Below are 72,089 nucleotides of genomic sequence, written 5' to 3' on the forward strand. Positions count from 1 at the left end.
ATGTGATAAATTGTCATACATATGAAGACAATTTCTAAATACCGATGCAGAGTGTTAATTGTGGTAATTTGGCAACACTGCCTTCATTTAAGCTAGTGGCAAAAATAGCCCACTAATGAGTGTTAGGTCAGAGAATGTAAAATCCTGGTGAAGAGTTATAGATACTTTTCAACTGGCTGTTGTAATGGAAATGGAGAAGGTAATAATCATGACATATGGTTCCGCTAATAAACAACCGGAAGAGAAGGTGGAGGTGGGAGGCTAAGGGAGAGGCTTAGGTCCACATGACAATGTGCAGACTAGCAATAAGAAATCCACCGTGAAGGGTCTTTCTCACGGCAATAGTCCAATCTCTTTACTTGTCTCTCCCCATCATTGTCTCAGATTTGTGGTTTTGTTGGATTTTTATTTTATTTTATTTTATTTGGTTTTATCTAATTGAATGTTTTTAGGAACTATTACTACACAAGCCTCGACTGTTCCATCCTATCCCTTTCCTTCCTTGTCTCACAATTTCTGAAAAGAAACTAGCTTCTAAAGCTGGGCATCAACAGTAGACAAAGAAAACTGTGGTTGCAAGAAACAAGGTGATTTTTTTTGTTTTACTGTGTGAGGCTATATCCAAACCAGCCATTCGCTTTAATATTATTAATCAAAATGAATTCTGGTTCAGCTATGAGAAAGTGTTGCTGATGAACATTGCTTTATTTCTAATGAAAATGTAGAATCTTTAAAAATTTCCCTTATAGTGGGCGCCTGGGTGGCTCAGATGGTTAAGCGTCTGCCTTCGGCTCAGGTCATGATCCCAGGGTCCTGGGATCGAGTCCCGCATCGGACTCCCTGCTCGGCGGGGAGCCTGCTTCTCTCTCTGCCTCTGACTCTCTCTCTCTCTCTGACTCTCATCAATAAATAAAACATTAAAAAAAAATTTTCCCTTATAGGTTTTACCTAAAGTCAAGAGTAAGTAATATTTTATATAAGTAAATACACACATATGTATCAGTTAACATTTTACTGATACAGTTTACAATAAATACTTTATTGATAATTAAGCCATAGTTTTCTAATGTAAAAATAAGAGGAAAATGATAAAAATAAAAACCAAAAATTAAGAGAACATTTACAAGTGATCCCTGTGCTAAAATGAGAAAAGAACTCTGTAATTTTAAAGTGTAAAGGAATTAACACAAAAAAGAGACTACTCAATGTCAAAACCAAATGCTATAACAATAAAATTGTATCTGGGTAATATTTTACAGAGTTGCTTTGAATATCTACAACAGAAAGAATGAAAATGATTGACCTAAGTATTAAACTTAACTTGGAAAAACAATAAAATATGTCAAGAGAAAATGGGAGGATGGAATTATTAAAACTGAAATTAATGAAATAGAAGAAAAAACAGTAAAAGAATAAAAATGTGAAATTTGACCAGATAAAAAAATGAATAGCATTCATAAACCCTTAGCAATTCTAATTTAATTAAGGGAAAAGAAATAAAGACATATATATAAATATATATATATACACACACACACATACACACACACACACATACACACATACACACACACACACACACACACACACACACTACTGAGAATAAGAAATTAAATATAACCATTGCCATAGAAGATATCAAAAGTGCCACCCAGGCAATAAACTGTAAAATCTAAAGGGAATAAATATTTTTAGCAGAATATAAATTGCCAACAATGACAAAAGAAGACATAAGTATCATAAATTATAGAATTTAGTGATTACTCACTAGTGAAAACCAGAGAACCATCACTGAATTCTAATGGAGCAGGGGTCGTCTCAAAGCCACTTCTTATTTTGCAAGACCAAGAGTTTCTTAGGGATGGTTGTTATGGTGTTAGAAGGCCTGCCTTTCTTATTCCCATTGGCTTGACATTGCTTTTTCAAAAGTTTCAATTCAGAAGCATAGCCTTTTCAAAGGTATTTATCCTATCCCACACAAAAACAGAATTTACTGAATAAGATTAGCTACATGATTTTGTTTCTCTGTTAACATAGGTACTGGCTAAATCCAGTATCAGCAAGTCCTACCAGAAACTCAATACTTTGGTCAAAATTACTTGGGACATTTTTTTCAGGTCAATCAAGCAAGCAGTAAGTTTTAATGAGCACACACAGGGTATGCAGCTTTTATCCTGCTTTTTTTCTTGGCTTTAAAAATCTTGTCCTACCATCAACAGTTTCTTATAACCTGTTCTAGAGAGACATGTATCAAGTTCCTTCCTAAGCGATTTCCCATTTCTGTTGCAGGAGCAAATCCCTGTATAGCAACAAAATCATTCTGCATGCTCTCACTTTTCATAATGTCATGGTTAGTGTTAGGCAAGAGGTAGCCTATATCTATGAGTCTGGGTTGTGGCCACTGCCCCAAATTACCTGTCCAGGCTGCTGTTCTAGAACCTAATTAAACTGAACAGATGTAGGTGAAAAGCCCAGGATCTACACAGTTGCTAGGGACAGGACCAGGAAAAATAAAAATAATTTAAAATATATTATGCATGTTTTTATATATACAAGAAACTCTTCTGGTGTCCCATGGAGTATTTTTGCATGGCTAGTCTCTAATGACATAGGTTTTAAATACACACTGATTTTCCAATATGAGAAGATGAAAAGAGCTGCTGTGAGATCTCTCTACCTTAAGTTTACAATAACAAATCAATGACACCTGGACAGGATGGGGAAGAGTTACAATCCACCAGAGCTTTCCCAAAGAGAAGACACGACGTTCTGCCACTTAAGAGGAAGTAACCATTCATTCTCATCTTTGTTGAAAATCCTCTGTAGTAAATTTCTGCCATGTTTAAGAAGGCTTTATAATGTACAAATTATAACTTCTGAAAGACCCCTAGAAGGGAGAGCATGCATTTTAATGTGAACCAAGTGATACCCTAAGATATTTTCTGTATTCAAAATGAAAAGTTGAAGCTATGGTTTTTGGAATAAATCTTGAGAGACAATGTGGATTTACCTTAATACTGATTGGATTTTAAATATTCTCTTACTGCTGAAAAAAAAAAAAAGGTAAAGCATTGTTTTACTCCCTTCCACAACCATGAACTGCTGTTACCCACTTTGGTGGCATATGGATTAGACACATGAATTCTTAAAAACAAAATAAAAATAAAACTTTCATTTCTAACTTTTCCCATTATTATCCTGTGCATAGTTATATACAGCACAGAAAAGACAAATCAAATGTATATGATCAATTTAGGATTGCTTGTTCATGACAGGAAATCAATCTACCACTTATGTTTTCTTCTTATTTGTTGGGGTATTGGTGGATCTACCATTCAATATGAAGAGTAATAGAAGTAGTTCAAATACAAAGGAAAAATTATAAGATGTTTTGAAGAAGTTCAAAAGCATTCTACTGGAGGTTGAATTCTCTCAACTAACACCCTTCAATGTTATAAATGCTGTAAAGTTCATAACACATCTTTTAATGTCAAAAGTCACCCTCCCAATGGTTTTCAAAGCAAGTGTTTCATATTACAGCAGAGAACATTTGTTTAATCTATAAAAGCTAGATGAGGCTTAGTTATTTATATTACATTTTTGCCTGTCTTAATAAATACAAGGTGCACATAATCAGGTTCAACACTTTCAAGTGTTTTTCTTTATGATATCATAAATAACATGAAAAAGCTATAAATTTAAAGCCCTAGTTAACATATAATATCAACAAAACAATGAAGATTAGATTATAAATGAGTCATTATACTTGCCAGAAAAATTTTTTAAAAAGGGTTTTGTATCATGCCCTTCCCTAAAGGAAAGTTTCATGTCTACCTGAAACCAAAATAATGAGATATGTTTGATTTTTATCATAAAATGGAGATGATTTTGTTTTAACCTTTATTTTTGTTATTATTCCTTATGTATATACCTTGTAAAGAATATTACAGTTATATTTTAGACAGAATAATAAATAGATATCACATAGTCACATATACCAATATATATATAATATATATAAATATATATATATTTAAGTTAAGCTGGACTCAGTTAACTCTCTCAAGTTAACAATAGTTAACTTGAGAGAAAGAGAGAGAGAGAGCATGGGGTAGAGGTGGAGGGGAGGTGCAGAGGGAGAGAGAGAATCTTAAGTAGGCTCCAAGCCTGACGTGGAGCTCAATCTCACAACCCTGAGATCATGACCTGAGCTGAGATCAAGAGTTGGACGCTTAACCGACTGAATCATCCAGGTGCCCCTCCATTTTAAAGTAGAATCAAAGAAGGCTTTTAACTTTTACCACTTTTCATTGTCTTAACTTGGGGTAGGAAATAATCTTTAGAATCCATATCAATCACAAATCAATTCACTGGGGCCTGTTGCATTTATTGAGGATTTTGAGCCTAAGTATTGGACCCTGGAAAACAGTGTCAAGAACAATAGCAAAATCATCCAGGTACACCTGTATAGAGGATGCTACTGGCATCTCAGGTCCTCTTTACCAGTTGGGACACCCATCCCTCAGCTGCTATGCAGCTAAAGACTCACCTTTGTCCCCTTCTCAGATTTGTCCTCCACCAAATAGGAGAAGCTTCATGCTCCCTCTCTAAGACTTCAGTCAATGAACTGTTGGTATAAAATGCTAGATATTCAATGTGAACTAACATTCTGGTGTTATTTGGCCTCCAGTAGTTTTTCCATGGGATCACACTAAAGCTTGTCTCCAGCTGAGTCTAGGTTCTCACTGAGTCTTTTTCTCCTGCCCTTTCTTGCTTCCCTCATTCCCTTTCTCCTGATGGTATACCACCCGTGGTGGTATGACTTAACAATTATGAAACCACTATACATATATACTGGAACTGAACAATTAAATAAATTAATAGCAAGCGGTAGAAGCCAAGGTCTCACTGTTTGAGAGTTTACAGAGAAGCAAGGGAAGAAGTCTAGAATGACCTATGTGGTAATGGATTAGACCTGGAGACATTATGGACTCATGTTTAGGTTAATATGATTACAATGATTACATATAGAAATATTTATAGATACAGGTATATTCACAAGCTCGTATGCATACAAGTTTCTTTCCCTGCTGTGTGAGTTGAGGGCACCTAGAAGCAACAAAACATCAGTAGCAACAAACACATCTGGCACCCAGATCTTGGGTTTTTTGTTTATTTGCTTGTTTCGTTTTGTTTCTCCAGATCTTGTTTTTTTTTTTAATACTGTTGTCCAACAGAAGGAAGCAGGATTACTTAGAGAAATGTCCGATTCTACTACTGTGGCGAAAAATACACAAGATGAGCCATGATCATCTATTAGTACCATAATATAAGGAAGTACTCAAACACACATACATACATGTGTGCATCTGCACACGGTGCACACACACAGACAAATAATTGGAGCATGTCAAAGGAGCACAGAAGCCATCTGAAAGAGCTAACAGTGGCCAAGGCTGGAACAATTTGAGTAACAAAACTAAGTAGTATTAGATTATAACCCAGCATATAAGGTAAATGTTAATGAGCCCATACTAATACAATGAAATGACTGAATAAAAAAAAAAACAATAAATTGGGGAGAAAAGACGAAACTCCCATGTAAAAGAATTCTGAATAGTTTTATGTAGATATCGCACCCTCAAAAAGGTGGAACTTAACTGCCCACTCCTTAAGTGGGCTGTGCATTGTGACTTCCTTCTGAAGAATACAGCATGGAAAGGGGGAGAAAATAACTTTACAGCAGAGAAACCTGACAAACACTGCCTCAGTCAGGTGATCAATATCAACATTAACAGTGATAAGTCATGTTGATAGTATATATCCTTGATAAGATGTGAAAGGCACTTTATCTCTGTGGTATTTCTCTCCAAAACTCATAACCACAGGCTAATCATGAGAAAAACATTAGACAACCCCAATGGAGGGGCAGTCTACAAAATACCTGATCAATCGTCCTTAACACTGTCAAGGTCATCAAAAACAAGGAAAGACTGAGAAACTGTCACAATCAAAAGAAGTCTAAGGATACATGACAACTAAATATAATGTGGTATCCTAAATGGGATTTTAGAAGGGAAAAAGAACATCAGGTAAAAACTAAGGAAATATGAACAAAGAATGGACTTTAGTTATTAATATGCATCAATGTTAAACCATTAACTGACAAATCTTTATAATTTTGATGTAAATCTAAAACTATTCTAAAGTTAAAAGTTAATTAAAAAATACTACTTTGAAAGGGATTAACATTGCCCTATTTATAAACACACACACACACACACACACACACACACACACACACAAATATACAGAGTTGATCCCTAAACAATGCAGGGGTTAGGGGCATCAACCTCCTGCACAGTTGAAAAATCTGCATATTACTTTTGACTCCGCAAAAACTTTACTAATAGCCTACTGCTGACCGGAAGCCTTACTGATAACATAAGCAGTTAACACATACTCTGATGTTATACATATTACACATTTTATTCGTACAATAAAATAAGCTAGAGAAGAGAAAATGTTATTAAGCAAATCATAAGGGAAATACATTTACAGTTCTGTACTATAAAAAAAAAAAAATCCACGTATAAGTGGACCCATGCAGTTTAAACCTGTTGTTCAAGGGCCAACTGTATGTATATGGATGTCTCTCTCTTTTTGTGTGTTTTTTTTTTTAAGATTTTATTTATTTATTTGACACAGAGAGAGAGATGGTGAGAGAGAGAGCACAAGCAGGGGAAAGCAGCAGAGGGAAAAAGAGAAGCAGACTCCCCGCGGAGGAGGGAGCCTGGTGCGGGACTCAATCCCAGGATCCTGGGATCGTGACCTGAGCCGAAGGCAGATGCTTAACTGAGCCACCCAGGTGCCCCTCTTTTTCTGGTTTTAAGTACTCTAAAAGCAAAATAGTGTCACAAAACAAGGGAACATGACTGTATCTGAACTGAAGACTCACTTTTTCCCCCACTTTGGTAATTAGTTTGCTTCTGATCATCTTTATTTCAAAATATTTTGCATTGTTCTGGTATTTTATAATATACACGTAAGTTTTACAAAAGTTTAACAACTGTTTTGTAATACAAACTATTTTCTGTTTTCTACAATCTTAATATTTTTGGATTTGTGAACACAAGAACTAATAAAATTATTCCAGGGGAGTATAATTACACATACAGAAGAATCTCCTTTCAAAACAAAACCAGAAACCAGAACATTTTTAAGTCTCTTCAGCTCTAGGCTGAGATTTCAGTAACTTGCAGGCCTCCCTTCCTTCCCATCTCTGATTCTCCAGGCTCTGTGTGTGGTCAGAAATTCCTAGCACAGTCACTGACTAGCTGTATTCAACACCTGGTCTATTTACAGCAAAGCCAGTATACATACCCAACATGTACAACTTCTGATGCTCAGGGGAAAGAAAGACTTCAATCTCAAAAGAACCGATTACAAACATCTGGGTATGTTTGTTAAATTCACATGACACTTTTTTTTTTAAAGATTTTATTTATTTATTCATGAGAGACAGAGAGAGAGAGAGAGTGAAGCAGAGGGAGAAGCAGGCTCCCCACTGAGCAGGGAGCCCGATGCGGGGCTCGATCCCAGGACCCCAGGATCATGACCTGAGCCGAAGGCAGATGCTTAACAACTGAGCCACCCAGGTGCCCTAAATTCACATGACACTTAAAAACAATCTTGAGACTAGTATTAGACCAGAATTATATATGATACACCCAGATTTGGGGCTTGAAGTCTATAACACATGATATGTTCTTACCATGTATGTGTGTATGTCTGTGCATGCTCTATATTCTTATATAATATTGCTTCTTACATGGCATATATCTATATATAATCTATAAAAGTAAATGCCACAACTAACAGAAAAACATGTTAAAAGGAAAAACTTATTTTTCCTTAGCAACTATGATCTAACTGGATTCTAGTTACTCCCACCTATTAGCAAATAAAACATACTTACATTGATAAGCATGTTTTCATTTCACTAATTTTGCATACCATGCCCCAGTGCCCATGCAAACAACACATGAATGTGTTTACATTTTTTCTAGAGAAATAACTTGTCTATAAAAAATTATTTTATTTTTAAAAAATTATTATTATTTTTGAGTCAGCCTCTGAGGTTTGGCTAAAAACGTATTGCAATATACAATAAAATTTATTTGATCTTCATTCTTAAGAATACACTCATTTCCAAATAATTAGTGCTAGTGGTACTTACCTTAATTTCTTAATTAAAATGCTTAAAATGTTTCAACATCTAATTTATATTAAAGTCATTTAAGTAACAGTTTAATTCATGATGTGCCTTCCTTTAGTACATGATAAATATGTAAATATATAAGTATACAGATACATGCCTACATGAATGTTCCCATATGTGTGTATAAACACACTATGCTTGTATTCACGTGCAAGACTATAAAGTAAACATACATGTACAAATTTCACTTGACAATTTTGTTTTCATTAAATTATGTACAAACTCTATTTTTATTCATCAAAACCATTCCAAAACATAAAAGAACAGTACCTTGTATGGATTCTTCTACATATGCCTTTATTTTTATTGTAAATGTTCATCACTGTAAATATTGAAATCTTTTAAGTAGTTGCAAGAGAAATATGAAGGGTATTAATCTTATATCCATATAACACATGAGTTTATTGAAGCTGAGGATGAGAAAAGGAGTGAGGTTATATAGAATCCTGAAAAAAAACTAACAAAATGATAATATCTAATAATTTAACTACTGAATTACCAACTGTAGTACTCATATTCTATATTTGTCCAAGCATTTAGTCCTACTTCCAAACTTAAATAAATACATGAAGTAGCATTGAAAAAGACAAAAAACAAAAAACAAAAAAACAGCAGGTTCTCTGGAACTCTCTTTCTTCCAAAAAGTTTATCTGGATATAAACTCTAATATTTTTGTAGATGATATGGCATGGAGATTTGTTTTTCGTTTGTTTGTTTTTAAAGATTTTATTTATTTATTTCAGAGAGAGAGCATGAGCGAGAAGGAGGGGTAGAGGGGGAGGGAGAAGCAGACTCCCCCCTGAGCAGGGAGCCTAACACAAGGCTCAATCCCAGGACCCCAACATCATGACCTGAGCCAAAGGCAGACACTTAACCGAGTGAGCCACCCAGGCGCCCTGGGATGGAGATTTGATTCTTTAAATTGAGTACTTTATTATATATTCATGCGATTACTCATGATGTCTATGATGTTCAAATACTTATTTCTGTCCTTGCATTTGACCATTATATCAAAAAACAAAAACAAAAACAAAAAATGGGATCAAATGATTTTAAATACATGTAAATGATACATACATATCCTATGACTCTGATATACACTAATATAGAAACTGTTATATAATTCTCAAATCATGCAGCAATTATAAAAGATAGGTGGAAGATATTACTTTTTTATATTTAGTATTTGATAGACTCAGTATTCATGTCTACTACACTAAGATGAATAAAACTAATTTATGCAGAGCATTACATACTCGAGACTTCTTAATTTAACTATTTCTAAAGCATAAGACAATGTATAAAGCTGTACTTTTGAGAAACTGAAAGTGATCCTATAAAGAGTCAAACAAAGGAAAACACTTTAATGGCTGGATATTTTCTTGTATTTCAAAGTAGTTTGTAGGCACAGAAACAAAATATGAAAACACATTACTGTATTTACAAAGTTACACTTAATTTTCATAAATCTGATTCAAGACCAAAGATTTATGGTGTTGAAAAGAGGACTGTTTCACCAACATTGTCCGCATTTTTTTTCACATTTTTTTTCACATTTTTTTTCTACCTTCCTAGTCCAAAGGTTAATAATACAGGTCACAAACACAAAGGAGTTTTTAAATTTAAACACACACATTTATACCTCCTAAATATATAATACATGAAATGTAGTTAATATTATGCAATAGTGTTTACAGAATTTTCAGATAAAATACAGATTGTTAACCAAGTTGTTTGGTTTTAAAATCTTGTCAAGATGATGCTTGAGAATTTCAACATATATATTTTTATATTTTTATATGGAAATTATTTATTTAAAGAGAAGGCTACAGCTACATTGAAGTTTTAAATATTTAAAACTAGCCAATTCTCGAGTATTTATAAATTCGTTTATTTTCTAAAGCAAATAGATAATCCAACGAATCTCAAATACCACAAATGGTTCCAACCAAATGTTAAAATGGTGACATGAAGATCCCTAAAAGAACTTAAGGAGGACCCTTTTGGAAGAAAGAGAGATATGAATTATTTATCAGAGACTGTGATCTTCTCCATAAATCAGCCTCTGAACTCTGAAGTTTTGTCATTGCCAGAAAGACCTGACCCAGTTTCTGGATCAACTCAGGGATCACAGATTTTTATACATAATAAAGATGATTCCTTAAGACCATCGGGTCACATTTCACTAACAATAATAGGAGCCACATATGTAATTTTAAACTTTCTGGTGGCATACTGTAAAGGTAAAAAGAAAGAAGTAAAGGTAATTTTAATATTTGAAATGGGTTCATATATAATCAACTTAAAAATTATTGAGGTATTTCACATTTTTTTCATTTGTACTGTTTTGAATCCATAGTGTACTTTGCATATACACATGATCTAGATTTGTATTGGACACTGGAGCACTATGATGCATCTGAGCAACTGCAGTACCGGAAGTTAATGTATGCATCTGAAATTCTCTGGTCTGGGACAATGGAGGCCTCCGTCCCTTTGTCTGAACTGTTGCTTTTTGTTTGTTTAATACTTTGGATCATGCTTTCTATTTGGATGTCCCTGTTTCCAAAAAACTAGCCAATTGTCATCCTTCCTAGCCTCAGATAGCCCAGAGGAACCATCAATAACGCAGACCTAGTTTAATTTCCTTATCGACCCATTGGATTCTGCATGATCTTCACAAGCGGCATAGACACCTGTTTTCCAAGCTAATTCCCTAAAGCCTAAGCACCACTGCTAAATTCTCCAAACATCAGAAATATTAAGCCACAGTAAACATTCTGCTGTCTAAAATATGCCACTTCCAGTGGAAGTTTTTCCTTACAATGAACGCAAAAATTAGGTACTACAGAAAAATGGGGAGAAAAATTCTGAGTTTTTGACTCTGAAAATAATTATGTAGAATTGAAAACTGTCAGTGTTGGAAGAAAGAATTCAGCCACCACAGACTACAAATGGAATACAGAATCTGAACATTAAAATGCATGTAATATATACAATAGGCATATATTGTAAATGCCTAGCAATAGAGGTTCCATTTGTCAATTCTGACTGGCTGAAATTTCCTATTTATCCTGCACACCAATATTACTCTGTAATTAAAATTCCATTGTGCTGGTCTTAACTGTTAGAGTGATTTCCAAGTTTGTTTTCATGCTACTAGGACATAAGATGTCATGACAGTCTGTCACAGTCTTTTGAATATATTTTCTATTTAAAAGGTTTTATTCACTGTAGTATTTCTTAAACATTACAGATAATCAAAAGAGGTTAAAAAACATGCCCTTCCATTTGTCAGTGTTTGGCTTTTGCAATATGAAAAGCATGTTTAACCTTTTATTTCCTAGAGCAGAAACTATATAAAGGTATGTGAGTTGTGTAATAGCTATACTGTGAGTGAGCTCTTTATGCCTCCAGGAAAGCACTCTGACAGTCACTATTTAATGCTTTAAATCTGTGCTCTTGTAAAGGTCATAGAGAAAAGAAAATTTTCAGGGCACTAAGTATGGTAAAATGTAGGGAAAACTTTGTGATTTCTTGAATGACTCTTTTAAAAGAAACTAATATTTCCTAGAAGAAGAGTCAAACCATTAAGAGTGTACATGATTTTTTAACATCATAATAGAAAAATCTTTCAAGAAGGGTTGACACATAAGCTATCTATGTGACATATAGACCTACAATCAAATTTTTAATTACAGAGAAAATACTAGGCATCTCTTAAAAGTCTGTTTCTGGGATCACAATGTCATCTCCCAAATACATCTGAAGTATTAATGTATTTTCCATGATTAATCTGATACTTGCTCAAAACAAAGAAAAAGCTAGTACTGCCGACAACTTCTTTAACTATTTTCCAAAACCATTTTCTCTTAGTAATTACAATCTATTTTAGGCTTCCAAACAAATGAACCACTGAGGAAAAAAAATAGAAAAATATTTTCAGATTCTTTATGAACATATGGTGCTGATCCTTCAGGGAAAAACTCTATTAAGTAGTTGCACTTTTTTTTTTCTCCAAAACATGCTCTCAGATGAACTATATGACAAAATATTCCTTATTCTTATAATAAGGAAGATTTTCATATTATACTCATTTTTTTAAAGATTTTATTTGTTTATTTGACAGAGAGAGACACAGCGAGAGAGGGAACACAAGCAGGGGGAGCAGGAGAGGGAGAAGCAGGTTTCCCACTGAGCAGGGAGCCGGATGTGGGGCTCAATCCCAGGACCCTGGGACCGTGACCTGAGCCACCCAGGTGCCCCTCATATTATACTTCTAATGAGAAAGAAAAACCATGTGACTTTTTATTTTTAGCAGTGATATTTGCCTAGACAATTCAAATTGCTCAGAATACTTTTTCCAGAAGAAGTAAATGTACCTTGGAAGGCTCCATATTTGCCCATGAAAGAATGTAGTGTAGTGTAGCTCTTACGTTTTAAGGCCAATTTCTTTCTTTCTATTCTCTGGTCTCTCAAATGCATATACAAACATAATGTAAAATAAATAAGAGTGGTACCATTTTCAAGTAGTACCATTATTTTCTCAGTATCACCCACATCAAATTATGATGATTTTTAAAGTTTTCTCTAAATCTTACCACTTACCGAAATTTTTATGAAGAGTAGTTGATTTTTCCAATAAAGTTCCCAACAATTGTTTTTTTTCCTCCATCTTTCCATTAGAGATGGTTGATAAACTCACCATTCTATTTTATTTTCCTTGCTCCACCTATTTATTCCATGTAGTTTCTCCAAGTTACTCTTACTAAAACAGGACTTGCCTTGTTAGTTCTCCACACCCCGGCCTGCGACTGTAAAATTCCTAATGGCATTCTGGTAGCCAAAGAATATATATAGTAAGAGCTCTTTATGCTGGCACTAACGATCACTGACACTGATTATCAACCCTCCGTATATTTGGCTTGCGCTACTCCCTCCATTCATCTCTCACCTAGTCTATCTAGTCACTTTATTTTCCCTGAAACTTCTTCTGCATCTCCACCCTTGCCACCCTGGTCCTCTTACTCCTTCTGCTGGGAATGTTCTTCTACTCATTCCCCATCATCTAGTTTCAGATTTCCCTCCAAGACACAGTTCTTTTCAAGTCCCTATGTGACACTAGTATGACACTACCCCCCTTCTGAACAGTTTACATGCTATCATTTTTCACATTTTAAAAAATGTATAGCTTTATATTTTTGACCTAAGTTTAAAGCTCCTTGAGGACAAGAATGATCTCTTATTCACTTCTTAAGCCCTGGGATTCTAGTATAAAATCTGACACATACTAGAAGCCAAGTAACATGTGATAACCAAATGCAATATCCTGATATTGTTTGACAGTATGTCATTTAAAAACTAACACTTAAGGTTGATAAAACTTCAGCTTTCTGGCTAATAACCTCCCTAGTTCCACTTAGAAAGACTATTCATAATAGCCACTGGTAGTAGCTTTTATTTCTTCCCAAAACCAACAAAAACTCATCAACTCACCTGTGGGTTCTTGTTCAACTTTTCTTTAATGATATCAGACGTTTTGGAGGTGAACAGAATCCTAAATCCAATATATGCCTTTACACAGTGTTAAACAAAATAATCTACTCAACACTAATTCTGCCGAATATAAAAGTATTCTGTTACCAAAATATGCACTGTAGGATAAAATGCATTTGCAACACATTTAACTGACAGAGTAGTAAATGGTGCTCAGTGTCACTAGTCATTAGGAAAATTCCAGTTAAATTATAATGAGATACCAAATACACACTCAGCACACTGGCTAAATTTTAAAAGTCTCAAAGCAACAGATGTTAATGGAGATGTAGAGCAATGGGGACTCTCATGCCATACCTATTAAGGTTTAAATTAGTACATTTTGGCAAGCAATTTATCATTATTGAGCAAGGTTAGCTAAATATATAGCCTATAATGCAGCACTTCCACTCCTAAGTATAACTCAAAGTATAATGAGTATAACTCATTTCTACATCAGGATGCATGTATGGGAATGTTAGTCGCATTATGATAGAAAACAGCCCAAATTCAAAGCAACTAAAATATAAATCTGCAGTAAACTGCACAAATAAGTTATGGCAGATCACAAATATAGTGATCCGGAGGGGTACGTGCACCCCAATGTTTATAGCAGCAATGTCCACAATAGCCAAACTATGGAAAGAGCCAAGATGTCCATCAACAGATGAATGGATAAAATAAAAATATTTTCAGATTCTTTATGAGCATATGGTGCTGATCTTTCTGGGAAAAACCCTATTAACACACACACACGCGCGCACACGCACACACACTGGAATATTATGCAGCCATCAAAAAAAACAAACTCTTGCCATTTGCAATGAGGTGGATAGAACTAGAGGGCATTATGCTAAGCAAAATAACTCAATCAGAGAAAGACAAGTATCATATGATCTCACTGATATGAGGAATTCTTAATCTCAGGAAACAAACGGAGCGATGGGGTGGCTGGGTGATGGACCTTGGGGAGGTTATGTGCTATGGTGAGCGCTGTGAATTGTGTGAGACTGATGAATCACAGACCTGTACCTCCGAAACAAATAATGCATTATATGTTAAAGAAGAAGAAGAAGAAGAAGAAGAAGAAGAAGAAGAAGAAGAAGAAGAAGATGATAGTAGGAAGGAAAAAATGAAGGGGAGGGAATCGGGGGGGGGTGAACCATGAGAGACTATGGACTCTGAGAAACAAACTGAGGATGTTGGAGGGGAGGGGGGTGGGGGGATGGGTTAGCCCGGTGATGGGTATTAAGGAGGGCACGTTCTGCGTGGAGCCCTGGGTGTTATGCACAAACAAGGAATCATGGAACACTACATCAAAAACTGATGATGTAACATATCGTGACTAACATAACATAATAAAATTAAATTAAAAAAATATGGTATATCAATTCAATTAAATGCTACATGACAATGACCAAAATAAATAGGTAACAAAAGGTTGGGGCCCAAAATGTAATGTTTAATGAATGAAGAGAAGAATAAAAGAATAGGATGAATGAATGAAGAAATGAAAGAAGAGGAAGGAAAAAGGAAGGAAGGAAGGAAAATGGTTCAGTTTCTGAAATGGGGATGGCCACATTCTTACTGTGACCTCTCCTTGGTGCATGCATGTGGAGAAAGGGAGATCTCTATATAGTTCAGCTTTTTTAAAATTTAAAATACATATTTTTATATATATAAACACAGAAAGAAGGTAAAATATAAAGAAAAGCAAGAAGGTTATAATTTAAAAAGTGAGGCCACTTAAAGGCTGTGATCCCGGCATTGTTCTATTTGTCAAACTAAAAGTTTGCTGCATTATTACGAATTATGCTATCATTCATTCTTATGCACTTTTTAACGTGTGTAATATTTGTCAATAAAAAGAATTTAAACATTTATGTCCTTTGCAACAGAAAAAAAACATCAACTAGAAGGGGCCAAATATCAGACTATCCTCTGACTTCTCTAGGACAGAGCTCAATGCAAAAAAAGAGTGGAGACACTTTCAGAGTTCAGAAAAACAAAATGAACTTAATAATTGTATTTCCTACATTTAGAAAGAAAATAGATACGCCCCCAAAAGAAATAACACAAAATCGAATATTACATTTTTAAAAGAATATGATTGGATAGTGAATTAACATAAGATCAAAATGACTGAGAGAGAGAGGTGATAAAATTAAATAAATGCATTTGGACAACTGAAATCTAAGAGAACCAACTACTGACACAGATCAGATGACATACTTCATTACATCATCTATATGAGTTAAGTAACACCATAGTAATACATGCTGCAATATCTCAATGGCTTAGCACAACAAGGAGTGTTTAATTCTACCATGTCATACATACAGACACAGGTCAGAAGTGGGGCCCTATCTGTGGTAACCCCTCAGAGAACCAGACAGGAAAGGCTTCAGCTCAATGGAAACTTCCACTCTCAGGGTAGCAGTGGAAATGAAACCTGGCAAGTCAGACAGGGTTTAAGAAGTTCCACTTACATATTTTTGGCCAGAGAAGTCATACGGCTATATTAAACTTAAATGGGGATTTCTCTGGACCAAATAGTGTCTTACCAAATTCATACACTGAAGTCCCAACGTTGACCCAGTGTGATGTCTTTGGAGCTAGGGCTTTTAGGAGGTAATTAAGATTAAACGGGGTCAGAAGGGAGAGGGTCAGTGGCCTTATCGGAAGAGCAAGACAGAGACAGAAGGAATGTGTGTACACACCTAGGAAAGGCCCTGTGAGGACGTAAGGTGCAGAGAGATGTCAACAAACCTAGAAGAGTCCTTACCAAGAGGCCCACAGTGCTGGCACTCTGATTTCAGACTTCCATCCTCCAGAACTGCGAGAAAACAAATTTCTCCTGTTTAAACCACCAGTCTATGATATATTTTTATGGCAGCCCAAGCAGGCTAAGACAGGGATAGAACACAAATTCTACCATATGCTTGGAAAGCAGAGAGCCAGAAATATTTATGAACAGCACTAATGTATACCATAATTATAAATATTTAAAATGTAAAATTAAAAAATACGAATAACAAAATTTGGCAGAATAACAAGGGGAGATGGAAGTAAAGCAAAAGTCTGTTAATTTGCTCATTTTTTTACAGCAGAAAAACACTAGCTACTATAAAATTGGGGGAAAAATTAGTTAAAAACAAAAACATAAGAGAAACTAATATTTTTTTCATAGTCCTAAGTTCAGAAGAATTCTGTTAAAATATAACAGTTCTTGTGAAGGAACATAATTTTAACTTCAATAATTTCTTTAGTTTCAGGTTTTTTTCTAATAAAAGTGTAAAATTTATTTTTATAAATTAAAATGTTTTGTATAATTTCACTTGTATGTATTATTTTTATTTTTCTCTATCAATCTTTCATTCATTCTTTGTAAGCATATATCACATTGAATGTCTCAAGTGATTTTTAGAACATTACCACAAAAATCAAAGATAATTATAAGACATAAAATATGTTAAATTAAAATATCAGTAATAGAACCAGTGTAACCATGTAATATTTTACCATTTTGATTACTTTAAAAAAATATGTTCTTTTAAATTCTTTAAGGAAGTTCACCTATCCTTTGCCTTATACATTGTGAGGGCTAGCTCTCAAATTAACCATGACTTCTTCAACTTGATCTACTTTTTTGACTTTTTTCCTAATTATTATAGGAGCTCCAATATTCCTCTAAATTATAAGACAACTGAAAAAAATGTAGTGTTTAACTGTTGATGCTGAACAACACCTTTCTATAGCTAAAAAAAAAAAAAAATCATGCATTGCTGCAAACATGAGTTAATTTTACACTCCCAAACCTATTGTCTGCTGTCTGGTAATAATTTTCCTTATTGGTAAATCTTGTGCACATGGTAGATAAAGACAGAGGCTTGAAATCACAAATTAATGTCTTTGATTTGATCTCTTTGTAGTTTTTTATCAAAATTAATTTTGATTACCGAATGTGTTTCCCAATATTTCTCTGTATTACCAGATGCACCGGAGCCATTTTGGTAATTTTAGGACCAGCTTTTATAAGTATTTTCACAAATGTTTTATTATTTAAAGGAAAAAAATTTGACATGTTGAATGATTAAAATAAAGGAAGCATTCAGTGGATGATTCTAAGCAATGGTCCTACCATCATGTTTTCAAGAAAATAATCTTCAAGAACAGACCCCTTAAAGTAAAATTCATTAAGAAGTTCTGGAAACTCAATCACATTTAAAATATCAAGTCTGAGGGCGCCTGGGTGGCTCAGTTGGTTAAGCGACTGCCTTCGGCTCAGGTCATGATCCTGGAGTCCCGGGATCGAGTCCTGCATCGGGCTCCCTGCTCAGCGGGGAGTCTGCTTCTCCCTCTGACCCTCTTCCCTCTCATGCTCTCTCTCTATCTCATTCTCTCTTCTCAAATAAATAAATAAAATCTTTAAAAAAAAAAAATATCAAGTCTGAGATTCTACCTTTGCCTATTTGCTGCAGTTTTAGCAGTCAGTGAAGACTATCACATCCTTAATAAGCTTTTCCTCAAAACTGAGTTCTTAAACTGTTAAGACAGAAGAACAATAAAAATAAAATTAAATGTATATTTGAGAGATCGATAGAAGGACATAGGTTTTATTTTATTTTATTTTATTTTTTTAAAGATTTTATTTATTTGAGAGGGAGAGAATGAGAGAGAGCACGAGAGGGAAGAGGGTCAGAGGGAGAAGCAGACTCCCTGCTGAGCAAGGAGCCTGATGTGGGACTCGATCCCAGGACTCCAGGATCATGACCTGAGCCGAAGGCAGTGGCTCAACCAACTGAGCCACCCAGGCGCCCGGACATAGGTTTTAAATTACCTTCTCTCTAGAGGAAATAGCTGCATTTATATGTTTACCTTTTGTCAGCTGTAATAATGCAATATTTAAATTTATGCAGCATGTGATTTGAATTATCTGAATTAGATTATGTATCTGTGTATCCTGGAAAACTATCATATGTTGGTATAAATTTGACTTTTTATTTTGAAATAGGATATACTCACTTAGTGAAAAGATTGTTTTAAGTAGCCTATATGAAGCTGAGTGAATAACATAAAATTTCTTATTTATTAACTTTTTTGGTCCTTTTTATTGCCATTTATATCATCAACTTACCTTTCCTGAATTTCTATAATTTTGAGCATGGCTTTTTTATTAACATTATAAAGTGATGGGTATTTTTTTAATTATACAGCAATAATTAAAATATTTTTATTATTATTCTTTTGTAGTGTAGATGTGAGTATACCATGAAAATTTTTTAATACTTTAAATTAAACTATACTTCAATGAAAATATGCTACTGAGGCAGTAATTTAAAGTTTAAGAGGCAATATAATGTTTGAAAAGCATTTTCTTAAAAATCATAATTGACAGTAATACTTCTCTAAACAAAAAATTGATCAAATTTAAGTGTAAAATATAAGAAGTTTCAGAAATTTCTCAGTAGCTATTTCCAAAAATGTTCCTTCTCTCATACTCATGCTCACACCCCATCACAAAGCACTGTATATCATTTTATAGATCCTATTTTTCTGTCCCAACCACTAACTTTTCTAAATAGAGTATTCAGAATGTGTACGTGTATATACCTATATACATGCATATAACTGCCGTGTGTGTATATATATTTTGTCCCCAACTCTAAGAGCCATTACAACAAAAACTATAATAAGGGCCACTATCTTACTGTGATTGCATGTGTGTCTACTTATGTACTTTATAAGTGCTTAATAAGTAATTAAGAAATGCTTTCTATAGTCTCATGAAAAAACAGAAGGAATGCTATTCCACAAAGCCTGTGTTCATTCATAGAAATCTGCTATTTCTTTTTGGCTCCTGGGACACTCTTCTGGATGCAACAAAATACAATGCAGAAGCACACATTATGTCGGAAAGACATGTAAGATGCATGAATAATGTGTTTAAAGTCTTCTGGTTTAAAAAATGCAAAGGAAATGAATCTCTTGCTACCATGCATAGCTTTGGTGTAGGAGACTATTTTGAGGTGGGCGCGGGGGGAAGGCATGTATCTAAATCCAAGGAATTATAAACATGGTAGTGGAATGTTGGCCGTCAAAGAAAATAACCCAAGGAAGAGAGATGTAGCTCTGACAGCAAATGGTATAACTACAATTTTACTTATCCAAATTATTATCACCACTAATAATAATTTAAGTATACCTTAAATGTGGTGAGTATTTGAACTTAAGAGAGAAAGTGTTTTCTAAATGAGTGTAAATTTCTAGATGCAGCAACAGTTCATCAAGAAGACTTCCCATTTCCTGACACATTGTTTCACCTCTCTCTAAACCCTACTCCCTGACCCAGAGATCAATGTGGACCATTAAAAAAAGTCTATTCAGTGGCAGACATATAATAAAATCACTCTTTACAGTCTTACTCTCAGTTGCATATTGATCTCCTATGATATTTGCCACCCAGTCATATAGGAGACAGTGGAAACAAAGGTCAGACGCCAGAACCTAGCCAGTGGCTGCTGGCCTGCTGTCTAAATTTCTCAAGGTTTGTTCTAAGTGTCTATGTTCTTAGGTGCTAGCAGATATGTTTAATAGTATTTATTCTATTTTTGGCCATCTATGAGTTGGAACATACATCATCAACTTTCATTCACTTTAACCTAAGGATGCTCTAGGAAGCTGAGAGTTTTCAAAAATCTCTTTAAATCGTGGACTTTTCAGGGGACTGAAAACACAAAGACAATTTCCAACATATAACATGAAAAGTGCCATTAAAATCTGGCCACTGAAGGACAAAAAGATCTTAAGCAACCTAACATGATGGAAAGTAACAATGCATTTCAATCTTTAATATTGCAAAATAACACTGTTTTGGAAGATCGAACTGTGAAATGTTCTTAGCAGCAAGATTGCCTCATGATTGACTTAAGAGCCCTGCTAAATACATTCACAGCACTCCATTCAAGAGGGTGAATGCTGCAGTTTTGCCAAACACTATGGCGTCATCCCCTTTTGGAGCCTGCACTGTGGCTCTTCAGCGGCTGTCTGGTCTTTTAAAAACAAGGTCTCAGTCTGTGTTCACCAGTTGATCACTGATTCTGTCTCCCACTGCCTCCTATCTTGCTCCTAACATGTGACTAGTTCTCACAAGAGGCTGTGTGCAATAGTGGTTTCAACTGTGCCAAAAATTAAAATTTATCCTAAAGGAATCTTATATAATTGTATGCCATAAGAGCAAAAAAAAAAAAAAAAAAAGATTTTTAGTAGGGTCTCAGGGGTAATTTAGAAAACTCCCTCAGGTTACAAGGAGAGATCAAAATTGTTAATTCCTGCCCATAGTAAATGTTTAATAAATTATAAGATAAATTATAATGTATAATAAAGAAAATAAAAATTATTTTACCCACGGATAGCCAGAATTGAAACAGAATATTTCCTTCTTGCTATCTTCTATACATGTACATGGTTTGTTGTTGTTGTTGTTGTTGTTTTTTAATGAACTCTCACATGTTGGTTAGAAAGAAGAATGTTCAATGAAGTCAGTTAATCTATTTGTCCTCTATTTTGCTGCTGTTTTTAGCAAATGGTTTCTTGAAACGCTATGACCTCAGTCTTCATTACCCACTCGATCATCGCAGAGCCTCTGTTTTAGAAATGTTACTCTAAGTGATGATGTAATGGGAAAATGTTAAACATTAACATGGGAAGAAAAGTAGAAGATGAATGCAATCAGAAATTCATAGTTTCTCACTAAAATTGTTTGAAATATATATTAATATCTAATGATATTCTATAATAATTGGTTATAATTATATCACTGCATTGCTCCAAGTTTTTAAATCAATGCACTCATCATAAATAAATGCTGAAATTATTGCAACTGACCCTATCAGTAAAAGATATCAAGCCATCTTTAAATTATTTAAGAAGAATTAATATTTACCATGAATGTTCACTTGGTGAAGCAGCCATATCCTGTAAGTGAAAATTGCATTTTTGTTGAACATAACAATTGTCTAAACTTTACCATGACATTTCCTGCACAGCTTTCAAATAAATTACACAAAGTACATTTTTTGTTCTTTTCATAAGCTGTTGACCTATTAGACTCAAAAAATATTTCTTAAAATTCTCTCTTAGATACTGAAAATAGGGATAGCTTAAAATGAAAATGTCACCAGATAAGTGGTTGAACTTTGACAACACATATCATATTTGTCAAAGGAACAAAAGCATATGAAATAGTTTGGGAAAGAAAAAGCATTAGGTGAAATCACATCATTAAATAAAAGAACAAAGTCATTTTATTGAGTATACAACATTGTTGAAAAGAATATATGGGGATTTTTTCTCCCTAGATTTTTAAATATTCAGTATTAATAACATTAATATTGAAAACATGCAATTGGTACAGTTTACTAAACCATTTTTCCTCACAGAGCTGGAGAAAGTAATTAATAGAAGTAACATTTTCTGAAATCAGTCAAACTAGACAAGTCCAGAGGCAGCATTCAGAAGCAAGAGAGTTTTCCTTTTTAGCAGCTATGAGTGAAGGTAGGCAAAAGATGAATTTCATTTCTGCATAATGGAAAATGAATTCCAATGTTAATACAACATAGACATTTCAGTCATTACTAATGACATATTAAATATCCTTTTGAGGAGATTACATTTTGAGTACATGAAAGCGAGTCCGATTAACACAAATATAGAATCAACTAAATGCATAAATATATCTTTAAAAACAAAAGTGATTATTATAAAAAGCATTTTTTTAATCGAAAAGAACATTCAAAGAAAACCATATTACCTAATTTTAAAGAATCAAAGCTTGGGAGCAGAGAGACCTGAATTTGCATCTCAGTTCTGAAGGATAACTCACTGTTAACCTTAATGAATTTAAATAATTTCTCCAAACCATTTTGTCTTTACTTGAAAGAGATATAATAATTATCAGAAAGAACTTAGTTTTTCATATTCAGTAAATTCAGGAGCAATCAGTAAATGGTGGATAATATTATCTCCCTTTATTGAGGAAGTAAGACATGATTTTATTCTATGTTTAGATAACTTTTAATACTTAATGCAGGTGGTCATAAATATATAAAATAGCACTATATCTGAATCTCATGCTGAATGTCTAACTTTATCATTTGAGTTTTTAAATGTGATAAAAATTTTAATTTCAGGTTAATAGAGAATAAAACACCCTTGCATATTAATACATTAATTTTTTTTATAATTCTGGGTTAAATAGTTTAGTAGAGGACCAAAGGCCAATCTATCCAATCACTTAACAAATTCTTACTCGTTTTGCTTTAAAACCTCACCTCTTCTGTGTTCTGCACATCCACTGATCTAAATCTAACGCTTTATAATTTCCCTCCGGGACCACCATGGTAGTGTCCTAATTGCCCTCCCTTTAACCAGCTCCCCTCCACTATAGGACATCTTCCAAATAGCTAATTATGTTGCTAAAACAACTATCAATCTCAGTCCCCTATTTTGTTACGTCCTTATATCTTTTTATAATTCTAGTTATAAAATGAACTGTGAGCTCTTCAAAATCAAGCCCCAATCTACATTTCCCACGACCCCTCGTTTCAACCATCAATAAATATCATTTCCTCATTGGTCACAACCTTTCAGGTGCTTTGTATATATCTCTGTCCTTTGCTTGAAATTCATTCTCGCACCGGCCCATTTTATCGCCTTTTAAAGATTCAGTTCAAGATGGACTTTTTCTCGCCTTCTCTAATTTACTCACAGGAAACCATATGCCCTTCCTCTGTACCACTACAAAACTATCTTCAAAATGCTCTATATTTCTTAAGGTACAAAACAGCTTATTTGTTCATGTTTGTCTTCCTTACAGATCTTCTTTCACTGATTTTTTTCCTAATTGTTACAAGATACCTAACTTTTCTCTAAGTTATAACTGAAAAGATGTAGCATTGTAACTATTGATGCTGCGTAACACATTTCTGTAATTTTTTTAAAACATCAGGCAATGCTTTGAACAGGAGTTGATTCTGTACACTCAACTCTACTGAGACAATGTGCTATACCCAGGCAGGGTGCTGTCTGGTAATGGCTTTTCTTATTGGTAAATCCTATGTACACAAAATATAAAAACAAAGGCATTTGAAATCACAAATAAATGTCTTTGTTTTAATCTCCTTGTTGTTTCTTATAATTAGTTTTGATTATCAAGTGTGTTTTAATACATTTAAATTTTAAAAATTTCTTCCATGTTTTAATAGGTGATCTTTAAGACTAGGAACTATGTGCTATTCATTTTGTACTATTACATATCACAGTGTCTAGCATATAGTAAAGACATTTGATAAATGCTTGTGGGAAGAAGGGAGGAAGAGAGAAAGACATGTATTAATCTCTTATGCCTACTTTATATTTATAAAACTACTTATTATCTCCAATTTTGCATTCTCATTGTTATAATCAATATCAGGCCTCTGTACTTCTGGGAAACTGTATTTATCCCCAAATCATTCATACTTGTTACTTATATACCCTAATCATCAAATTGGTATTTGGGGTATTTCAGTTCAGGTCCTAAGCGTGGAGATAGGAGACCTGGTTAGAGTTGCACTAATTGTAATCTACTCTGCTCACTATTTCTTCCACCTTCTTCTGGCATCTTACCCTTTGATGTTCCAGAGTATAAGATAAATTGAGAATGTAAGGTGATCTGAAATATAGAGGGCATAGATTACGGAGAACAAGATGTATTAAATACAGTGTATAAGGTGTTAGAGAATAGTTGAAAGCTCTTGGAATTAGCCTTCTTGGATTACATTGTGACATCACTATATGAGCTTAGTGGCTTTGGGCAAGTTACTTAATCTCTCTGTCTCAGTTTCCTTTACAAGTATGATAATAGCATTAAATACCACAGGGGATTTCTGTGATGATTTAAAAAAAAGAAAGAAAGAAAAAATAATAATTTGTGTAAAGTACTTAGAACAATGCTTGGCACATAGTAAGTTTTCATCAAATATTAGCTGTTATCTTTATTATGTGGAAAGTGTCTTAATTTTGACTTTGGTAGTCTTGCTATATATTCTCATGTTGTATTTTTCCTTTTTGTGTGTGTGTGTCATCCATCATCCCACCTTTGTGCTTAGATTTTATGCGTGGGTGTGGGTGTGTGCTTAGAATTTTAGAGCATAGTGTGAGGAGTAAATGAAAAAGTGTAATCAAGCATCTATATGATTAAGAGATATTTTCACTCTTTACTCAGATGTTTTGGCATCTTGTAAATATCATCTCTGAAAGCGACAGAGTTAAGTGCTAACATGAGGCAGATAATATAATTCAGACAATGACCAGATGTATAGGAGAAATGAATTATACTTATATACTCATAAATCTTTGTAGCATTGTGGTCAACTTTGAGCTCATCATAAACATGCTACGGAAATTTTATGATAAGCAGGTATAACAGTTGTCCTTTAGAGTTTAGATAGACTATATCAGAATAAAAGGGTTGATCCAATAATTTACATCTTAATACATTTTTTAGCATTTACCAATAAAAGCTATCAACCTTAAAAACTGTTATTAAATATATCAAACACATTTTAAAATACCTTATTAATTAAAAGTGATGAAATATTGAGAAAGAGAAGAATTTTTATTGGAATTTAGATTCTACCATAATATTATCAGGGAAGATTATAGCACTTCCAACTTCTGGGATATATTGTGGAGGGAATTTCTGCATTCACCATGTATTTTTGAAGCAGTATACAGGTTAGATAGACCCAAAGAAAGAAATCCTCTGATGTTTCAGTTTCAAGGAAGCCAAGTAAATTACCACTTGCAGCAAAGCTATTTTCTACTCACATTTTGTGATTCTGAAAGTTTCTAGTATACTCAATATATCAACAATACTGAAAAGAAAACAGTCTTAATTTAATTTTTAATGGAATTAAGTAATTTAAAAGCACCATTTATGGAGGCTTCAATGTTCAGACCCAAACTAGTTATATTGCAATCGCATCATATCCAGATGAAAATCTGAGATTTTAATGAATACTTTTAAAGTACTTTGAGAGGCTCTAAATATGTCTTATTACTTTACCCCACCTAATAACAAAGCATGTGTTTTTACAGGAAGAAATAACCTTAGATTAGATAATATCTTTTACTTACTATTGAAAAAAATGCATATTTTTAATACAGATTTTCTTTTGAAAAGCTACATTGTTTCTGATACTTGGAAACAATTCAGTTAAGAAAAAATAATTTAATCTGAAAATCACGTTTCTTTACAATCTGATTTTTTGTTAGCAATGAAAACTCTTCAAATGAAAATGTGAAGTTACTCTAGGATCTAAAATATACAATGATGATCCAGCAAGCCATCATGCTGTAGATATTTACCTAAATGAGTTGACAACTTATGTCCCACAAATCTGCACATAGATGTTTGTAACAGCTTTATCCATAATTGTCAAAATTTGGACGCACCCAAATTTTTTTTCAGTAGGCCAATGCATAAACAAATTGTGGTAGATATCTATACAAGAGAATGTTATTTAGCCATAAAATAAAATGAAAAGACATGGAGGAACCTTAAAAGTATATTGCTAAATAAAAAAAGACCATCTGAAAGGGCCATATACTGTATAATTTCAATTACATGACATTCTGGAAAAGGCAAAATACAGAGACAGTGAGAAGAACAGTGTTAGCTAGGCGTTGGTGAGCTTGTTGGGGGGTGTGTGTATGAATGTATTTTTAGAACAGTGAAACTAAACTATTTTGTATGATACTGTCAGGGTAGATACATGACATTATGCGTTTAGTAAAACTCATATGCTTGTAGGACACAAAAAGTGAACCTTAATGCAAACTATACACTTTAGGCAATAATGTATCAGCACTAGTTCATAAACTGTAACAAATGTACCACTACAAGGCAAGATGTTAGTAAAGGAAATGGTGGGAGGCACTGTACTTTCTGTTCAATTGCTTTGTAAACTCAAAACTGCTATAGAAGTTTATTAATTTAAAAATAAAAAAATCAATGTATGAGGTTATGATAGAGAGCTTGAGTTTGTTTGTTTGTTTGTTTGACAGAGAGAGACACAGCGAGAGAGGGAACACAAGCAGGGGGAGTGGGAGAGGGAGAAGCAGGCTTCCCACTGAGCAGGGAGCCCGATGTGGGGCTCGATCCCTGGACCCTGGGACCATGACCTGAGCCGAAGGCAGACGCTTAATGACTGAGCCACCCAGGTGCCCCGAGAGCTTGAGTTTTTAAGAGTTCAGAAACACTGTAATGTGTTTCTTTGAAATAAATCTGCATTCTTCTCAAGTTTAAGGACATGGTAGTTCAGACCCTGGTTGTTTTTAAAAAGAATCAATTTAATTTAGTACTAACCAAAATATTTTCAAATTCATACTGATAGAAATACAAATACATACATGAAAGACAAGTATTAATGTTAGCCAATTTTACACAATTAAAACAATGAAACAATGATTTTTATACAGCTTCATAATTGCTATTTGAATGGTCAGCCATTCATCTACGCCTGCAATAGAAAAATGTTCTTAGAAACATGAACTGTAATTTTCTTCTTTAAACACTATTGGAAAAAGAGAGTGAGAAATTTTCATAGGCCAGGAATATTCATTCTTTGATTTATCTAAAAAGTGCAACTTTGTTTTGTAATATGCAAATATTCCTGCAGACTAATTGCCATTTCTACTGCATTATGTTCTGTATCTTCAATAAATTCCCCTTTCACTTGTAAGCTTGTAAGGTATACTGTAAGAGGCTATCAGAAGAATCCTTTCCATAGCTTTCTCAGATTTAATCTATCTTGGTTTTATAAGAACATAATGCACACCTGGTGAGGTAGCTTTTATAAATCAAAAAATGAAAGCATACAATGTGATTCATATTTTAAAAACATTTCATCACTGAGTGCTTTTTTTCCTACTTGGAAAAAAAAAATGTCAGCACCTTTGTAAGTATATTATCTGCCGATTTTCTAATCAAAACAATCCAGGCTGGGAGACAGTAGGAGCTACTTAAAACAATGAATATCAGTGTAAGGCATTTTAGTTGAATCATTCGCTAGATGCAGAAAACAAAAAAAGGTCATTTCAGTGAAATCTGAACTCATGTAATAGACATGCATATTTATATTCTACACACTTTGCTAATCATTGACTGAACAACATCGTGCCTGGAGCCAACTGACAGGAATTTTAACCTGATTAAATGTCCCAGTATGCCTTAATACCTTTAAATGGAATTTTTATGGCCTGTTCTGCATGCATATTATTAATACAGTGCCATCAAGAAAACCACAGACACACATAATAGCTCATCAATTTGTAACTAAGCATTTTTGACCTTGAAAAATCAGCTGTCTTTCAGATTAATGTAGTTACATTTTAGGCAGAAAAAGAAGCCATAAAATTATCATGCTTATTTTTGTAACATGTCAGGATGAGAATTAGGAATAAGGGCCATGCTGATGGCTTCTTATTGATATTGCTGCCAACCTCTGACATCTGAATTAGAAACTCTGAGACCTCATCCTAATAAAAACCCACTTAAACATTAACACTTCAGCTAAAGAGATACATATAACATATTGCTGGTAAGTTGAAGGGGTAGAGTATAAACTACCATCTCTACTGATGTTCACATTTCTTAGAAAATTGAAAAAGAAAAAAGTCTCCATATTTTTCTCTCTCAAACAGACACACTCATATAACAATAAAAATGTTTAAAAGATAAGCTCACCATGAACATGGCAAGGTCATATCAGTCAATGATCAAAAATGAGTAAGAAATGAAAAAAGATGTAATGGACATAGAAGCAAATTGAAAAATAGTGGGAAATGATCTTTTATTCAAGAAAAGAAGACAAACCTGGAGATAGATATGCAGTATTAAATGGATTTGGTAATTTTTCTGAGAGAAATTTTTACAGCTAATGCCAATTTAATCATTGAAGAAAGATGGGTTGAAGGTGCAAAATGAAATTTTATGCCCTACCATCTAAAATTGAGCACCCCCCCAAAAAAAAAACTGGACTATCTGACCGTAAAGATACTATTTATTTATTTTTTTAAAAGATTTTATTTATTTATTTAACAGAGAGAGACACAGGGAGAGAGGAAACACAAGCAGGAGGAGTGGGAGAAGAAGGGAGCCCGATGTGGGGCTTGATCCCAGGATCATGATCTGAGCCGAAGGCAGACACTTAATGACTGAGCCACCCAGACACCCAAGATACTATTTATTTTAGCATTAATGATATAACGTCAAGGAAAAAGTTAAAGCTTTGCAAGAAGTTACTGAGAATGAAGAGAATCCCTAGAAGTATACAATGCCAGTACTGGACTAGACCATTTGCCTTCTATGGTTCACCCAATCAGAGGGAACTCCATACAGAAAAGCCAAAGCTATCTGTTTGACTTACAATCAGTTTCTGCCTTCTATCTTTTTCATATCCTTAGCACAGTTTTATTCCTTATAATGTTCTGTTAATTTCTAAGCCAGTTCAAGTGTTTTGGGGTGGGGTTTTTTTGTTTTTGGTTTTTGGTTTTTTTTTTTGTATGTTTTTAGAAATAGTTAATCAATTTTTATTTTTCATTGAAGAAATACAAGACCTTCCACAGTACAATTTGGAGGAATTATATACAGCTTGTATCTGATTGCTTTTTATTTGAAAACAACATATTTAAAGACTACCAAAGAATCATGATGGTTCTCAAGGGTTGATTTCCCTGCCCTCTCTCAACACCTCTCTAAAAGGAACCAATAATTATAATAGTGAAAATTCTCTATCTCACTGGAAACCAGAAGAGGGTCACATTTTTGCTGAAGATGGAACATTAAGCCATTTCCTGAGGAATTGTCACAAATGAAAGTGAAGTGACAAATAAGAGGAAATTATGCTAATGGTAAGTAGAGTTTCTCTCCTACAATGTCACTAATGATGTAGAAAATGGTTGGGGTTCAGAGCCAATGGCCAATAAAAAATTCTTGAGATGTATTTGGTGCAAAAAGGTGGCTTTATTAAAGCATTAGGGACAGGACCCGTGGGCAGAAAGAGCTGCACTGGGGTCATGACGAGTAGCCGATTAAATATTTTCAAGTTGGGAGGGGGTTAGGGATAGTGTAAGTCTCTGAGGAATTTTGGAGACAAGGTTTCCAGGACCTTGAGAGGGCTAGCCGTTGTTAGGGAAAGGTCATTTATTACTGTCTAATAAAACCCGAGTCATGAGAGCCTTCAGATGTATATCGGTGGGCCATAAGCTTGGGGGATGATTGTCAACAGGTATCTTGCGAATTAGAGATAAAAGAAGTTTCCATGGGAATTTTTCTATATTAAAGTAGAACTACAGGGGGCGCCTGGGTGGCTTAGTCAGTTGAACATCCAACTCTTGGTTTCAGCTCAGGTCATGATCTCATGGGTCATGGGATCAAGCCCCATATGGGACTCTACACTCAGCACGGGGTCTCCTTGAGAGTCTTTATCCCTCCCCCTCTACTGCTCCCCCCGTACATACACCCATGCATGCACGCGTGCTCTCTCAAATACACACATACACACACACATACATACATACATAAAATCTAAATAAAGTAGACTTAACCTGGATCCTGGGGGATTGGGATAATGTTAAGCTAAGATTGTCACTTTTGCCCGTAGCAAAGAATTAACATTTAGGCAACTGAGCTCCCAGTGGAAGGTCACTCCACGTATTTCAAAGACTTGTCAATAGACTGTAAGTAGTAAGGAAATTTAATTTGTTCCTTTACCTTTGTTTCCCACATCAACTAACATCTTGATTGTGCAAGGAATGCAGATGAGAACAAGTGAACAAGGAGGGCAGACACAAAGAAGGATCTGATAGTGCTTATCACAGTCCTCAGGCTTAAGACTATTTGAGAGGATGACTTTGAAGGGACAAATTAAGATCATTGACTCAAGAAGACACAGACAACCTGAAATTATTCTTGTAAAAATTTTAAAGAACTACCTATGATGGTATGGATACCAATGGTTTAGTGGAAAATTTAAAAAGAAAACAGCAAAAAATGAGGTCTATGTAATAAACAGTATTATTTTGGGAATGTAATGATGGATCAATAGTGTATTGGCTATTAATACAATTCATCCTATTAATTCAATTACAGGTTAAAGTAAACATCAAAACCTCAATACTTACCAAAAATTTTTTTTTCAAATTCCCATATTTCTGTTCTAAAGGTTGTTCATTTTGTAAACAAGTATCACAAAGACATTTATTTAATGTAACAAGAGGGACCTATCTGAATTAGCAAATACTATTTTTAACAATGAAATATTAAAGTAAGCCTCTTAATATTGGTTTATTGGAGAACATGAGCTCCAATATTCATGTAGTTTTTTTTTTAAGGGAGAAAGTCCATAGATTTAGTTCATTAAACCAAAGAAAATCAGAAAATCATTGTACTATAGGCATGATGTTGAACAATAACATCAGCTACAAATTTTAATAAGAGAAAAAAGATACACATATTAAAAAAGAAAAAGTATATGCACTTATAGATAGTATGACTAAATCTAAAAAAACCCTAAAAAAGAATATATTAAATTGTCATTTTTTCTAAGATATATGTTTCTTTGCATACCAGCATTTGAATGTATTGGAAAAATACGTTATTGAAAATAGCAAAAACAAATATTCAATTAATATAATAACCTTAAAACTATAATTATTACATTCCTAAAAAAGACAATATTTTATTGAGGGGGAAACATGTACATTTAAATAAATATAGAGAAGTCATATTATTGATGTAGAATAACAGATATTAAAATATGTTCTACTGATACTTATCAAAACATTTAACACTGTCATATAAAACCTTTAAAGTGTAGATTTTCTTCTTTTGGTGGTTGTTGGAAATCCAACAACTGACGTAACCATTACACACACACACACACACACACACACACACACACACACACACAATATGTAATTAAAAGGGAATATATTTAAATAAACCAGAGTAGTTATAAAGGATTTCTTGTAGTGGATAGTAACACATATGATAAGCTAGGATAATTAAAACACTGTGGTACTAACATAAAAATAGATGGGACACCATCCCATCACCTACAGATGTAGATTCCACTATACAAAGTAGCTTACAAGATAAAGTACAATTAGATGCCTATTTCCTATCTTAAATTCAAATCAGCATTATTAAAGATTAATTTGTTAAAAAATAAAAAACAAAAAGGAAAATATAAATATTTTTAAATAATTATTTGGAGTGGAGATACCTTCCTAATTCTGAAAACCTTGATTCCTTCTATGTTGCCTATTTTTGGATTTGGTATCTTCTAACAAACAATTCCCTAATGTCAAAATATAAATATTTCAAAACTGTTTTGTACTTTAGCTCCACTATTTCTACAGCCCACTTTTGCGATTTCATAGTGTTGGTTTTCTTAAAAAGGAAAAAAAAAAAAAACCTAGTGATTCTTGCTGATACATATGAGGGCATAGATTCAGCTTCATAACAGATGAGTTTCCTCCACATATGTGAAATTTACTGTGCTGGAAGGCTTAAACGTGCAGATTATAAAGTTCTTGCCTATTGTAAATCCCAGCTAGATTTCCTTGCTAATTCTTTCCTATTGAAAAGGGATTTACATTCTGGATTCAGGGCTGCCTTGTCTACCTTAAAGGTTGGAATTTACACAGAGACACCCTTTTGTCTCTGTGGCCCTAGAGCTCAATCTAATGTTCTCACTGCAGATGCTCCAATTTATTGAGAGAGCTGTCCTTTATTGAGAAATGTCCTAGAATGAAAATTTATCCTTAAGCACAGGGCAACTATTCTATGAACTTGATGAATTCTTCCATTGACTTCCCAAACCCACACTTGCTTCTATTCTATATTCTCAGCATCATCTCACAGCTTTGGAAGATACTAGTGGGAAATAGCAGAGCTTTCTTTAGCTTTTATTTTGGACAGGTTTCCTCATCTCTAACTTCATATTAATCTGATCTCATTACCTTGATATTCTCAAGAAATTCTTCAATATTCTAGTAGGCTTTTCTTGATTTTAGAGTATTGCAATATGTTTGTTCTCTTATATTGTCTGGCATTTCAAATAAATTTTTAAAGATTAGATAACACACATATATTCCAACATCAATCTTGAACAGAAAGGAAGCAGAGATCTTTCTACACCTAACAGCAAAGCTCAAAAATCTTTTAAAAACATACTAATACTTGATCACATAATTAAAAACTTCTTGTAACAAAAATTAATGACAAAAACATCACAAATACCTAAAACAAAGACAAATGACTAGAGAATAAAAACTACAGAGAAGCAACAGAACAATAAATAATTTAATACCTCATATACAAATGAAATTCAAAAATAAGAAAAAGAAAAACCTACAATTGAAAAATAGGCGAAGTATATTTACTAAAGATGAAATGCAGTGACCCATAAACATATGAAAGGTATTCAGAATAAGCAGTAGTCAAAGCAATGCAAATTGAGATAATGAAGGGGCTCTCCCTTATTAATTAATTGCCTAAAAGCATGAGAAAGATTTAAAAAGAAATATGAATACTGAAACAAAAAATGTAGAGAAATTGACATCTTCCACTAGCAGTGAGGGTGAAAATGGTAGGAACTTTCTTTTTTTTTAATATTTATTTATTTATTTGAGAGAGAGCAGGAGCAGGGTGGGGGGTAGAGGGAGAGGGGGAGAGAATCTCAAGCAGACTCTACAATTAGTGTGGAGCCCATATGGGGCTCCATCCCATGACCCTGAGATCATGACCTGAGCCAAAACCAAGAGTCCAACACTTAACCAACTATACCACCCAGGTGCCCCAGTGGAAACTTTCCTAAAGTCAATTTAAAATGTGTATCAAAATAAAGGTAAAAAATATGTAAATAAATATGGCCACCTTACAGTATCCTTTCTGAGGAAAAAAACATATGGTATCAAGTAAGATAAATACAAGGACATTTATTGTAGTATTGATAGCAAATATAGAAAAAAGACTACAAATAAAAGATTACAAACATTTGGGAATGGATCCATATATTAGGGCACATACATATGACCAAATGAAAAGATTTTTGACCATTTATTGACTGGGAAAATGATGCATTAAGCTGAAAAGTACATTACAGAACAGCACTGTTGGTATGATTATCTTGATGTACAAATCATATATAAATACACACACACATTACACATACAAAGATGTGTGTATGTGCACATAGAAAAATGATGTGGATGTTTATAAATCAAACATTAATAATGGTTACCTCTTGGAATCAAATTACATTTATTGCTTTTATATTTCACTTCATTTTTGGAATTTTTGCAATAACCAAATATATTAATTTTATAATTCTACAACTAGGTAACTAATTTTTAGAAAATGGGGAAGTAGGAAAATCATTTCACTTATGAAGAAAATTATTTCTATTATGGGGTGCCTGGGTGGCTCCGTCAGTTAAGTGTCTAACTCTTGATTTTGGCTCAGGTCATGATCTCAGGGTGAGAGAGAGCTCCGTACTGTGTGTGGAGCCTGCTTAAGATTCTCTCTCTCCTCTCCCTCTGACACCCTCCCCTTCTGCATGCACTCTCTCTCAAGGAAGGAAGGAAGGAAGGAAGGAAGGAAGGAAGGAAGAAAGAAAGAAAGAAAGAAAGAAAAAGAGAGAGAGAGAGAGAGAGAGAGAGAGAGAGAGAAAGAAAGAAAGAAAGAAAGAAAGAAAGAAAGAAAGAAAGAAAGAAAAAGAAAGATAACTAAGACTATATATATGAAGGACACAGCTTTGCCAGCTCTTTTTCTGTTTTAGGCTGAAGTAGAGCTATTCTTTTCAACCTAAATTCTTACTACAAGTTGTTTTGTTTTTCATTCCGTCAGGTAAAACTGCCTCCCTCTGACCCCTTTCAAGCAGCCCCAGAAAAAAGGCAATGATTTCCTTCTCTTATTCTTTGCATTTTCAGCCTAATTGAATAGTCAGATATAATTTAGTCAGTATGACATAAAACTAGGTTTTGGAAAGCCTGGCTGTATAATCAATAGGTAAATTTAATTTTACTATTTTTTTCCTTCTTTACTAAACTTTATTTGATATGCTCAATTGGCTTCCTTAACTTTTTCATAGTGGTGATCCTTATTAAAATTGCCTTCAAGGGGCCAGATTCCTAATTGAAAAAATATAATTGACAAAATAACAATTCTAAGGATGGTTCAACATCCGCAAATCAATCAACGTGATACAATACATTAACAAAAGAAAGAAAAAGAATCATATGATCCTCTCAATAGATGCAGAAAAAGCATTTAACAAAATACAGCATCCTTTCTTGATCAAAACTCTTCAGAGTACAGGGATAGAGGGTACATACCTCAATATCATAAAGGCCATCTATGAAAAACCTACAGCGAATATCATTCTCAATGGGGAAAAGCTGAGAGCTTTCCCCCGAAGGTCAGGAACGCGGCAGGGATGTCCACTGTCACCACTGCTATTCAACATAGTATTAGAAGTCCTAGCCACAGCAATCAGACAACAAAAAGAAATAAAAGGCATCCAAATCAGCAAGGAGGAAGTCAAACTCTCACTCTTTGCAGATGATATGATACTGTATGTGGAAAACCCAAAAGACTCCACCCCAAAACTGCTAGAACTCATACAGGAATTCAGTAAAGTAGCAGGCTATAAAATCAATGCACAGAAATCAGTGGCATTCCTATACACCACCAACAAGACAGAAGAGAGACAAATCAAGGAGTCGATCCCATTTACAATTGCACCCAAAACCATAAGTTACCTAGGAATAAATTTAACCAAAGAGACAAAGGATCTGTCCTCAGAAAACTATAAAATACTCATGAAAGAAAGTGAAGAAGACACAAAGAAATGGAAAAACGTTCCATGCTCATGGATTGGGAGAACCAACATTGTGAAGATGTCAATGCTACCTTGAGCAATCTACACATTCAATGCAATCCCCATCAAAATACCATCCACTTTTTTCAAAGAAATGGAACAAATAATCCTAAAATTTGTATGGAACCAGAAGAGGCCCCGAACAGCCAGAGGAATATTGAAAAAGAAAAGCAAAGCTGGCGGCATCACAATTCCAGACTTCCAGCTCTATTACAAAGTTATCATCATCAAGACAGTATGATACTGGCACAAAAACAAACACATAGATCAATGGGGAACAGAATCGAGAGCCCAGAAATGGACCCTCAACTCTATGGTCAAGTCATCTTTGACAAAGCAGGAAGAATGTCCAATGGAAAAAAGACAGTCTCTTCAACAAATGGTGTTGGGAAAATTGGACAGCCACATGCAGAAGAATGAAACTGGACCATTTCCTTACACCACACACAAAAATAGACTCAAAATGGTTGAAAGACCTAAACGTGAGACAGGAGTCCATCAAAATCCTAAAGGAGAACACAGGTAGCAACCTCTTCGACCTCAGCCGCAGCAACTTCTTACTAGAAACATCATTAAAGGCAAGGGAAACGAGGGCAAAAATGAACTATTGGAATTTCATCAAGATAAAAAGCTTTTGCACAGCAAAAGAAACAGTCAACAAAACCAAAAGACAACCAACAGAATGGGAGAAAATATTTGCAAATGACATATCAGATAAAGGGCTAGTATCCAAAATCTATAAAGAACTTATCAAACTCAACACCAAAGAACAAATAATCCAATCAAGAAATGGGCAGAAGACATGAACAGACATTTTTCTAAAGAAGACATCCAAATGGCCAACAGACACATGAAAAAGTGCTCAACACCACTCGGCATCAGGGAACTCCAAATCAAAACCTCAATGAGATACCACCTCACACCAGTCAGAATGGCTAAAATTAACAACTCAGGAAATGACAGATGTTGGCGGGGATGTGGAGAAAGGGGAACCCTCCTACACTGTTGGTGGGAATGCAAGCTGGTGCAGCCCCTCTGGAAAACAGTATGGAGGTTCCTCAAAGAGTTGAAAATAGAGCTACCATATGATCCAGCAATTGCACTACTGGGTATTTACCACAAAGATACAAATGTAGGGATCCGAAGGGGTACGTGCACCCCAATGTTTATAGCAGCAATGTCCACAATAGCCAAACTGTCGAAAGAGCCAAGATGTCCATTGACAGATGAATGGATAAAGAATAGGTGGTATATATACGCAATGGAATATTATGCAGCCATCAAAAGGAATGAGATCTTGCCATTTGCAACGACATGGATGGAACTGGAGGGTGTTATGCTGAGTGAAATAAGTCAATCAGAGAAAGACATGTATCCTATGACCTCACTGATCTGAAGAATTCTTAATCTCAGGAAACAAACTGAGTGTTGCTGGAGTGGTGGGGGGTGGGAGGGTTGGGGTGGCTGGGTGATAGACATTGGGTAGGGTTGTGCTATGGTGAGCGCTGTGAATTGTGCAAGACTGTTGAATCACCGATCTGTACTTCTGAAACAAATAATGCAACATATGTTAAGAAAAAAGAAAAAGAAGAAGATAGCAGGAGGGGAAGAATGAAGGGGAGTAAGTCAGAGGGGGAGACAAACCATGAGAGATGATGGACTCTGAAAAACAAACTGAGGGTTCTAGAGGGGAGGAGAGTAGGGGGATGGGTTAGCCTGGTGATGGGTATTAAAGAGGGCACGTTCTGCGTGGAGCACTGGGTGTTATGCACAAACAATGAATCATGGAACACTACATCAAAAACTAACAATGTAATATATGGTGATTAAGATAACAATAAAAAATTTAAAAAAATTATAAAAAAAAACAAATGCTTCGCCAAAGCTGCATAACCTAAACCTAATCATGAGGAAACATGAGACAGACCCAAAATGAGGAGGCATTTTACAAAATAAATGGCCTGTAATCTTCAAAAGTGTCAAGGAAGAACTAAGGGAATGTTCCAGGATTAAATAAACTAAAGAGATACAACTAAATGCCATATATAATTCAGAAGTAAATCCTTTTGCTATAGAAGACATTGCTGGGACAGCTGGGAAACTTGAACATGTCCTGAGCGTTAGATGGTAGTAAGGTATCAGTGTTAATCTCCTAATCTTGATGTTTGTGTCATAGTTATGTAGGAGAATAGCCTCGTTTGTGGCAATGCACACTAAAGAATTGGGGGTGATAGGACATCAGGTTTAAAACTTACTCTCCAATGGTTCAGGGGAAAAAAATACTTCCTACTTTTCTCTAAGTACATGATTGTATCAAATTTTTTAAACAAAACAAATGTATTATGAAAAAAAATAACAATTCTAGCTTTACCAATACTTTCTAATATTATACAACAAATGAAATGGGTATTCTATCAAATTAAGAAAGTGAATTATAGGGGCGCCTGGGTGGCAGTCGATTAAGCACCTGACTTCAGCTCAGGTCATGATCCCAAAGTCCTGGGATCAAGCCCTGCATCGGGCTCCCTGCTCAGTGGGGAGTCTGTTTCTCTCTCTGTCTGCCACTCCCCCTGCTTATGCTCTCTCTCCGTCAAATAAATAAATTTAAAAAAGAAAGTGAATTATAGTAATAATATTGATGTTTTTATAAAAAATTACATTTGCAAATTATCATAACCACTCATTCTTAACTTTTAGCTGAAAGAATCACTATGGTATTTTCTGTGTATGGATTTTTTTCTATTCAAAAGAATATTTTAATGTTCTTCACAGGACTATAAAAAATTTTCAACCACTTATAATTTTTACTACTCTCAAGAACACATTATTGCTTTAGAGAGTCCTGGTAGACAATCTCCAAAGCTAAAGCAAATACTCGATTACTTAAATAAAATTTGGACATTTTTCATCCTCTCACATTCTTTCTGTAATTAAATAGGAACTTTGTATTACAAATGTCTATTCTTTGGCTCTCTTCCCTCCTCCTTTCCTCCCTTTGTCCCCAATGTGCTTCTTTTAGTTTGATTTAGAACAGTAAGACATCACAGATGAACTCAGAAGTTGTCGTCTGTTGTATTTACTATGGCTGATCTTTGGAGATGTTTGTATGCATAGATATTGTGGTGTGCCACCTATATCTTCTAGTTCTTCAGATGTCTGAAATGTTGGCTGCTGACAGCTCAATTCTAATGTAATAAATTGCATTTTATGTTCCCTTCATGGGCACCTTGTCCTCAATGACCGGTTATAAAACGGTATGAAACCCAGTTACCTTCCTTTAGTTGGGGATGTCTTTGAAAGGCCATGCCAGCTTAAGAACACCCAGTACAATTATAGTATCTTTAGAGCAGCTAAGGCCTTCACACAACTGCATTACTTGTGCTTCTTTTCCTACCCATCATGGTGCCTCTGTTTTCTTAGTTTTTGTTGCAGATAACCCACTCCAAGAAACTTCCTATAAGCACATCTTAGGGTCTGTTTCCTGAGGAACTTCACCTAAAATAGTCTGTGATTTTTTTTAAATATTTCTTAGAAAGTACTTAACTTATATTTTGCCTCCTCATAGCATATTTTTAAAAGTCTCTTTATACTGGGTTACATTAAAAGCTACCTTGAGTTTTCTGTTGTGAAGGAACCACCTATTTCACACAGAGGCAACTGAGGAAGCAAGTTGAGTTGGGCCTTATGAGTGACTGGATATAGCATGTATCTACTCATCTTAATGGCTATCACCAAATGGATCCATTCCATTGATGATTAAATGGAAAGAATGGCCTATGTACATCTATCCCTTTTATCATATGTACAGCCAGATGAGCTATGATTCTATGAGTTCCCAGAACTCATTAAGGTCAAGTCAGGTTACCACTCAGGAAGAAAGTATAATGGAAAATCATGCTGCTACAACAGTATTAATGATTCATTAGGGGACATTCTACCCTCTGGATGTTCTTGAAATGATCTAAACCCAAAGTGTCATAACAGTTACACCAAAGCCATGACACAATAAAATAGAACTGTTATGCTAAGTCACTAGTGGACAATTCAGCCTAATATACTATGTATTTTTTTCATTAGTGCTAGTGAAGATGAACCTAATTCTTTTGACAATTGCATTTAATAGTTCACTATGAATCTGGTTGTCATAAACTAACTTAAAATTTTTATTTGGTTTATACGTACAGTTTGTAGTCATAAAGTACCATACACTGACTTCTTATAAGGAAATACTTTATTTTACCCAGCCCCAAGCTCTTTTTTCCAATTATAGTGTTTCTACACTTCTGCATATATATGTGGTAGTCATCCTAATAGGAATAACTATTTTATGAAACAAGATCAAACCAGAGAGGGAGACAAACAATAAGAGACTCTTAATCTCAGGAAACAAACTGAGGGTTGCTGGAGTGGAGGGGGGTGGGAGGGATGGGGTGGCTGGGTGATGGACATTGGGGAGGGTATGTGCTATGGTGAGTGCTGTGAATTGTGCAAGACTGTTGAATCACAGACCTGTACCCCTGAAACAAATAATACAATATATGTTAATTAAAAGAGAAGATACGCAAAGATAGGCTGTGATGGCAGATTAACCCCAAATATCAATGGCTTAATACAATAAAGGTTTATTTTTCACTCATGCCACAAAAAAAAGGAATAGCTATTTTATAATAGTTATAATAGTAAACTTTTATATACTGTGTACAATATGCCAGACACTATTCTAAGTTCTTTATATGTTTGAACTCATTATTATCATAACTTTACACACATGGAAACTGAGGATAAGAATGCTCAGGGACTTGCTAAAGCTACACAGCTAGTATCTGTCAAAACTGGGATTTTATAACAGGTATTCTGGCTCCACACTTTATTATTGGGGAACAATTTTGTGCTTTACACTAAAATAAGCCTGGAGTGATAGATCTAAAACGAAACTTAAGGGCTCAAAATATTCTGGGCTAAAGGTTAAATAAATCAACAGTTGGGTTCATCATGCAGATATACATTGGATGCTAAAATATCTTTGGGATCAGGAGAGCTGGGAGAAGATGAATTTTGGCCTCAATATTAGAGGAAGATAAGAGACGAAGACTGAAGCTGGAACAGGATACAATACAAAGGAATCTCTTGTGCAAAGTTATACATGCATGTTAGATTATGGTATTTGGGGAAATACAAGTAGTTTGGTATAGCTGGAATATAGGGACTTGTGTTGCAGTATCAGAGGTCAGAATGAGAAAAGGAGCAATTATCAGGAGCTTTTCATGCTATGTGGTAGGCTGTGGCCAAATCTACCCCATGGAAAATTTCTACGATTTACTGAAAGCCTTAGTTGTAAAGCTCTAATGTCTCTAGGCCTGCAGCATATGGAGAAATTCTGTATTAGAACAGTGTTGTCTCACTGGATGTTAATAAGTTCTATTAACTTGGAGTCCTACCAAGAATAGATGGTGAAGCAGGCCCTACTCTTGAAATTCATGAGGCAACACAGTAGAGGAATGAAGCCACCATGACTTGTACCTTCCCATCACTTTCAAGTTCAGGGGAAGAGATAAACTGGCCACCCATTCATCTCCCCTCCAGGCTCCTGAATCTCTTCTTGGCATTTGAGTAGCCAGAAAGATCAGACATATAGGATCAATGCTAACTTTCTTAGTTTCAATAGACACCTGTAGAGTTCTTCAGTTCCTTTCACTTGGGTTTCCAACACTAGTTATGAGAAAATAATGTAACCTAGAAAAGATAATCCAAATTCTCAGTGGTTTCCAGCTGTAAAAAAAAAAAAAAAAAAGATCTCAGCAGCTCTTTTTCTCTGAAGAGGCTAATAGTTGGTAATTGGTGGTGGAAGAAAAGAAAGCCATATTCAGTCACTGTGAATACTTCTTCACTTATCTTGATTATTTATTTTATTAACTAAGAAATCTGATTTTTTATCTGTTATTGATGCTATTTCCCAAGACATTTATTTTTCTAAACATAATTATTCATAATAAAATACCATACTATTTTCTTTCATGTCCATATTTAAGGTCTGATAAAGAATAATGATGTATGCAATGGCATAATGATGTATGCAATGACATATATAAACTTTATGTCTTCACTATTCTAAAAAAGGGAGAGAATATTAGTCCCAGTGGTTAAATATCAGTTTCTTTATCTGTAAACAGGGTTAATATCTCTTATCTTGTAGAGTTACAGGGTATGTTGGAGATGATGAATATAAAACAGGAAGATGATTAATATAGAGCAATACCAGGCTCAGAGCTGGCTCTCCACAAATGCTGACTGCTATTTAACATTATTTAACATTAGCATATACCATAATAAAATGAGGGAATTCCAATTCTACATATTCATAGCAACAGTAAAGTGGGAGTATAATATTTAACTGATTCACAAATATTATTAATTGATGACTATGTGTCAGGCATTGTGTCATATTTGGTGAAAACAAAAGTAAGCAATAGGGGATTTTAGTTCTCAAGAGTTTGATCTTTATGTTGAAACACATGGATTTCTAATTTAGAAGCATCTGCATTATTACTTACAGAATAATAATAGTTAATACTTTCATGGAGTTTTTTATATGCCAGATACAGTTCTAATCACTATATGTGTGTCAACATATGTGTGTATATGTATGTATAAAACAATCTTAAATAATAAGTACATTATTACCTACACTTTACAAATGAACAACCTGAGGTATAGAAATATTATTGCTTACCCAAGGTCCAACTTGAATGACAGCAAGTCTGGATTTTGAACTCAGATATCTGACTCCACAGCTCACACTTCTAGCCATTTTATACAGGCTCGTCAAAACAGAATACATACGCACACAAAACACTTTACAGATGCAGCAAGTAAGTCTCAGAGAGTTAAACAGTAGCTGGGTCACATCTGGCAATTTGCTGGTCATGATTGATGAAGGCAATTATTCAATATCAGATTCACTGTGTTTTTGGTGATAATCTAACTTAGCTGAATACTTACATCCTTGGCCACAGTGTAATACAAAATAGCAGTTCTAAATAATGCTATTGCCACTTTTCAATCAACTTGTGATAGAGATACATTCACAAGCCTCTCTCTGCTTGTTCAATGAAGTTACTACCCTTCATCTGGGGCATTAATATTGAGAGCCATTAAATTAAAACATGCCATTGCTAACTGTGTATGAAAAAAATGAATTTTAATAAAATTTTATAATATAACTTCCTTTTAAAAAAAAGCTGTACTGGTGAAGCTTAAACTGCTATAGATTATTTCTGTAAGTTAATATAGGACTCTAATTTTTAGATTAAAAAGAAAAAGGTTTACAAATACAAAGAGGTTTTCTTAGTTCCATAGTCTCCATACAGCTAACTGAAAAGAGTTTCTACCATATCTATTTCCCATAACAAGCACATTTATTCTATGTAGTGTGTGTGTGCGTGCGTGTGTGTGTGTGTGTGTGTGTGTGTGTGTGCATAAAACAATGATCTGGAAAGAATGTGGAGATTTCCAAATATCCTGACACAGGGTAGTTGCATATCTCTTCCCTAGGAGGAATATTTCAAAAGTCTGGGTTAGCTGGAAGTCAGGCTTAGTTGACTTAATAATCTTCACAAGATCTGGTGTTCAGTAAAAAAGTATTAATACTTTTCTCCAGTGTAGATCCAATATCTGCCATTCCTTCCAGGTTGAAAATTGAATAGAGGGCTGTTTAGACTAATATTCTCTCTCATTTTTTAGAATAGTGAAGGCATAAAGTTTGTTATGCTCTTAACTCAGTGATTTCAAATAAAACCAAACATTTCTGAAACCAGAGCAAGAACCAGAGGTCGCAAAGAAGCTTAACTGCTGTATGTGAACCCAATGTACTGCCTTTCATAAATAAAGATGATAGTGCCAATACACCAATAGCAGTCATGGGTGGTAATTTCCCCCCTCGGTAACAGTGACAGATTTGTACTAAAGCACTCATACTACCATTTCAGGGCCCTCTTTTGACCAGTAATATACTATTGGTCAGACTCCTAGTGGGGCAGATTGCTGCCTCTGAATGTGAATCAGAGCAGAGTCAAGAGCTCCCATGTGGGAAATCAGCCTTGACTCAGTACAAGGTACTAATTAGCTGAGATCACCAGCTACAGAGTCATACGCTATATAATCAGACAACTGGACAAAAGAGGACATGTCAGCTTAGAACAATTTCAGAAAATTTGTGTCAAGGAAGTGTTAATCTGCTGCCCTAGATTGCTGAAAAATACATAACTTAAAGTGAAATCGTTATAGAAATTGACATAAGCCATATCAAGATCAGTATATTATAAATCATCTTGTATGATTAACTAAAATTCATTTATGTCATTGGTAGGAAAGTAAAGAGAAATTCTAAAACAACATCACCTAACTAAAAGAAAATTCATGGTTAACTAATGCAATATATACATCTATTGAATTCCCTCTAGAATTTTAAGAAAGTGATATATTGATGTCAGGTCCTTCCTTGTCTCTTTTTACATGAATGTATTATATATATACACCTAGACATGATTCCAAACATATAAGGCTAGTTATGAGGAGATGAGAAGTATACTATAACAGAAGACCATTTATAGGAATTCTGAACTCATTAATTTTAAATTTGAGCTTTACTCCTTCCACTTTTTTCTTTTCCTTGATCCTAATATTTGTTACTTATTTAACAACAACAGTGATCACTTAAATAGAACTATTTTTCAGGTTCTATCCTAACAACCCTATAAGTTTCTATCATTATCACCATTTTATGGATATAGAAGCTGAAGCATAAAGAAGTAATTAATCTGTCCATGCTCACAAAGCTAGTTAATTGGTGAAGTTGAGATTTAAACCAAAGCAGTTTGCTTTTATAGTTGTGTTTTTAACCACTAAGTTATGGTTTATTGTTTAAGAAAACTGTGAGGAATAATTTATTTTATGCCTAAAGGAGAGTAAAATATGTATTTATTAAGTCAAAATAAGATTTGTGTTTCCTGATTACTGCTATCTCACACCCTGGTTAGATGTCCCCACTTTTTCCTTTAATAGAATGCTTATAAGCCTCTCTTATAGCTTTTGCTACATGGTATCACCATCTCTGTTGTTGTGTGATCCCTTGATGGCAGGATCCTTGAACAAAATCTTGTCATGTATAACTAGCACTATACCTAGTGCAGAATAGGGAGACTATATTGGTGGAATAAATGAAAAAGAATGTTCATCTTCTACTTAAAAGTCTACTTTAATCACCATGATTTTCATTTTATTTCATGACTGAAGAACACTAAGATTTCTTTGGAAAATTTTAATTCCATACTCAGTTTCAGATGGGTAAAGCTATTTTTTTTTCAGTTTCAGAGGTAAAATTTAGTGATTCATCAGTTGCATATAACACCCAGTGCTCATTATATCAAATGCCCTCCTTAATGCCCATCACCGAATTATCTCTTCCCCCCACCCATTTCCCCTCCAGCAACCCTCAGTTTGTTTCTGAAGTTCAGCCTCTCTTATGGTTTGCCTCCCTCTCAATCTTCATTTTATTTTATTTTTCTTTCCCTTCCCCTACGTTCATCTGTTTTGGTTCTTAAATTCCACATGAGTGAAATCATGATATTTGTCTTTCTCTGACTGACTTATTTCACTTAGCAAGATACCCTTTAGTTCCATCCACATCATTGCAAATGGCAAGATTTCAAGTTTTGATGGCTGAGTAATATTCCAGTGTGTGTGTGTGTGTGTGTGTGTGTGTGTGTGTGTGTGTGTGTCACACACACACACACACACTATATATATATACATATACACCTATACACAATATATATCACATCTCTTTATCCATTCATCTGTTGATGGACATCTGGGCTTTACCCAGATGGGTAAAGCTATTGTAAGCACAGGACTTTGGGGAAAGCTGGTAGATAATTTCCACTCCCTGATTTGAAAGTTTTAAAATCAAGAGTTCAGTTTTAGCCATGTTAAATTATGAGAACATAAATAAATAAGAAAGCAGCTGGGTTGGGCCTAGAGAGAGAAATAGAAATGTACAAACAAAAGTTATTTAAATATTTAAAAAAAGAGTTTCCTATGTAATTCTAGGACCAAAGAAAAACTAATAATTATAGCATTAGGAGAAAAAAAAATAAGCTATAGTAAGTGGCTAAAATAGTTACAGAGAAGTATATGTGGATTTTAAACCTTTTAGTATAAAAAAGAATTTAAAAAATAAGCACACAATTGAAAAAGACTATCAAAAACAAGAACAGAATAAAATACTAAAAAAAATAAAACAATGTATTATAAAATAGAATAACAGAAGTTATGACACAGTAATGAGATAAGTCAAAAATATAATAATTTTTTAAAAGAGAAAATATATGTTCATAATTTTAGTAAGTTGGAAAGGAATATAATCACAACAAAGGACCTAAAAATAAGGAATATTTACTATTTGTAATTCCACACCAACAAATGTGAGAATTAGTTATAAAAGATTTGTTTATAAAATAAGAATTAGCAACTCTTTCTGCTATTTTTTACTACATAACAACCCACCCCAAAACTTAGTGGCTTGAAACAACTTTCTCAAAATTTGCAGACAGTAATTTTGGGCTCATGGTGTCACTTGGGTATATTCATGCAGTCTCAGTTATCTGGAAACTTCAGTGGGACTGGGGAATGTAATTTGACCTCACTCTCACTTCTGGGGCCTTAACGAGGATGGTTGAGAAGCTGGGGTGTCTACTAGTGGCCTTTCATCATTCAGTGTGGCAGCCAATCTTCTTCACATGGCTAGCCCTATATGCAAGTGTTTGTCAAGTGTCTCCTTGTATTACATTTTCTAGCATCCCTTTGATCAAAGTAAATTACATGCCACTGACAAGGTGGGAGTGGACTTCAATTCCACCTCTTAAAGGGAGGAAAGGCATAGAACCCTAGACCATTCTTAATCTACTGAGAGCCCATCCTCTGCCAGCCACTATTTATATTCCTCCTACATGTAAAATACACTCATCCCTTCCCAAGACTATCAAAAAGTCTCATCCTATTACAATACCAGGCTTAATTTTGAAGTTTAGGATCTAATCATCTAAACCATATCCAGCTGTGAACGGCACACCTCGTAGTTCCATGGGTGGAACCCCTTGGGTGAAAGTAATCAAGCAGAGACTTGCAAGTTAAAAAGACAAGTCATCCGTACCCCACCCAACACATACCCAACATAGGACTGTTATACAGGGACAAGATAATTTCCACTTTTTAGAAAATGGAAAACTGGAACTACATAGCAGTGACAGGTATATAATTACTTGGAAATTTGACCAAGCACCTCTCCTCAGTTTCAGTACTTTTGTGGCAAGGAATGTTCCCTGGTAAGCGTCTGGTTCCGCTCCCTGGAGTGATTTCCTAATCAGTTAAACTCTTCAGCTTCTTGCTACCCCATCTGGGCTCTTGGCTATGACTTCTGTAACAAAATTCCTTTACCATAAAAGTGGCCAGACTTTGATTCTATTTTCTGACTGGAGATATCCTGACCTTCTTTGGAAGGCTTATTTTCCATATTGCTTTAGAGTGGGTAAAACTATTACAAACATAAAATTTTGGGGTAACATGCCAAATAGTTCCCACTGCCTGATTAGAAACTTCTCCTACCTGTGGCCCAAAAGGCTCATTTTGGACTCTGTTTTTTAGTCCATGTTAATGTAACTCCTTGGTATTTTTTCTATGAATGTGAACGGGGAGCCATATGCGAAAAGCCATATTCACAATTTTTTCTGACATAGGCTTCCTTTTACTTTGGGCCACACATAAGTTTACTGTGGGACCACGCCCTTAAAATTTTTAGAAATTCTTTATTTAGCTGAGAGTCTACTAAACGTTTAAGAGTTCCTAATAATGGATATTTCAATTAAAACCTGGATTTTATTTTTATATTTTTTATTGTGAGAATTTTTTGCCTTCTGGAGTAACTGAAAACAAGAAACAATTTAATATTCTAACCCATTAAATTCTGCTTGCAAACTGAACATTTCATTCTTTGGCTCATTTCTCTCTTGCAATACCCCACAATGCCACTAAAGAAAACCAACTGGTGCTCTTTCCTTTGTTCATCAAATAGTAAGAGATGCTAACCATTTTCATTTATATGGGAGTTCTACTGGATTAAGGCTTTATTACAATTAAATTATTTAAGTTTACTTCTGCTTTGTCTTGAGGGCAAATTCTATACTGTGTAGATTATAGATCCCTTCCTTCAGCAGAGCTTTTGTATCTAAGTAGTATTAATATTTGAAGATCTCAATCTCTCTCTCTCTCTCTCTCTCACCTGAGGGAGGTCATTGAGAAAATATAACAGTTGATGTGTGAGCTGGACCCTGGCAATAAGAGGCTCCTCACCTGTCCTTGGAATGTGAATTCCGTTTATCTTCTTCCCCACTCACAGAAACTGCCTCAAGGACATAGCTTTGAGGAAGAGATGTGGTGTTAAGACCATATCGATGATACCCATGATTGAACTTAGTTAAGACCTCTATATAAACCTTTAAGTTTGTCAGGTGGGTATATAGATCTACCAGTCTTACAGCTGCCCAATACAAGCCTTGCAATAATTTCCAGGGCTTATTAAGCCTGACCCCTACCAGTATGGAATGGCCTGCCTGTTTCTTTGGTCTTTCCCCAACTTCCATATATGGGGGCCAGTTTCACATTACATCCAGGAAGGTCTCAAGGAGGTTTCAAACCATCATTCATTCATTCTGCCTCGATCTCTGTCTCTCTCCTCCCTTCCCTCTATCCTTTGTAGAACAGACCCCCTTCCCCAACCCCACTCCAGTCTCCGATTCTACCACCACTATATTCAGCAAAAGTCAGATGGAAAGCCTTGGCAGGAAGAAAAACAGCTCCCCTTTGGATTAAAACTTGTGCTGGGTTATGTTCTAAACAGTACTGCAGTCTATTTGATTTCTGATATATCAACTCTCAGCATTCTCTCATTTGGTTCTAATTTCAAGATTATTTTTAAATCTACAGTTTCAACACAGAAGTTGCTTCTTTTTTATATTTCGTTCTTTTTAGTGGGTTGTGAGAAAAAAATGCTTATACTCTAACAGCTTTTCCTGGAAATATGAACAACCACATTTGTAGTTTTCTTATAACTTTCTCGCATTGCTTCATTTGTATTTGTCATTTTGGCCCTCAATAGGTTATATTATTCATTAACATAAGTTATTTTTTAGTCATGAAAATTACCTCTGACAGCCCCAGACTATCTAAAATTGTGTCCCTAAAGTATTTCTCCTAAAATTGTACCAATAAAACTTTTAGTAATGAGGGGCGCCTGGGTGGCTCAGTCGGTTAAGAGTCTGTCTTTGGCTCAGGTCATGATCCCAGGGTCCTGTATTCAAGCCCGATGTCGGGCTTCCTGCTCAAGCTTCTCCCTCTCCCTCTGCCCCTGCTCCTGTGCTTTCTCTCTTGCTCACTATCTCTCTCAAATAAATAAAATCTTCAAAAATTTTTTTAATTACAAAAAAACTTTTAGTGATGAAAATGTTTATTCCATACCAAAAAATACAGTACCCAAAGTCATAAGAAGTTATTGAGAACATGAGAATGTTTAATATAGCTGAATAACTGGATTTTAATGTTAATTTATACTTAATATAAATAGCTACATGTGACTAGTGACTATCATATTAGATACAAAGATCAAACAACTCAGTCCTTTCTAAAAAGTATATTAGGATTTATATTTGCATTGATTTTTTTAATCTATTATGTTGTTTGTCAGAGGCAAGTACTTGCCACCTATGTTCTAACCAAGCCTGCCTATAGTTCACATGTTGAGTTTGTCTATTAACTGTCATTTGGCCTAATTTCCCCATTTCTAGCATGTTAATTTCCCTGGAGCTTGGCTTAAGCACTATATTGAACACCAAATCAGTGACCTGGAGACATTCCACTCTGATTTATTCCTTTTGTATCATTTCAATGGAGGCTGGCTTCTACTCTATGGATCCTCAAACTTCTTACTGAAGTACTGTAAATTTACTTCCTGGCCAGGGCCATGGTATTACAGTTAACCTGTTACCAAAATCCTGGTCCCTTCCACCTGAAAGAACTCCCTGAATATTGACTGGCTTGCCATACTCCTTTAGCTAGAGTCCATGGATTATAAATTGACCTATTTATTAATCAGTTACTATTCCCATGCAGTCCTAATATTATTTTCTTCATTCCAACTACCGCCATTAAACTCAAGGCTCTACATGATTCACTGTGATTTCCTCTTAAGTAATGAGACTAGACACATCATTAGAATTCAGTAATTTTATTGAGTTGATAGATGTGAAATCAGAGAGAACAAAGGATAAGGTAAACAATCAAGTACTAAAGGGCATTGATGAACGAATGGTTACCTTCAACAGGAAGAGGAAGAGATCACTGAGTTGCCAATATTGAACTGGGAAAAATAAATATTTCACTTACAATATTTGGTGGTCAATTTTTGCACTTTGGGTTTGAATACTTGATGTCTTTTATTTGCTCTTTTATTTAAAAAGGCACTAATTTAGAGCTTGACAGCAGCTATCTCCACTACCTGCTACTCTGGCTGCATAAATCTGCCTCTTCAAGAGTATAATTCCACTACTGAAGTAACACATGATGTTTAAAGTATCTATTCAGTTAATACTAATTAAGCATACCTAGAAATTTCACTGGAAAAAAGATTGCTTTATAGACCTTCTGGACTCAGTTCATTTTAAAAAAGTAATTACCCTATTAATGGTTTAGGGTTATTCTCTTCTGTAAGTGAAAAAAATTACAACTGAATTATTTATTGAAAAAGAATTATTTATGGAGCTTTAAGGACACATAATTTTAAGGGATTCCATTTTTCAAAGTCTTTGAAAGGTATGCCATTTTAATTCAACATTTAAGATCTGCAATTTTGACACTAAAAGCACAGAGAACTTTATTAATCTCAACAACAGATATCAGTACCAAAGGAATATTCCATCGGCCCAAAGTAATATATATATACCATAAAAGCATATTCGGAATTTTTATTTTTATACAGAATTAAAAAGAACTACTGTATTTATAAATGTTTTACCAAAGATACAGTGAATGTTTGAATCTAATTTTAGTCACATACTTGTAGCCACTTCAAATATGAGGTTTTCTAATGCTACTAAACTGAAAGAGCATATGGATTATATTTTTAGGCAATCTAAAAATTTTAAGTCAAAAAATCCCTGTAAATCTAAGTGAAAAGAATAAATAACTTTTTCTGTCAACACAGAAGGTGTTACTCTCTCTCAATTATCATAGTAAGAAATATAAAGAAACAAAATAAATTCAGAAGAAAACAGAAAAATTCTACACAGGTAGTGTAATTTGGGGAAATAATTCCTGTCACTTATATGATAGCAATATTCATACTTTGAGATTTTTATATAATTTTCCTTTTCACCTGAAAGTAAAGTAAATGCTTCATAGTAACTTAGATCATTTTAATTTAAAAACCTTATTACTTCAGTTCCATATACATATATTTATTTAATGGGTTGGATGTCCAGTTCAAAATCTCCACTGCATTAATATGTATAAACACAGAAAGGAAAAAGCAATGCATTTATTCAGTGTTAGTGGATGATTTTAGAATGAACATCTGGTTGAGAGAAAAAAATGTAACTCTGAAATCCCTGTGAGTATCCACATTTTAGTGATAAAAAATTAGTGTTAGTATCTAAAGGAACACATCTAAAAGGGAAGCAGTTCTCAAAACCACAACCTAAAAACAATAAAATGTGGTTGCCAGTATATAAATCTAGATAGTTTTTTAAAGCACTCATTCTATCTTAAGGGAAAAAGTAAAACTTCTACAGAGAAAGTTGTAATTTTCACCCATAAGAAAAAGTAAATGAAATATATCAAATACATTATAGGAAGATACAAAAATATGTATGCTCTTTTCCAAAAAATTATTCAGTAATATTTATTTTAACATAAATTTTTCTTATAATTACATATTACATATAAAGTGTTATTAAAGTATTATTTCAGCAAAATCCATTTATTACCCAAGACTTATAAAATACCACAGAAATACTCAGATAATTTCTAGCATAACACATTCATTTATTTAAGTATCAGAATTGAGTATCTGCAATTGGCAAATTATTGATTAAGTGGTATGGGCTCTCCCTTAAATGCAACTTTATGTCTACCTTAAGATATTTGCAATAGGGAAGAAAAATATAAATAGTAAGAGACTGGAGTAAGAGTAAAATAAAAAGTCAAAGTGTGATAAGAACCAAAGCTAAAGAAGGAAAAGTTAATTCCAATTAGGAAAATATGGAACTAACTCAAATATGGCTTGAGGAATATAGGTAGACTTTTGAAAGAAATGAATCTGTGACAAAATCATGTAGGGCAAGAAAAGTGAAGAAAGACATCATGGAACAGATACAGTATGCCAAGAGTCAGCAATTTTTTTCTACAATGAACCAGTTAGTAAAAATTTTAAGGTTTGCAGGCTATATAGTTTCTGCTGCAATTACTCACACTGTCATTGTAGAGTGAGAGCAGTCTCAGAAGAGGTGTATATGACTAAGCATGGCTACGTTCCAGTAACACTTTATTTTTAAAAAGTTGAAACCAAGTTATGAACATTCATGAATGACATTCATCCACATACCCATCAAATTAGTATCTTTTAAGGGTAAAAGTTCCAAGATGCTATAAGTCTCTGGAGATATGATGGTGAATACATAAGCTCTCTGTCTTCAAGAAGCTTGCCTCTAAAAGGACTAATCATCTTATTGCAAGCCATTCTATTTTATATTCATATAGATCTTAAGTTTAAAAGTTTAATGGATTCCCCCCCGCCCCCTCCTTCTACCCACCCAAGACCACTTAGAATTAAGAGGGGGGAAAAAAAGAAGGACTGGGATAATTAGATATCCTCTCTTAAATTCCTAAATCTTCATTGACCAACTCTTCCTTTTTTGGTTTTGAGGGACTAGTTTGTATCAGCATGATCCTCCTGCAATAAAAAAACTCCAAAAGCTAAATTAAGAATTAGTTTTTCTTTTTTACTACAAATTTCTTCCTGCCACCAACCCCTGGTAACTTCCAATCTATACCTATGGATTGGATTCTTCCACATTTTTCCTATAAATGAAATCATAAAATATTTGTTCTTTTGCATCAGTTTATTTTACTTTGTATAATGTTTTCAAGGTTCAACCATGTTGTAGAATACATCAAAATTTCACTCATTTTTATGGCTAAATAATATCCCATCATATGTATATACTACACTATGTTTATCCATTCATCTTGATATTGTTACCACCTTTTAGCTATTGTGAATAATGCTGCTAGAACATTCACTGCAAGGATCTGTTTAATTCCTGTTTTGTGTGTGTGTGTGTGTATAATAATATTTCTGGGTCATGTGATAATTCTAATAAACCAGTAGGATTGCACTTTTTTGGTAACTTTTTTATTAACTTTTTTCTTATATGACTTATAAGACACACTATGAAAGAATAATTGTAAATTTATGTTAATTGGCACATTATGTATAAAAATGTAATATGTGATAATAACAATATAAAAAGGAAGGTTAGAGATGTATAGGAGCAGAATGTTTGTACACTATTAAAGTCAAGTTGTTAATACTCAAAATATATTTTTATAGTAAGATATTAACTGTAATTCCCCAGGAATCCACTAAGAAATCAACTAAAAATATACAGAAAAGGAAAGAAGAAGGGAATCAAATGATACATTACAAAAAAATTAAGTAGTTACCCAAAAAAGGCATTAATGGAGAAATTGAGAAAACAAATAGCAAACTGGCAGTAGTAAGTCCTACCTTAATCAGTAATTCCTTAAAAAGTAAATAGACTGAACTCTCCAATTAAAAGGCAGAGATTAGCAGAGTAAATAAAAAACATGATTAATCTGTACTATTTACAAGAGACTCATAAGATACAGAGACACAAGGGGTTAGATTTAAATGGATGGAAAAGGATATTCCTTAAACACTGTAACCAAAAGATACCTGAGCAAATTTATTATTACCAAAAAATAGATTTTAAGTAAAAAATTGTTAAAAGAGATGCAAAATGACATTATATACTAATAAAAGTTTCAATTCAACAAAAGATATAAAAATTATAATCCTGTATGCACCTTACAACAGGGCCCCAAAACATATGAAGCAAAAATTGGCAGAATTGAAGGAAGAAATATTTCTATAAGAGCAGAGACTTAAACACACTTCTTTCAATAATGGATAGAACAATGAGACACCAGGACATAGAGAATTTGAATGATGCTATAAACCAAACAGACCTAATAGACATTTACAGAACACTACCCCAAAGAGGAGAACACGCATTCTTTTCTTTTTTTATTATTATTATGTTATGTTAGTCACCATACAGTACATCATTAGTTTCTGATGTAGTGTTCCATGATTCATTGTTTGCTTATAACACCCAGTGCTCCATGCAACACGTGCCCTCCTTAACACCCATCACCGGGCTAACCCATCCCCACACCCCCCTCCCCTCTTGGAGTCCATATTCTCTCATGAATTCGTCTCCCCCTTCAATTTCCCTCCCCTTCGTTTCTCCCTTCCTTCTCCTAATGTCTTCCATGCTATTCCTTATGTTCCACAAAAAAAGTGAAACCATACTATAATTGACTTTCTCTGTTTGACTTATTTCACTTAGCACAATCTCCTCCAGTCCCATCCATGTTGATGCAAAATCCTAGAGAACATAGGCAGTAAACTTCAAAATCGGCCACAGCAACTTCTTTTAAGACACGTCTCCAAAGGCAAGGGAAACAAAAGCAAAAATGAACTTTTGGGACTTCATCAAGATAAAAAGCTTCTGCACAGCAAAGGAAACAGTCAACAAAACAAAGGCAACCCACGGAATGGGAGAAGATACTTGCAAATGACTCTACAGACAAAGGGCTGATATCCAAGATCTATAAAGAACTTCTCAAACTCAACACCCAAAAAACAAATAAAAGTCAAAAAATGGGCAGAAGAAATGAACAGACACTTCTCAAAAGAAGACATACAGATGGCTAACAGACATATGAAAAAATGTTCATCATTATTAGTCATCAGGGAAATTCAAATCCAAACCACGCTGAGATACCACCTTACAGAAGTTAGAATGGCAAAAATTGACAAGGCAAGAAACAACAAATGTTGGAGAAGTTGTGGAGAAAGGGGAACCCTCTTACACTGTTGGTGGGAATGCAAGTTGGTACAGCCACTTTGGAAACCAGTGTGGAGGTTCCTCAAAAAATTAAAAATGGAGCTACCCTATGACCCAGCAATTGCACTCCTGGGTATTTACCCCAACGACACAGATGTAGTGAAAAGAAGGGCCATATGCACCCCTGTTCATAGCAGCAATGTCCACAATAGCCAAACTGCAGAAAGATTCGAGATGCCCTTCAACAAATGAATGGATAAAGAAGATGTGGTCCATATATACAATGAAATATTACTCAGCCATCAGAAAGGATGAATACACACATTCTTTTCAAGTGCACATGGAATAATCTCCAGAATAGACTATATGTTTTATCACAAAATAAGTCAAAATTCATGAAAGACCAACAGTAAAAGTATCCAGATGAAACACAAAATGTAGAAAGTTTAGAAAATAGAAAAAATAATGTAAGACTGTGTGCACTATCATGAAAATTCTCAGTGTATACCTACTGAGAGACCAGTAAACAGTAAGGACAGAAACTAGAACACAAAGAATGACATCTCTAAATGGCTTTTAAAAAAACCTAAGTACATATATTTTTAATCAGAAAAAGGACAATTTTTAAATGAATGTGAAACAAAAATATTCTGGAATCTTATCTTCATTGAGACTAAGAAGCCCAATTCCATTAAAGCTTTCCTTCTGTCAATCATGACCTGAGAAGACAGCAACAACGGAGCAAGTTAGTCATGATGGTGTCACCTGCACAGGTGCATTCCTTATATACTTAATGAACAAAATCTCTGGGCCTTTTTTTAATTATTTCTTTAGCTGGTGAATTTTTATTAAATCTGTGGAAGTAAAAATCATACTATGTGGGGTTGGGTGCTGCCTTGTCCTCAGTCAGTTGTTGAACTACATGAATGTGCAGTCCATGAACTCCCACAGGCAGAAGTAGATCAGGATCAGGTCCTTGGTGTCTTGGGCCTGATCCAGGAAGAAAGTGGAGTTGGTAGCCAGCAGGTGCAGAAAACTACAGCACTTATGGCAGAACAGGGACAGCAAGACACTGCTCACATTTCCACTGAGCAGCCAGCAAGAGCTTGGCAGCTTCTATATAATAGGTTTTCTCTCACATATCTATTTCTCTTAGCCTTTTCATTTCCTTCCTCAACATTCTTTCAAGGCAATTCTGGAATATGCACATCATTAAAAATTGAGCCTCCTTCAATTTCTGTATTCCCAAAGCCAACCCAGCAGCATAACAGAACTAGGTGGGTTATCAGGTTGAAGTCTTTGAAAGGTAAGTAACTTTGCCTCAGTTTTGCAGGGCAATTCTGAATGAAGTGTGGGTCACAACATAGGAGACAAGGGAGCACTGGTATTTATACTCCTGTACCAGTCAATCACTGCTTAACAGCTTCTACGGAAGCTATAAATTCTAAAATATTTTCAGCTGTCAGGGGGCGGCTCTCTATGCAGGTTGGTCAAGCAGCTTTTGGCAGCCTGGGGGCAGCCCCCGGACAAAGAGAGGCAGGTGCTTGCTGCTGGGAGAGCAAACATATCATAGCAGGCATGTGAAAACAGTAAATGGTTCTGAGGGGATATGGGTGGACCTATGCCACAGTTTACATATAAATATATTTTTTCAATTGTTCTTTCAATAAATATATATCCTTATATATGCCATATTTTTCTGTGTGGTTTCAAAATTTGATTTTGTCTGTTTATGTAAATTGGTTATATTCCAATATTATCATTTTCAATAACTTCAACTTTCAAATAAGTCCATATCAGAGGAAGGAACCTAAAGTAATTTTTTTCCTTCTTTGTAGTAAAAACACATTTTAAAAAGATGGTCTGGATAATCATATCTCATAACAACAGGCATAAGAAACTATCAATCTCTGTAAATACCTAAGGGCTTCATGATACCAGTGACTCAAATATTTTAGCCAACTGATTTTGAGGTGCTTGAACTCACATGTACAGTAAAAAATATTAACAGGGATAAATAAGAATTTTTCTATAGAAAATGATCCCACAAGTTGAGAATATTTCATTCATTTAGACTGTCTTCTAAGGTTCTGAATTATATGTAGAGTGATATGCTTCAAATATAGGCTGTTCTGTCCATAATTATGGGTAGTTTTATCTGTAAGTATGATTTTTTTTCCAAAAGTTGTAGCTTATAATTTAAAAATTTACAAGAATAAGAAAAACATATTACATTAGTATAAATTAAATGGCTAAAAGTGCACTTACGTATGCTCTGGAGTGACCAACATTAATATATGACATAAATGGGAAAAAATGTTATATAGTGAGTATTCATTATATAATTATGAATATGAGGAAATGCAAGTCATTTCTCATAATGCCTTTCAACAATTTAATCAGTACTGATGCATTATATGAAGTTATTTAAGGCTTATGATCCAAAAATAGTAAAATTAAAATAAAAATTCAACAAATGCTTTTAAAATTGATTTTAATACATAAAGATTCCTCCCAAATCAACTATCATTAGTGATAAGATAGGTAGCTAGGTATTATTTCATAGACCTTCTAGCTTAATATAAATTGGGCCAAATAAATAATGTAATCATAATCTATACAAGGAACAGTTGACCAAAGGGAGCTGTCACAAATTATTTTGAGAAGATCCAGGTATGAGTGTCTAGTATTTTTAAATAAATTTAAAGAATTACAAATGTAAATAAAATAGACTGATAAGACTACTAATTTTCTAAGAATAATAAAACAAGAAATCTCAGTAAAAATTAATGCATCATCATTCCTTTGGAAGGTATTTGCAAGTCTTTTGCAAAGCCTAGATTTTCAAATCATCTGAATATCACAAAAGATTAGCAGCTGTGAGTGAACTACTTTCACATTACCTGGAATATCTTCTGAGTTGACATTTAATCAGCACTTGGGCTGTGATGACAAAGAGAACTACTTACATTGTAATTTACAGGGAAGGGGAAACGTTATGGAATAGCTGGAATTACAAAGTTGTCCTTGCAGCCACCACTCTTTTACCCTACCATAGAGCTACAGTGATTCAGCTGTCGGGCAATTTTAACTATTTTCTCATAATCTGTAAACTGAACAACAGAGGGGGGAAAAAAGTAGATAGATCTACAAATCTATCTATCTACCTATCTATCTCACATGCAAGAAATCCTGACAGTAAGTCTCGGATGACAAATGCAAGAATATTTCAAAGGAATAATTATTCTATTTCTATCTGTAAGACTGCTTTATGCCATCAAGTAAGTTACTCTTCTTTCTTTCTTTAAGTATGGCTTCTCATTTTATATTAAGGTAAAAAGCTCATTAAACTGAATAACCACTGGAATGCTGGATGTTATTTTGAATGTCAAGATAATAATCTCTAAATAAAATCAACTACCCAAAATATAATAAAGACTGAAAAAAAAATGAAAAGTAAATAGGTCTGTGATGATTGAATTTAGAACCTGATCATAAGATATAAAATTTCTAGTTTTTCATTTACATTCCCATTAATTAAAAATAAAACTGCAAGGGCTTAAGCACATAATAGATAACAATTTGCATAAATGTTTATTTCCTGCATTAATTGCTTAATTAGTACAGTGACAAAAGTAAAATCACAATTATCTTAAATATGAACATCAAATGCTGTATCCATTATATCAGACACTGAATTTCAAGTTTGGGAATCCAGTTTGTTACCAAGTTGTGCAGAAAATTCAAAGTGACAGGGGATTTAAAAAAACAGCATTAATTATTGGATGATGTCACAAAATGGAACAGTTTCCATTGGTAGGTCCTCCTTTTCTGTTCAATTCTTCATGTTAGAAAACCCCAGAATCACCCTACAATCATAAATGCAGAGTGTTGGCTTGATTAAAGAATTACTTAATCAGAAATTCTAAGAAATAGCCCCATTTAATTTTTAAACTACAGCAAGGTCGGAAAACACTGCCTTAACAATCATAACAGTTTTAAAACCCATGAAGATTCATTGTACAAAGAGAGATTTGTGGAATGTCCACTAAGTGGCAGGGACTCTTGTAGGCACTAAGAATGTGGCAGTGAACAAAACAGACAAAAGTCCTTCCCTCATGGACCTGATATTCTAGTTTGAAGGCAAAGATAGTAAAGTAAAAAAAAAAAAAAAAAAAAACTGTTGTTTTTTTCAATATATGATGTTCCATATAATAACAGCTATAGGTACCAATAAAGTATGTTAAAGAGAAGAGGGAATTCTGGGATGAATCTTTAGTGGGACCAAGGAGGAACTTTCTGATAAGAAGACAAAGACGTGAAGGAGTAAGCCAAGCAGAAATGTAAAGAAGAACCAGAAAGACTGTAAAAACTGTGTGATGAGAGCATGCTTTGCCTGTCCAAGGAAGAACAAGGAGGTCCAGATGGCAGAAGCAGGTTGAGAAAGAGGCTCCAGAGTGGACAATGACCCTGAAGAGGAAGGAGAGAAATTCTAGGGGGATCAGTGGACCATCCTAAACTCCTTGGTCTTACTGTGGAGTTAGGTGAAGAAAAGTGACATGACCTAAGTTCAGTTTTGTAAGAGGGATAACCTGCCTACTACTTTAAGAACAGACAATAGTAACAATAGAAGGGCAGGGGTAGAAATCAGGGATACCATTTAGGAAACTATTGGAAAATACTACAGGCAAAAAACATAATAGTTTCAACAAAGATTCTTAATATACACAGAAGATGAGGTTTGAAGATGATCTGGATTTGGGATATGAGAGAAAGAGAGCAGTCAACTCCAAAGGCTTGGTCAGAACTATTGAAGACAGAGCAGTGCCCTCTATTGAGGAGGAGAGCAGAGTGCATGGAACAAATTTACAGTGAAATTAGGTATTTGATTTTCAACAAATTATGTTTAAGGGTTTTTTTTAGCTGTCAAAATAAAGATGTTAAGTATGCAATATTATGTACACATCTAGAGTTCTGGAAAGAATTATGTACTTGAGATATAAATTTGTGATTTATAACAGAGGGTATTTAAAGACAAGAGATTAGTGTAGATAAACAAGAGAACCTCAGAGAAAGACTGAGTCCCAAATACTCCAAATTTAAAAGTGGAAATTAGGAGGAACTAACACAGGAGGCAGAGAAGGAGTGCTGGTAATTTAGGATACTCTCAAGGCAGTAATGTCCCAGATGCCAAGTTTCAATTAAAAAAAATGATCAGCCATTGCTTGACTTTTATAATATGAGGGGGTCTCTGATGACTCCAAGTAAGAGCTGTGTCTGTAGATGGGTGGTAGAAGAACTCTGACTGGAGTTGATTCAAGAAAGAATGAAGAGTGACGTCAGCATGATGACTAAAAAAAGACATCTTTGCTCATATCCCCACCTTGTTAGCTAGGATGTGATAGAAAGTTACTCAAATCAGAAGGCTGAAATTATCAGTGCAAGGGAGGAAGGGGCAAAAATAGGGAAGGAATGTGTTTTGCTTTGCAGGACTAACACTTTCAGCCAAGAAGATACCTGGTCAGGTGTTTCACCTGATAGCCCCTTGGTACGTGTGTCTCACCTAATAGCCCCTTACATGAGCCAGTTTGAGCCAAACTGGAGCTGAGGACCTGCACAGAAGCCCTCCTGAGTTGTCCTGAAGTCACCTTTAACTCATTATAATTCTAAGATCTCCTCCCATGGGTGGAGATTTCCACCATTTTTTAAACATTATATACACACTAGCATGTTGACAAGCTTCGCATGCGCGATTGAATCAAAGTGCCTAAGGGAGGTCTCTGCCCTTGCTCCCTAATACAGTGAATAAAGGCTGCCTACACTAAACTCACAGGGAAACAGTGCTTTGAAAGCTATCTCCCTGTCTCCAGACTTGTAACAGGTAAAAAAAAAAAAAAAAAGTTCTTTGCTTTCAATGCTTCTTTGGGTTGTGTTCAATGTAATGCACTCCAAGTGGCGAATCCCTTGGGTTCAGTTATAACCACAACAACAATTTGGCATCCATCTACAGACAAAAGTGACTTTATGGGAGCTTGGGGATCCAGGTAGAAGACTGTGAAACTGGAACGCAGTCTAAGACCAAGCAAAATCATTTTGGGAAGATAGGCTTGCACCCCAGTGGCTGGCTCAGCAGCTGTGGCCCCAGCTACAGATCTAGAAATAGCTCTGTACCCCTAAGAACTCAGCTACAATTCTGTCTGGCCTTGGGTCTATGACCAGCACCATAGGCCAAGGGGCCCAGGAAGAGTTATTTCTACCCACATGTTGAATAATAGGTATACAAACTTTGGTCCTGGCTGCGGATCCTGAAGTAGCCTCTCAACCACCAATCCAAGAGCCTCTGGAGGTAAGCTTGCCAAACTCTGTCAAATTGCAGATTCTGAAGAGGCCCTATACCTGGGCTCTAGCTTATCCAAGCTGCAGTCTACAAACAGTGCTGCTGGCACAGGGACCAACTAAGAGACAATCCCATCTTACCGCAGGAGATCTTGAAAAGGGCCTATAATCAGCTTTTCCCAGTTACAGTCCCTGAGCAGTTCTGCTGTCTATGCTTCCAGGGATCCCGAAAAAAAACCCTATTCTTGGATCTAGCCCTTCCAGCCACAGTCAGGGCGCAGTCCAGCCCACCCAGGGCACTGGCAGGAGACAGAAAAGGACTTCAGCTGCCTCCACTTTGACCTCAAACTTACTAGTTGGGTTCTTCTTTCCAGCTTGTCTCTTGGCTCAGGCAAAGCATCCCCTGATGAGAGCTCAAACTATTCCTTCAAGCAATAAGGACTATCCTGAGCCAGCAAGCCCCTGCCCATGATTAACTCCAAGACAGTGATCTATTTGACCTTCATTGCCTACCCACATGTACACACCCATCTTTGCCCCACATTTTCCTTATAAAACTGGAAGTATTTTTGGCATTTTTGAGACAGTCTTTGAGATGCTAGTCTGCGGTCGTCCCAGTGTTGGACTCACTGAAATAAATTCCTTTCTTGTTTCACCACCACTCGTTTCTCTGCCTTTGGGTTTTGTCAGCAGTGAGTGGCCGAACCTGGGATCCCTTACACTCCTATGCCCTGGCTATGACGGGAGACACCTCTTTCTATGCCTCCAGAGCCAGGTCTGCAAACCTCAATTTTGGCTGTGGAATCTGAAACAGCCCTGAGTCTTTGTTCCAGCCCCCCTCAGCCACAGTTCAGGGCCAGTCCTACCACTCAGAGACCCGTCCAATGACCAGGCAGGACCCCTGCCAGCGACCTGGCAGGAGCCACACTTATCTATGTAGTAGGCCTGCTATTTGAGAACCCAACTGTGGACTCTGAAGCAGATACTTGTCCCAGCACCACCCTACTGAACGAAGTGCTAGAAGCAGCCTTATCCATCCCTGGACCAAACAAGATCCATGGACCCCACTAACAGACCCAGCAACATTCTTGTAACAGGCTGCAACCAGCAGGACTGTAATTCTGGAGATAATCCCATCAGCCCTGGGGCACCAAAAGAAAAAGTCTTTACCTGCCAAAACCAGTCTATAAAGACTGAAAGAGGAGTTTGCCCCTTTAAATGCACAGAAAGTAACTCAAGGCTACATGGGTCACTAAGAATCAGGCAAATCTTAATCCACTGGAGGACACAAGGCAAACTTTAACAAATTCAAGAATATTATAATTACATCTATATACACAAATCAATAAATATGATACACCACATTAATTGAAGGATAAAAATTATATTATCTTCTTAATAGAGGCAGGAAAAGCATTTGACAAAATTCACTATTCTTTCATATTAAAGCCTCTCAACAAATTGGATATGGAGGGAATATACCTCAACATAATGTAGGCCATATATGAGAAACGCACAGCCAATATCACACCCAGTGGTGAAGAGCTAAAAGCTACAAGCCATTCTTCCCAAATCAGGAATAACATAAAGGTGCCCAGTCTCAGGGTGCCTGGGTGGCTCAGTTAGTTAAGTGCCTGCCTTCCGCTCCAGTCATGATCCCAGGGTCTTGGGATTAAGCCTTGCATCTCGCTCACCCCACTCCCCCACCCCCGCTCATGCTCTCTCTCTCTCATAAATAAATAAAATACAAAGTCAATATACAAAAATTAGTTGTACTTCTATACACTAACAACAAAATAGCTGAAAGAAAAATAAATAAAAACAACCTCATTTACAATAGTATCGAAAACAATAAAAAAACATGAATAAGTTTAACCAAGAAGATGAAAGATCTGTACACTGAAAACTGTAAGACACTGATGAAAGGAACTGAAGACACAAATAAATGGAAAGATACTCTAAGCTCATAAATCAGAAGAATAGTTTAAAATGTCCATACTACCCAAAGCTATCTATACAGATACAATGTAACCTTTACTAAAATCCCAAATGCCTTTTTCATAGAAATAGAAGAAACTATCCTAAAATCCGTTCACAAACACAAAAAGAACCCAAATATCCAAAGCAATCTTGAGAAAGAACAAACCTGGAGGCATTACACTGACTTCAGACTATACTGCAGAGTCATCAAGTAGTAACCAGACTAATTTGATACTGGCATAAAAACAGACATAGAGACCAGTGGAATAGAATCTAGAGCCCACAAATAAACCCAGGCATATACAGCCAACTAGTATTTGACAAGGGAGCCAATAATACTCAATGGGGAAAAGATAGTCTTTTCAATAAATGGAGCTGGGAAAATTGGATATTTACATACAGAAGAATGAAATTGAACCCATGTTACACTACTCACAAAAATTAATTCAAAGTTGATTAAAGACTTAAATGTAAGACCTGAAATTGTGAAATACATAGAAGAGAACACAGGGGAAAAGCTCCATAATACTGGTCTTGGCAATATGTTTTTTCTGTTTGTTTTTATTTTTTGTTTTGTTTTGTTTTTGGATATGATACCAAAAGTAAAAGTAAAACTAAACAAGGGGGACTATATCAAACTAAAAAGCTGCCCAGAAAAAAAAAAAAAGAAAGAAAAGAAGACAGAAGACAAATGAAGAGGCAACTTAGAATGAAGGAAAATATTTCCAAACCATATATCAGATAAAGGGTTAATGTCCAAAATATATAAAGAACTCATACAACTTAATAGCAGAAAAACAAAGAGTCCAATTTAAAAAATGGATAGAGGACCTGAATAGACATTTTTCCAAAAAGGACATATAAATGGTTAATAGGTACATGAAAAGATACTCAACATTACTAACCATCAGGAAAATGGAAATCAAAACCACAATGCAACATCACCTCACACCTGTTAGAATGACTATTACCAAAAGACAAGTGATAGCCTGTGTTGGCAAGATTTGCAGAAAACAGAACCCTTGTGCACTGTTGGTAGAAATGCAAATTGGCATAGCCCTTGTGCGAAACAGTATGGAGGTTCCTCAAAAAATTAAGAAGAGAACTACCACATGATCTAGAAATCCCTCTTTGGGTATATATTGAAGAGATATCTGGACTGCCACATTTAGTGCAGCAATATTTACCATAGCTAAGATATAGGAACAACCTGAGTGCCCATGAACAGATGAATGGATAAAGAAAATGTGGTACATACATAGAACAGAATTATAAAATTTTTGAAGCCATTTAAAAAAATAAAAGGAAATCCTTCTATTTGCTACAACATGGCTGGCCCTGACAACCTTATGCTAAGTAAAGTAAGTCAGACAAAGAAAGCCAGTACTGTATAATCCCACTTATATATGGAATCTAAAAAAATGCCAAGCTCATGAAACAGAGAGAATAGTGGTTGCCAAGGGCTGGGGGTGTGGGAAGGGAGGAGATGTTTGTCAAAGGGTACAGACTTCCATTTATAAAATGAATAAGTTATAGGTATCTAATATATAGTTCAGTGACTACAGTCAACAATACAGTATCACATAGTATTGTGGTAATCATTTGGCAATACATATATGTATCAAATCATCACACTGTACATTTTAAACTTACACAGTGTTATATGTCACTTACATCTTAATAAAGCTGGAGAGAAAAAGAGGATGGAAGAGTAAAAATAGAAGATACAAAAACAGAAGATGGTGTTTGGAAAATAGAATGCTCGAATTTGAGTCTGCCAAGGGAGTTATAAAATCTAGACGGTGACTAAGCAAACGGGTATCTTGGAGGAGAAGGTGAGGATAGGTCAAGAAACTCTGAAGCTAGGGTATGGAAATGATTGTCCATGTGGATATTCTAAATTACAATAGTTATGACAAGAACAGCAATGGAGAGAGAGAGAAAGTAAATTGTGTCTTGAAACCTTCAGGGAGTGAAGAAGAGTTATCTGATAATCTGTCGAGGGCTACCGTGAGGAGTAGTAGCAGGTCGTATAGCCTAACAGTTTGTGTTCAAAGTCAGGCATTATTAGGGAGAGAGAAGCAGTGACAAAAGGGGACACCTCCCTCACCCAGATGTATTATACACCTGGAAGGACTTTTCAAAACACGACTGTCAAATGCTGACAACTCACCAACTTGCATGTGGAACATCGATTGTTCCCGTTGCATGTTATCATACACAAATGCCTTCTTGATATTTTCCCATGGGTTTTGAATGGCTAAGTCTTTTCTTGTGACCAAAACAGAATTCTGGATTATCTTCTCCTGCCCCCACAAAAATTCCTGCTTCTCCTCTGTCTTCTCTATCCCAATAAATGTCATCTCTATCTACCAAGTTACTCAAGCCAAATAATCCAAAAGTTACTTCTGATATCTCTCTTTTCATCCCTTAAAACTTATCCATCAACAAGTTCTTCAACTTTGTCTCCAAAATAAATCTAACCTTCATTCATATTTTCTATTTCCAGTATTAAAATCCTACTTCAAGTCAAGTTCAACTCTACTCTTGTCACCCTTGTTTTCTTATTCTTCCATTACACATGAGAATTCTTTCATAGGAGAGCCTTAATGCCTTGTGTTTCTTTCATCTGGAATGCTCTCAAGATTGGGTAATAGTCTGATTGCTCTTATTATTCAGATATCAACTAACATATTATCTTTTCAGAAATACCTTCTTTGATCATTAAATCAAAAACAGTCTTCCTCATTTTGTCTTTGCACTATCTAATCTGATTGGTTAGTTGGTTGATTCAGGAATATTTATCCTCATCTGAAATTATGTTATTCATTTACTTTATATTTTATTTACTTTATATATTTATAAGTATATTTATATATTTACTTTATAGATAACATAAATATAAATATACATATACTTTATATATAACATAAATATATATAAATATATTTACTTAAAATAACAGATGTCTGTTATTTAAAAGAACAGGTCTGTCTCCCCACTCTAAAGTAGATACTCTAAGAACCCTGTCCTACTTACGTTTGTATGTGCAATTTCTAGTTCAGTAACTGATAGGTGGTTAGTCCCAATTACTATTTGTTGAGTAAATGAATTAACTATAGCTCAGCACTCAGCAGTGTAAAAGTGACCTTTGTGCAGTTAGAAGAGTTTGTAACCCAGGATTCGGGGAGCATAAATTACATTTTAAGGTCTTTGTTTTATGAATACTATATTTTATTTCTCTGGATTTCAGTTTCCTCGTCCAAAATATGAGGAACTTAAAATGAATTTATGCAAATACTTCCTCCTGACCTAAAACTCAATCGTTATAAATTATAAATGATTTTGACTGGATTTCAGAATAAGGCATTTGAGTGACCTAGAATTTTATCCTAAATTCAAATGAGGGGGGGTAGTTATTTTACCATTTCATGTACCATCATAAATTTCCATTGCCAGTGAGGCTCATAGATAGGCCCTCAAATCTGTGTGTGGGTGCTGGACCAATCCAGCAAATCAGCATTTATTTGGAAGCATATATGGAGCAACCTTATGGCAGCCTGCCTCTTGCCAAGAGGCATAACAGTTCTGGGTCATTATACTGCCAACTACTTTGACACATTTTTGCCTGTGCAGGGCCATGACTAAAACCTGAACACAACTGAAAGCCCCAAGATATTGGCTTCTCTCACTGCTGGTGCTTCAGCAAAGAGAAATGGAAGACTCCAGGCCAAGGCTATGATCCATGAGGAGAAGACAAGTATTTCAGTTGGTATGTGCTTTCCATTATTCTGACTGAGGATCATTTTTCATGTCACATTAAATGTGCCAGTTGTTTGTCTAAAGCTTCTGGGTTGCCTGATGCTGTTTGAGGAAACATACATTTTTTTACAGCATTAGGATTTTCCTGCTAATTTTTTGGCTCTGAATAACTAAGCAGAGGGTACTTTCGATGCTTCTTTAAATAACATCTCCACCCTTCTTGTCTCTTTTGGAAAGATAATATTACAAGCTGGGCCAGACAAACCTCATACAGTCCATCTAACATTAGCAAGAACCAAGAATTTGACTGAGGCCTGTTTTGCTGGCTATAGTATACAGAAGGTCTCAGAACATTAGCCCACACTTCTTAATTTGGCATCACTTAGAGGCTTAGAAAGACCTCCAGTGAGGATGCTTCTGGTTAGAATTTTCATCCAACAGTAATTCTGTTAGAAAAAACGAAAACAAAAAACAACTTGAACTGGTCTAGCTACTGCAGTCAATTGTTATTTTCATAAACATTGATGCTTTCTTCAAAAATATAACAAAGTTATTTCTCATCTATTTCATGAATTTTGTTTTACATTATTTTATGCTTTGGGTGATAACTATGAAATAGATATGCATGTTACCTAAGATACTTAGCTAAAGCGGTAAAATCACTGAAAGTGAAACAGAGAATTTTTTTAATAGCAAGATCATAAAAACAACCCTCACTTTTCCCTACTGCCTCTGCTGGAAATAACCTCCACAAAAGAGAAAAAAAAATAGAAAATAAAAATAAAGCTAAAACAAGGCAATGGATCACAGAGGTAGGACATTTACAAGATATCATCATCACATTGTTCCAGTTGTTAGGTTTCCCTTCTAAGGCTCTCTATGTTTGGTTACTTAAATAAGTTGGTCCATTTAAAATTGCAAGGCATAAAATAGAGCTGCTTTAGATGGGTCACACTCACAATATAACTAAATTTTCTGCTTTTAGACAGACATGATTTTGATTTTATTTCTTAGGAAGGGAGTTTTATATACAGGGTTGAGTGCTTTCAATTTAAAAGAAAATGGAGGAAATGAGCCTAAATTATAAGTCTTGGGAATCCGGGATATTTTTGTTACATAGAGAAGTGTCAGGCTTGCTATATTAGAGAAATCTTAAATTCTAACTTAACATGGAGATGTTAGAATTAAAATACATTCACTGATTGATTACACATATTCTCTGCTTTTTTTTCTCAAAGCTGAAAAGATGTAAAATATTTCTGAGGACATATGACTTAATACTTCCATGTACATACATATGAGTTTTCATTCAAAATACAATTCTTGAGCACCTCTCTTTGTGGATACGAGTGGAACACATCTGGAGATTCTTATGAGTGCTGATAAAAGGAGCACACATAATCTAATTACAGACCCATATAAACTCACCAAATGATTTGCCAGTAGTATATAAGTCACCTTATAAATCTGTTATGTTTTTCAAAATAAATAATTTGATTCCATCATTAATTATTTCTATTACACAGAATATTTATCATTTCTCTAAAAGTTAGGAGTATTTAGTAAGCATGAGTATAATCAAATCATAATCTTTCTAACAGCTCTCTTTTACCCATTTTATCAAAACAATCCATGATAATCCTTCAGATTAATTTGGGGAGGTTAAGACAGAACATCAATAATAAATTTTTAAAAAATAATAAAAATAAATTTTTGTCTCTTACAGACTATCTGAAATTATAATTGAAGAAAAGTAAAAATTTCACTTTGAAAAAATACAAAAATAAACAATGTTACATTGTCTATGCCAACAAAATAAATACAAATACATAAAAAGACCAGAGAACACATCTCTTAAATATGATACTCCCCAAAAAATAATGGGGAAAAGGGGAACAAAAGAAGGAAGAAAGAAAGGAGGTTGGGAAGGAGGCAAATGGCAAATGGTCTTGGTTATTTTCTTGTTTTTAATTAAAAAGCCTGTTTTTAATCAATCTCCAAAATATAATCAAACTTTAAAATGACTGCTCTAAGTTTAATAAGTTAGATTCTTTACATCAGAACTGGATTTTACCATATATTATTCTGATGCTAGAATAATAATGTAAGAATATTGCTGATATTATATTTTTACCACTATCATATAATTGTTTCTATCAAAGCATTATTTAGTATATGAACAATCTTATATTTAAAATATGTATCATTATGGGGCGCCTGGGTGGCTCAGTTGAAGTGTCTGCCTTTGGTTTAGGTCACGATCCCAGAGCAGGGCTCCCTGCTCAGTGGGGAGTCTACTTCTCCCTCTCCCTCTGACCCTCACCCCTGCTTGTACTCTTGCTCCCTCACTCTGTCTCTCTCAAATGAATAAATAAAATCTTTAAAAAATATTAAAAATAAAATATGTATCATTACATAAAACCTAACGAATATATAGGGTGATGTTTATGTCTCAGAAGAATTAACTAGAACATTGTTAAAAATAATCACACTTAATTTTGGAATTATTTTGTAAAAAATCTATTTCCTGAAAAAGTATCTTATCTTTACTTTTTTTTAAAGATTTTATTTATTTTTTGAGAGAGAGAGAGAGAGAAAGAAACAGCCTGAGAGGGGAGAAAATCAGAGGGAGAAACAGGCTCCCCACTGAGCTGGGAGCCTGATGTGGGACTCGACCCCAGGACTCCGGGATCATGACCTGAGCCAAGGGCAGATGTTTAACCAACTGAGCCACCCAGGAACCCAAAGCATTTTATCTTTAGAACTCTTTTCTACACCACCACCACTTTTTGTTTTGTACTTAATGTATTGTAACATGCAGCATTTGCTACTATGTGCTTTTAATCTTGCAACTCCTCACAAAGTTCTTAGAAAAAGGTCTATCTTCATTTTAAAATCAACAGTGATGAAGCAAGTTTAGAAATGAGACTTTTCAGTACATTCTTAGTATAACTGCCATTGCATAAATGTTTTTTGTGTAGGTTTATTTTAACCTACACTTTACACATTAATAAACTGTTGTGTAAGTAGTAAACAAAATTAGAAGGCTGCTAATATTGTTAAAAAAGAAGACTTTAAAAGAAACACCAAAATATTTAGATGTTTACTTTGACGTAGTGGACTGAGGTTATATAATATGTATCTAATTTATCTACGAAAAGGGTTGTTTATATTCATATGTTACCAGTACTGAAAGAAACGCTTTTTATATAAATATCAATTACATAATTTTACTGCATCATCTATTAAAATTTGTCCTAGGGATATGAAGACTATATTTAATGATGGAGAAAGAGTTTTTGGAAAAGAACAAATAGATTATTAGGTCACTTCTGTCCAAAGGATTTCATTTAAAACAGAGGATGCCCAAATGTTCAAAAACACATTCATGTGTTTTTGAGTAAAATCATAATTTGTTATGTAAAATTCCACTAAGGAATCAGGGTCAATTAAAGCATGGTGTATACATTTTGAGATTAGGTATTAAGAGTTTATATCTGAATGTTCAAGTCGGCTGCCTTGACTTCATAACCACATTTGAAACTAAGCATGAGACTCAATTACCAACAACTTGAAAGTCATTCAGTGCCTCACTTTCCACTTGCAGATGTGTAGGATGTTGCAACTTTGCCAATATTCATGATTAATAAGAAATAATAATTAGTGACATTTCTCACATCCTTAACAAAAAAAGTACCATAACCTAAGACTCATCTCTTTGCTTTTGACTTTTTCTAGAGAAACCTCTTGGAATAGCAGTCCATTCTCAGCGGCCAATGCTTCTCCTCCCATCCACTCTCAAATCCTCACCATTTAAGTTTTCCATCCTCACCACCCTTCTAAAACTACTCTTGTCAAGGGCATCAATGGCATCTGGGTATGGAATCCAAAGGCCCATTTGCATTTGCATTTTCACTCAGCCTCACAGCAGCATTTTTTACAGTTCATATTCCTCATTACCAATAGCTTTCTTGTCTTGGCTTCCAAGATAAGGTACTTTCTAGTTTACCCTGTATGTTCCCAACATTTCCCCCCACTTCAGTCTCTTCTGCTTGTTCCTTCTGTTTTTTACTTCCTTATGCTTGAGAGCTCCAGAGTGAATTCCTCACTTCTTTTCTTGCACCAACTCCTCTAGAGAACTATTCAGTTCAATGGCTTTTAAGTGTGCAACTCTGGTAGATGCACAGGTCCTTGCTTTGGATTTAATGGTCTGAAGTGTCTATATTGAAATTCTTAATAATTTTATCTTTGAATTTGTGTTTTATAAGTGAAGACTGATGAAAACAATGGAGTATGAGCCAAGCACCTGAAGCCATAGGTCATGAGCATTCCACCCTCCCACTACTCCTGCAATAGCACACGAATGAGTTCTTTACCTTCTGCTTTACAGCCCCACTCAGAAACCACTGCCACGTTTTGTACTCTGAGAAGGATGTGGGTGTGGGGGTGAGGAGGTTTGAGGTTGAGTGCATGTGTCCTGCGTGCCAAGTCATAAGGTGGGGCCCCAGGCATCTGTGAGGATCTGCCTTCACTCCATGAGCATCCCATGGTCAAGGGAGCGTGACAGGAAACAGCAAATTAAAAACATCATGACGGGTTGAAAGCCTGCAGAAAGAAAAAAAAATTCCTACTTTTAAAGCAAGATAACCCACATTTTCTTGCCCTGGTTCTCACAAATGATCTACCTGGTCCTGCTTTCAAAGATGTCTGCATTCTTCCAACTTCCAAATATCAATCAACAGCTCAGACCTGTCTCTAGAACTCAAGATTTCTTTAGCCAACGGACTCTTCAGCATCTCCATTTCATTGCATAATATAAAAAATTCTCAAAATCAAATTGTTAAAACATAATTGATCTTTTCCCAGAGACTCGTTCCTCCAGTTGCTTTCCCCATCTTAGGTGACAGCAATGCCATACATGCACATAATCAGCACAAAATTTAT

This window comes from Eumetopias jubatus, unplaced genomic scaffold (assembly GCF_037043125.1).
Source record: "Eumetopias jubatus isolate StellerSeaLion01/CBP00866 unplaced genomic scaffold, mEumJub1_p1.0 scaffold_3, whole genome shotgun sequence".
NCBI classification, from domain to species: domain Eukaryota; kingdom Metazoa; phylum Chordata; class Mammalia; order Carnivora; family Otariidae; genus Eumetopias; species Eumetopias jubatus.